The sequence below is a fragment of the Diospyros lotus genome, chromosome 6, assembly GCF_014633365.1.
Source record: "Diospyros lotus cultivar Yz01 chromosome 6, ASM1463336v1, whole genome shotgun sequence".
Taxonomy (NCBI): Eukaryota; Viridiplantae; Streptophyta; class Magnoliopsida; order Ericales; family Ebenaceae; genus Diospyros; species Diospyros lotus.
In genome coordinates, this window is record NC_068343.1 from 41,193,054 (window position 1) to 41,265,142 (window position 72,089).

The following is a 72,089-nucleotide window of genomic DNA, read 5'->3' on the forward strand; positions in this document are numbered from 1 at the left end:
CTTAACACTTAAGAATGGTATCCACTTCTTATTATACTAATGGATATATGTTTTATAATTTAAACCATATTGCAATTTAAATAAAAACATAAACTTGCCATTTAAATAATATTTAAAGAATTACAAGATCGAGTCCCTTTGTGTCACTAGAACTGGTCTTTAGGGCTCATATCTAACAACTATTTCCCCAAAATTGCACCAACGCCCAGAACTTCTGAAATTCAACACATGGTGCCACACGTCATTTCTCCTTATTTCACTCACACCCCAAAGTTTCCAGAAATCCCCAAATTTAATTTATTTTATTCTTTTATTATTTTCATAAATATTCTCAAATAAAATAATTACTTGTCCTAATTGCCCATGCTCTCAAAACTTCACATAACTCAATAAATCACCATAAAACCCATAAATTAATTATTTTCGAAGTCAGGGATGTTATAGTTTAAAGGAGGACCGAGTCTGGCTCAAGGTCCCATGAGCTTGTTTGATACAAGGCATGGCTCGATAGGGCCAAGGTAGGCTTGTGGCTGCACTCTCACCCTGTAATTAAAACATAATAAAAAAACATAATAAAACTTTTATATATTTTACTTTATTTTGGTGAGAGGTTTATACTCATCATCGTACGAGTGCAGTTGTAGTCCAAATTTAAATTTGTATTTTCTAAATGAGTCTAGGTTGTCTACTGAGAGATTTATTTATGGCAAAAGAAAAAAAATGTCACACACACGCACACGCATTTGGACGAACTGGCAACAAGATTTTTTTATGGATTTTTAGATAGCAGATACTAGGAAATAAAGCAAGACAGAAGTTGAAATAAACGCTAGAGGTGAGAATATGAAATTGGATAGCACTTGAGTTAAGAAAATTTCAACACCAACCCATTGATTCTCAAATTTTAGCAGAAAAGATTAGCAACATTAATTTAATTTCAAATATCGGGGTTTGTTATTAAATGCAATTAGAGATGATGATAGTTCTAGTTTAAGCAATCCCCATACATGATATGCGGGATTCTAATTTAAGCAACTACCATAAATTCAATTGCAATTAATACATAAAATAACTAAATTAATCATCCGGGTTTGGGTATGATAGCATTTCCAGTTCTAGTAACTCCCATGCGTGGTATGAAAGCTCTAAGTTAGGTTTACGCTCAAATCCAAATTTAGTGATTTCTCAATAATTAATACACACTCATACTAAAATTTAAATTAATGTCACTCATTTAAAACGTAGCTTTCTTTGGGAATCATTGGCATTGGACACTGCCCTTGCCTTAACTCAATATTGGATTTAGCTACTCATCTCTATTTAAAAGTTAATTGACAAGAATTTAAATAGCGTAATTTAAATAATAGAATTTAAATGACAGGAATTAAAATTGCAAAAATTAACTGGCCATTTAGGAGGTGGATAATAAAATGACAGGAATTAAAATTGCAGAAATTTAAAGGTAGAAATTAACCGGCCATTTAGGTGATGGATAATAAAGTAACAATAAATGACATAAGAATTCAAAAGAAGAAAGAAATGAAGTAAGATCACAATAGAAAACAATAGAGAAAATAAGAGAGAACAAGAGCAATTCTCAAAGAGAGAATTTTAAGAAAATAACTAACCTTTGATTCAAGAATAATAATCCCCTTACAAGTGCAACCAAGTGAGCTATTTATAGCCCACAAGATGCAATACAAACCACACAATTTCAATTATTTAACTAGACATAATTATATTTAATGGGCACTCAAACACTTAAATGAATTTTAACTATAATACACACATAAAGTTAAATGGATTTTAGCTAAAATACACACCTAAAGTTAAATAGATTTTAGCTAAAAAAACACACCCAATAAAGCACTCATAAAATAAATATTTAAAAATAAAAAAAATAAATTTTTACAATCGGGTTTTTGTTCATTAGGATTAAAAATGCTTGGGCCTTCTCCAAATGATGTCTTCCATGGGTTGCTCAAGTTGGGCCTTAAACATGCACTGGCCCTTGGGCCTTCAATTTAATGGGCATGTGCTGGGCTTTAATTCTTCATGGGCTGGGTTTGAATTCTTCATTCTTCAATCCAATTTGAGTCTCCAAGCCCACCTTCTTCATGCTTGCAAGAAAGCAATTGAGTGTTATTAATAGATTATATATTATATATATATATGTATTATGCATGACACATATATATAGTAGATTATATTATATATATATTACATGCACGCATGTATTGATGTATATGTATTATTATTATTATTATTAAATTTTACTTTAGAACTTCATTTCATTCATTTTTCAATTTAAACTTGCATATAACCATAAAATATGTATTAATATCTAATTTAAGCCATTTTTAAGATCAAAAGAAGGGTGTAATTATTACATAATTTTTACAAAATTAACCACTAATCAGCTTGAGGCCCTAGAACAATGACGGGGTTGTGCCCGAGGTCCTCCTGGGGCGGACTGACCATGTTGGTCTGGGTCCTGAGCATGGTTTAAAGGTGGACCGAGTCTGGCTCTAGGTCCTATGCACCTGTCTAATACAAGGCATGGCTTGATAGGGCCGAGGTAGGCTCAAGGCCCTAGATCAATGATGGGTTGTGCCTGAGGTCCGCATGGGGATGTCTGACCATGTCGGTCTGGGTCCCGAGCATGGCTTAAAGGAGGAATGAGTGTGGCTCAAGGTCCTGTGCACTTGTTTGATATAAGGCATCACTCGATAAGTCTAAGGCAAGCTTGAGGCCTTAGGTCTTCGTGGGGCGAACTAACCATGTCGGTCTGGGTTTTGAGCATGGCTTAAAGGAGGATCGAGTCTGGCTCGAGGTCTTGTGTGTCTGTTTGATATAAGGTATGGCTTGATAGTGCCGTGGTAGGCTCGAGGCCCTAGAGCAATGACGGGGTTGTCCCCAAGGTTCGTGCGGGGCAAATTGACCATGCTGGTCTAGGTCTCGAGCACGGCTTAAAGAAGGATCGAGTCTGGCTTGAGGTCCTATGCGCTTGTCTGATACAAGGCATGGCTTGATAGCACCGAGGCAAGCTCGAAGCCCTTGAGAAATGACAGGATTATGCCCGAGGTCCATGTAGGGCAAACTAACCATGTTGGTCTAAGTCCCGAGCACGGCCTAAAGGAGGATCGAGTCTGGCTCAAGATCCTGTGCGCCTATCTGATATAAGGCATGGCTCGATATAGCTAAGGCAGGCTCGAGGACCTAGAGCAATGACAGGGTTGTGCTCGAGGTCCTCGCGGGGCCAACTGACCATGTCGGTCTAGGTCCTAAGCATGGTTTAAATGAGGACCGAGTGTAAGTCGAGGTCCTGTACTGCTAATACTAGCATTGAATGAATTATGGGTAGTAAAAATGAGTGGTTTCCAGGTACCTTGTGGCTTTCATTGATTTTTCTAGTGTCGCGTTTGGATATTTATCCTCACCGGTGTAAGCACTAAGTGAGATGAGGTTGTTGGGTTTATCCGGCTTGGGGCGTGGGTTTGGCGAGGCTAAGGTAGCTTCTGATCCATGAACACTGGGATAAAGTATTGAGTGATATAATGAGGGATTCTTGGGTACCTTGTATTGAGTTAGTCGAGCGAGACTAAGGTGATCCAAAGTATGCTTCTATTTTGTGCCTGTTTGATTCAAGGCAGGGTGAGATCAAGGTGTCGTGTAGCCAGGGCTATACCAAGAGAGTCCAAGGTCTGCCATGTGAGGATATAATAAGTGGAAACAAGCGTCTTGATTAAATGAAGCGTATTTTTAATCGAATGATACAAGAAAGCAGTTGCTTAGCTATAGTATTTTCACAGATTGTTCGTGTTCTATGATCTAGGCCAGGGGTTTCTTTAAAGGATAAGCCGAGTGCTGCCGAGGTTGCAAGTGGCTTGGTAAGGTGGAGTCAGCATGGGTAACTTATTCTAGGGGATGTCTGTCTATCTGTTTACTTTATGGATCTATCTTCGCTATGTGTATGTTGGGGAGTGGAGCTTGGTTATTGGTACTAGCTGCTCGGTCGCTATTTCTGGAAGCCTTATTTCCCTTGTTGTTTTTGCCGAGTTCAGGGCTCCAGGCCTTGAGGCTATTGTGGTAATATTGTCGAGCCTCCTTTTGGTCAGTGTGAACAACCCCGACCTTGGTGTCTGACACTAGAAATTTCATGGGCAGGTGGGGGGTGGATACTATTATGCCCAAGATGTTGAGAGAGGGTCGGTCGAGGAGCACATTGTATGGTGTCTGGCAATTCACGACCAGATACCGTTTGGTGATTGTTTTGATAAGAGGGGGAACCCTAAATGAAGTTAGCATGACGATGTAACCCCTAACTCCTAACTGTTCTCCTGAAAAGCCAATCAGGTTCCCATGGAATGACTTCAATTGCTTTTCGAGAATACCCATCTTTCTTAGAGTTGATAGGTATAATAGGTAAGCCGAGCTGTCTTAATCCACGAGAACTTTCTTTACAAAAAAGTTCACGGCGATGACCGAGATTACCATAGGGTCATCGGGGTTTTTATCAATGCCCTCGAAGTCCTCATCAGTGAAGGAGATCACGGGATGTCGGGCTATCCTCTTTGGCTTTTTCTCGATATTTTCTATCGACATTACTATTTGGAGGTGTCGTTTCCTAGTCGAGCTTAACTCACCTCCACCTGTGAAGCCTCCAGAGATGGTCTTAATGACTCTAGCTATTTGATTGGCTGATGGGGGAGTAGCCTTTTGCCTATCATCGACTCTTGGTCATCTTTGAGGGCTAAGCTTATTCACCTGTGTGAATATCCCTATGGGGACTGTCTTCTGTCTATTTTGAAAACATATTAGTGAAGATAGCCTTATCTAACCAATTGCTCTATCTAGTTCTTCAAGGCGACACATTCTTCAATCGTGTGTCTGAACATGTGATGGGAATTCCACCACCTGTTAGTGTCGGTGTTGCGCGCAGGGGGCCCAATGGTCGTTGATGTCTAGGAGGGGGATAACCCTTGCGTTGTAGACTTCTCGAAAGATCTGATCTCGCCTGGCAGTAAGGGGGGTGTATGCATTGTAGCATAACTGAGGCGATTCAAGGGCTCAGGCCGGCTCTGTTCGTCCTTTGTTGTGGTTGCAATTTTCCTATTTTTGGCCAAAGTCCCTCTCGGGGTTGTGTTACCGTCTGGAGGGAGGTCCCGGCTGGGGGACCGGTTGTGGCCATGGTTGTAGTTCAACTTCATTGTGTCAAGCAACTGATGCCTCCTTCATGTTTAGGTATCTCGTCGCGGGTGTCCCGAGATCATCTAAGACAGCGGGAGGCTTTCGGGCCAACGAGTCGGCGAAAAGACTTGCTCTCAGGCCGACTATAATACCTTGTAAGGAGATTTCCAGGTTGAGGTCCTTGATTTGAAGGGCCTCCTGAAAAAACCTGTTCATGAATGCCCAAAGCGGTTCGTGTTCTCCTTGCTTCAAGTTTATGAGACTGGCCAACATCTTATGGTGAGTTTTGCTGGTGGAGAAATGAGTGAGAAAATGAGTGGCTAGCTCAGGGAAGTCATGGATGGAGTTCGGCTCTAGGGACAAGAACCACAACATGGTTGATTTCATCAATGTGCTAGGAAAGGACCGACACATGATTGGGTCCGAGCTTTAGCTTAGTAGCATTGCGGCGCTGAATATGGTGAGATGCTCCTGAGGGTCGGTGATGCCGTCGTAAGGCCCCAAAGTGTTAGGGAGGTGGAAACCGTCAGGTAAAGGGACAGCCATGATAAACTTTGAGAAAGGATGACTGTAGGAATACAAGGACACGTAAGGCAGCGGAATAGGGGTGTGGGTGGCTTGATGGTGTTAGTGACAACTACCTTCTACGTCGCAGTCTACCTACTCGTTAGGTTGGTCGCGCTGCTGATCTTAAGTCAACTCAACAACTTGGTTCTAGAGTTGTTGGACAGTCTTGAGGAGGATTTCTATGACAACTGGATTTTGTGGGAGTCGGTCGGCGTCATTTGGCTCCTAGGTGGGGGCGCTTCTGGTTCACACCATGGTAAGGTGATGGGGTTGGCTTGAAAGGCTCTAGTGAGATTATGGGGTAGGTAAGTTTTACCAAGCCCCACGGTGGACGCCAGACGTTCCTTCCTGACCAAAGGGAGAGGTTGGAAACAAAATCGCAATGGTAGGGAGTGGGTGGTGCATTCCGAATGCACCAAAAAATAAAATTAGTAATGGCAAGTAAAGGTCAATCCACAGAGACTAGTAAATCAAATTTAATATCACAATTAATTAATAAAAGGAAACGAAAAATGGGGGGGGGGGATTTTAATGTTGTAAAATAATTCAAAAGAAATAGAATTGAGTAACAAACTTTAATTGAAGACAATATTGATTCAAGAAAAATTACTCACGGTTGTAAATTGATCATTAATTTCTAATAGATATATTTTTCTATAATTAAATATTTAACCAAAGATTGTTAACAAGCGAGACAAGCTTTACCTTCTCTAATTTAATTAATCTCAACCCAACACCTTAATTAATCCTTATCAATAAACCAATTGATATTAAGCAATCCTCATGAATTTATTGATAGGATTACGAACTAAGAAATAGTTAAAGATGAATAATAATCGATAAGCATCAAATTATTTAATTCATTCTATGTTTCTCTGAAACAAGCAACAAAAACTGGGATCATAATTATTTTGCTTAATTGCTACTTCAACTGAACATCATAACAATTATGGATTATGAATTCAGTTTAGCTATAGACACATAATTCAATCAATTAATAGGCCTTTTTAATTAACTAAATCATGAACATTAAATATAAAGAAGCACATATATTTGAATAGAAAAATAAATAAGATTAAGTACAAGATCTCACAAACTTGCAAATCGTTTTGAAATTTTCTTTAACCGACTTACACATCTTAGTCAAACATGATGAAAGAAGTGTAAAAATCTATATCTATCTTCCTTTCTCTCTACATATCTTTTCTTCTCAATCCATCTCCCTTTTATAGTGCATGGCTACAATTTTCAATCCAATTAGGTTACCAAACTTAATTAGGCTACCAAATTCAAAATCTTCCCTAGAATTCCAGTTGAGCACATGTTTTTAGCTGCTTGGCGCATAATATTTAACTCCTTCTAGAAGTTGGAACAAGACTTTACAAGCCATGCATAAATAATTTGATTTTATAGCTCCTGAATTTCTGCATATATTCTAGACCATTTTTGGATAGGAAAACGATTTTCTTAACTTTGGTCCCTCATAATAATAGTAGATTGAGATTTTTAAATGAATTTGAGCTTTTCAATCACCTCAATTGGACATCAGAAGCCTTAGGTACACCCTTTTTAAGTTTTTGGTTCAAACAGAAATTCTGCCTTGTAGTTTCAGTTTTCTGCACTATTTTTGAAAGTAACGTTTGAAAACTCAAACAAAATTGGATTTTGACCCGTAATACCATTCTAGAAAGATAAGAAAGTATACTTCAAGTTAACAGAAGAACACTTTTTCATTCTAGAATTTCTTTCAAGTCAAAAACCCGCAAGAAACTTAGAATGTCATTATTAAAAATGCTGAAATTTTTTGCTTTTAAACATAACTTACTAAAACTTTATCACTAATGTCTTATATATAAAAGATTATCACAAATAAGCATTATAAGACATAAAACATATGAAATAGACTAAATGTAAGATTATGAGTTTATGAAATTCCCTCACACTTAGCTTTTGCATGTCCTCGGGCAAAACTACAAAACATGACACACACTAATTCCCCCAATGACACCAAAAACATCACATACCATAATCAAAGACAACTCAAAGAATCAAACATTATAACACATCGTGAACTAAACACAATTATCAAACTAAAATAAATAAGACATTTTCATTCAAAAAGCAATCAACAAGTATGGTAGACCCTCATATGTCACTCACAATTCACTAAGTGTTTAAAGGTTGGAAAGATTTCACTCAAAATTCAATTCATGCTCAAGCGCTACTATAAACTTGCTTGTTTATCCAATCTTTATTACTGAAATCACATGTCATGCACAAATCAAATGGTCTTTAATATGGTTGTAATGGGGCTAAGATAAAGGTAGGACATAAAAGGAAAAAGGTTAAGACCTAAGAAATTAATAGAGCATTTAGAAATAGCTTGGGTTAATTAAGTATTAAAGACCCAAAATCACAACCAATAGCCAAATAGTCCACTTCATCTTTCTGCCTTATTCCTTTCTTTATTCAATTCAAAAGTCATAAGTTATGTCCTTGCACTTTATATATATATGTGTGTATTCTTTTTTAATGTCTCTCTTTTTTTTTTTTTTAGACATAATATCATAATCATTCCCCAAATACATTCCACTTCATCAATAACACAACCATAACAAATCAACAATAGCATATCCACACTCATTCAATTCATTGTCCTTTTTAATCCAAAGGTAGGTAAAACATAAGGATAACAAATGAAAACGGTTTACGGCTCATAAATAAGGGTTGTAGAGTAAAGAAAATGACAATAAGCTCAAAATAGGTATACTAAAGTGAATTATGTAAGGTTCACTTTTTAAGTCAAGTGGCTATCTATCCTACATGCCATTTTCATCTTTATGTATACACATGAATTAGTAACTTTGACTAGTATTAGAAGCAAGTTTTATAGCAATCTTACATGAATGAACATCACTCTAAAAGAAAACATGAGATTAACATGTATGTTTCAAACTCAAAAAGCTCAAAAGCTCACTTGAAAGTGTTTTTCAGTCTACCAACACAAGTTAATACTCTTCAAAATCAAACTCAAGACAATTCTAGCCTAAGTATGCAAGTTATTTGTTCAATCATGTTATGACATTCTCACCTCAAGTCAATTTAAGTTTATAACATATGAATCCTTGAACATCATTTGGCAAACATCCTAGATATCCTAAAAATTTAAACACATACGAATGTGAACAAAACATAACCTAAATGCTATTAATTATAATTCCCCCACACTTAAAACTTACATTATCCCCAATGTAATTCTAAATGCAAGAAAATGGCACACAAAAGTAATGCATTAAAAAATGAAAAGAAAAGGAATAGAGAATGTAAATTTGATCATCTTGGGTTGCCTCCCAAGCAGCGCATTTTTTAATGTTGTTAGCCTGACGTTGCAGTTCTTCTCAATCTTTGTAAACTGGATCTCTCAATTGCACTTCATCCATAGTTTGTTCTTGAAAACTTTCATGAAATGTTTTAAGCCTATGCCCATTAACCTTGAACACCTTATTAATTAGTTGCCAGGCTTCGCACCTCAATTGCACCATAAGGAAATACATTAGTAACTTCAAAAGGTCCAATCCAACGAGAACGCAATTTACTTGATATTAATTTGAGTCTCGAATTGTAAAGTAAAACTTTCTGTCCAAGCACAAATTGCTTTCTAGCAATCATTCTATCTTGAAATGCCTTTGTCTTATCTTTTATCTTTACCTTTGTCTTGCCCTCATGTCTCAACTCAAAAATCTCATGTGCAAAAATATTAATCACATCAATAGAAAATGCAGATTGAATATCATTAGGGTACCTCGTGTCCTCAAATATCTTAAATGTCACAATCTCCACATCAATGGATTTAGCGACGGAAAAATTCCATCACTAAAATAAAAATGCTTTAGTGACGAAAAAATTACGTCGCTAAATGAAAATAAAATAAAATTAAAATTAAAATGCTTTAGCGACGGAAATGCTCCATCATTAAATGGAAAAACATTAAACTAAAATTAAAATGATTTATCCATAGAATTTTTCTATCACTAAACGAAAATAAAATATAATTAAAATTAAAATGTTTTAGCGAAGGAAAAATTTTGTCCCTAAAAAAATAAATTAAAATTAAAACTTAAACTAAAATTACAATCCTTTGGCGACGGAACTTTTTTTTCCTTAAATGAAAATAAATTAAAATGCTTTAGCGATGGTAGGGTTTCGTCGCTAAATTAAAAAAATAAAATAAATTAAAATTTTTTAGCGACGGAATCCTTCTGTCACTAATTAAAGAAATTAAAATTAAAATGATTTAGCAATATATTTAAACTAAAATTTCTTAGAGATGAAATGGTTCCATCGCTAAAATGAAAAAAACTAAATTAAAATTGAAATGTGTTAGCGATGGAAAATTTTCATTGCTAAAATAGGAAAAAAATTAAAATAAAATAAAAATGTCTAGTTTAATTAAATTAAATTAAAATTAAAATTTTTTGTGTAACTATAACATTAAGTTTAATTATCGAGTAATAAATAAATATAAATTAAAATGATACATTTATACTTGTATCATTAAATTTCAAAAAATTACTACTTTGTATTAGTACTATTTTAGTAATTGCAAATCTCAGTATCTCACATTCGCACTCGAGTAATGCTTAGTTTACTCTTCAACATTATATTGAATTTGAAAAAAATTAATCATTATAGATAGTATTAAATGCACATTTTATGTATTTTATTTACAAACCAAAATATGTAAATTGACATGACAATGTAACATTTATAATAACAAATATTGTACTAGATTAATTTTTAGTTTTTAATCAAATAAAACCTAAACATTTAAGGGATTAGTCGATTATATACTTATTCCTTCCTGACCAAAAAGGGGGGCGATCAGAGGTGGGTTGCAATGATAGGGCCCGGGCTCCGGGGACGGGTCCGTCCGGGGGGCGGCTAGCACTTGCAAGCACTCTGATGCTCGAGTGAGTAAGAGTAAGAGAAGGGGTAATGTATCAATAGGTTAGAGGGTGGGAAAGACCTTGGCTCTGGAAAGAGCTGGATGATATAGAATGAGGAGACGTCCTCCTGCATGCATGTGTCATGCATCTTCAAAGTGATGGGACTGACTATCCGGAGCCAGTGAAGGTTCCCAGGTAGTAGCATGGTGGCGATGAGACATATATTAATGTGGATAGAATCTACCATTAATAAGGATGGAATCTGAGGTAGCCACGCGGATACCTAGTGGGGGTTGCAATGATGTTACAGCAGGCTGGCACAGGATCAAGATAGTGGGCCAAGATTGGGTCGAGGGAGAAGGAAAAGATTGGGTCGGTACTGGGGCAAGGGAAAGTGTAAAACCCCTTTCTCCTAGAACTGCCCGAGAAGAGGTGTTACGGGGAAATAAAATAAAACTAACTGATAAACTAAAATTTGATACCATAAATGAATATCTCAAACAACTGAAATAAAAGTCTGAGTCAACATAACTGAAAACCATAAACTGTGTCTAAGGAACAATCCCTCAAATGAAATATAAAATAATTTAACTGACAAGACACTATAAACTAACAAACTTCTAGACATCTTTGATCTTGAGCAGCTCCATGTACACACACTACTGACCACTGTTTCTAGGCCCCACATCCGATACTCCCTCGCTAGGACCTGGAATGGTGAAGAGTACAAGGTGAGTTACAAAGCTCAACAAGTAATAAGTTGGAAAAAATAACTGAAGTTGAATCGAGAAATATCAATACTCATAAAGATAATAACTATCATTGTATTGAAAAATATAAGAATCACTATAAGGTTGCATTTACAAGATGTAATGCACATAAGCTGTGAAATAAATGCAGATATGCAACTTTGGCTCATAGGCCCACATAGCTGTAATACATATTTGACTGATCTGAATCCTGCAAACATAAAAGCTGTAAGCACATATTGTGGGCAATATACCCCTAGCCCCCTGGTGGCCACCAGGCGGGTAACTCATATACTGAGTTAAAATTGAAACTGGTGGGATCCTAGCGGACTAGCCGCCTGACGTGCATAATGTAATGCTCATATACATGCTAGAACACGATATGTAGTATTCCATATAAAGTCATGCTCAATGCTCATAACAAGATGTTTGCACATAGTCTCACGAAATAATGTTCAACATGTCATAACAAAAGTATAAAATGCACAAACTATTATTACTATTACTGGAGTCCAGATATTACTCGTATTTTTTTTAAATACCAAATTTATTGATATTTATTTATTTATTTTGAGGGTGCAACATGAAAACATCCCAGGGGGGTCACCCATTCTATCACTATTCCCACCTGAGCATTCTTAACTTTGGAGTTCTTACATTATTGGTTACCAAAAAGAATGTAGTGCATGGAAAATTTGGTGTGAGTGACTTGCACCCTACTGCCATTCAAATGTCTCCAAAATTCATTCGAATGAATTTGAAGGAACAAAAGCATTTGAACGGGTAGAATGTAACACATTCAAATGCAACAGTACCCCATTTGAATGAGTGAATGGAATACACACATCTCATTTGAATGAGAGAGAAACTCATTTGAATGCTAGATGATGCAAAACAAAGGCTTACTCGGATCTTTCAAGGACTCGCTCGAATGATAAAAAAACTCATTTGAATGACATACTGAAAACCTTAGGAACACATTCGAATGACAAAAAAACTCATTCGAATAACACACTGAAAACCTTAAGAACACATTTGAATGATATGATAACAATGAGAACTCATTCGAATACCACAAAAACTCATTTGAATGACATAAGGCTCATTCGAATGTCTGAAAACTCATATGAAATAAAGCTTATGATAACAAAGACCACATCTTGAATATAAAACTTAACATTACTACACCATTCCGAAAGAAATCTTGGGAGAACAATCACAATTGATATAGAATAACATCAAGATGAATCAACAATCATATTGGGAAGGAAACGCTTAAGAGAAAATTATGCATAGCTTATCAAAACTCACTGTACACTAATATACTGCATTTATATATATATAAACATACTGTCTAATCAAATCTGAAAACTCAAATAAAGAGTTACTGAAACTGAACTAATACTGAAACGTGATCTCGTAAGAATGGTTTACCAGGATAGATACTTGCTCATGACTTCACTATTATATGCATACATATATATATATATATATAGACATATCTGTTTACTAATGCAAAACTGAAACTTAACAAAGCTATTGAATAATCTGAAAATGTACTCATAAGAACCTGTAATGGAAGGGATTATAGGGAAGATACTTGTCTTTCAATCTCTCTGATTGACTTCTACGACTTCGATGGAAATCTCTTATACCAATATCACTGTTGAAGCTTCTCCAACTCTCTGTTCTTCATGGTGTGAAGAAAAACTAAACACCACGAATATATATATATAATGGTGAACAACCCTAAAAGCCCATCTCAATCTCCTATAATATCACTAATTAGAAATTAAATTCTAATAATAACTTCTTAAATGACCATCATGTCCTTGCACTTAATTCTTAAATAACTAAATGTCATTAAGTGCTATTTCTAAATTAAAAATCTCTAAATTGCCACGTTAAATAATTAATTGGAAAATTCTCAAAACTTAAATAAATACTTTAATAACTCTAAATAAATTCTAGGCCCTCTAACGGGTTGTTACAGAGAGGGTCAAGATTGGGCTAAGGGAAAGGGCCAAGATTAGGCCGAGATTGGGCAGAGAGAGAGGACCAAGATTGGGCTCGGACGGCCACAGCCCCCCAAGTCGGATGCTCGAGAAGCAAGCGTTCGAGCTAGAGAAGGGAGGCCTGGGGACTTTTGCTGCATATGCTAGTTTTGGAGAGTTGAATTGTCATTTAAATTTGACCGAGGCAGATGGTTGAGCTAAATTTGGTTTTGTTTGAATAGATACTGGCCCTGGAGTCATTTGAGGTCAGACTGACCTCCAAGGTAAAGTAGTTTTCTACTTGTGCTGACTCGTAACACACGTGGTTTTGGGATTCGAGGCTCTATGCTTTGGGGCTTAGGTAATGCTCGAGCGTGGTGGCCGGCTGGCTACCTTGAGCATGCCTCGATGTGGTCTCATGTTACTGTTGGGACGTGTTCAAGGTATGGCATAGCTCTTGTTCGCATACACTATCTAAACTTGGAAGGAAAAGGAAAAGACTGCGCTACCCTTGATGAGGTTTTGAGTATGCTTCTGGAGGGTGGGTGTTCTAGCTATGGTTGGCCTTCCAATCCTTACAAGATAGGGATCGGTTTTGGCGATGGAGAAAGCCTTCCAATGTATACGTCGCGCGGGACATCGGGGTATGGAGCGTTACGCTAAGAAGGCGCACTATTGTAGGTATGCACGACAACTCATGATTTTCCTCGAAAAATTTGAATGTGTGATAGGTGCGTGACTGCTGCATCGCTCACCCTGCATTTATCACTTTTTGTATTTTTCTTTTACTAACTCAGCCGATTTAGTAGCTATTTATGTTCACAGAAAGGATGAGGCGTTTAGACTCGCTAGTGCACGAGTGTGATTGTAGCAGAAAATTTATATGTAATTTTTCTGGGCAAGACCGGGTCGACTCACAGGGAGATTACTCATGGAAGGAGATAACCACACCGGTTCTTTTGATTAATGAAATAATAAGATGAGAACAAAGTAAATGTAATATGACTGTAATCTAGATATGGAGACGTCTTGGATCAAGACAGATCTGGTGCTAAACCCAACTGATTTACCATATAGCTTTCTGTGATGTAACTAGTAGCTCAAATAGCTTGGATTTTTAACCATTAAATATACTACTAAGATGATGATAACTCTTTGTTCAAGCAACCTCCATACGTGGCATGGAGACTCTATGTTAAGCAACTATCATAAATCAGTGTATAAATAACGTTTTGACAAAATAATTGCTCGGGGCCTGGGTATGAGAACATTTCCAGGTCAAGCAATTCCCATACGCGGTATGGAAACTCTAAGTTAGGTGTACGAACCAATCCAAGCTTGGGGTTTTCGTTAATAACATTTCCCAAACTACTTTTGCTTTGGTTACTTTAACATCTGGGGTTCTGCTATATTGATTCATCAGTGGCTTTGGGCACCATCTTTGCCTTAGCCCAAGAATTGAATTAGCCACACATCTTCATGGGAAGTGCACGACTAAAGCTATTCTCAATGGATGAATACGAGATTTTTGAAGAAAATAACTAGAACAAACAATGAGAACTAGATAACTGCTGTTGTATTGATTACTTAAAGCAAACTTACGTCTTGGAGAAAAAGTAAATGGACTTAATATATATCTCGAGCAAAAGCTTAGAACTAGCAAAAAGAACAAGAAATATGACTGAAGTGCTATTCGTTTAAAAATACAGACAAAAACTAAAATAAAAGAAACAGACAGAATGAAAAAAAAGGCTTCCAACTTTCCAATGATCTTCGTCTTGTTGTGTTTTTTTGTGAGTATCTTCTGCTCTCACCACCCTCTAATTCCAAAGAATGTTGGTTCCTTTTTAAGCTTAACGCACATGGAAGTGGGGGCCACTTGATGAAAAGTTGTTCAAAAGTTGGTTGAATTTACCTTAGAGCCACTGTGTTTATTTGCGCATGTCAGAGTTTTTTCGGATCCTCATTCGAATGTGCTAGCAGGGAGATTCGAATGCATGCTCACCTTCCCTTGGTCACTCGGGTCATTCGAATGAGTCTTAATCCTATTCGAATGAATTTCACACTTTACTGTTCCTTACACGGCGATTTTTTCTGTCATTCAAATGCAACAGTACTTTCATTTCAAATGAATTTCTAATTTTTCTCTTGACTTCTTCATAACATTTGAATGACTTGGGGAGTATTCGAATCTTGAGTTCTTTGTGTTGTTTCTTATTCGAATTACTCAGCCTTCATTCGAATAGTTTTTCTTTCTTCTTCAATTACATTCGAATGACTTGGGCTTCATTCGGATATATCTTCATTGCTTTCATACGATATGTTCATCCGAATATCTTCTGATTCTCAGCTTATTCGAATGACTTGGCCTTCATTCGAATACATTCCCGATAGTTTTCATATTCGAATGTTTGAATGATTCATTCGAATGATTGACTAGCTTCCATCTAAATTGCTCCATGTTTGAATATCTTCTGAAGACTCATTCGAATTACTCAGCCTTCATTCGAATGGTTTTGACTCTTATCAGAACACCTTCATTTCTTGCCTTTTTCTTCCTCTTTTAATCATGCCTTTGGAGAGTTAAATCATTCCCTTCATCTCTTTTCCTTCTTTTGGGCTGCAACAAGCAAATTTTAAGATTTTAAGCAGATCAAATGGATTAGGAGGTAATAAAAATATAACAAATTTTAGCATTTTTGAGCATCAATCACACCCCCCAACTTAAACATTGCTAGTCCCTTAGCAATCAAATTAAATGCACGAATACTTCATCATTCACAAACTCGTCGATAGATTAAATCTCGTATGTGAAGCAAAAGTGTATGGTCAGTAGCATAGGGACTTCGGACAATCAAAGGAATGTTTATTATTTGAACTTTTGTTCAGGGCATATTAAGTTAAATCAATCAGCATATTTCATTCAATTCTTGAAGCTTTGATTGCAAACCTCACTAGATATGTTTCTCTTTAATAAAATGATCACTCAAAGTTGCTCTCCGAGGATGTACCTCAGTTTGGAGTATATGTAATTCAAGTTAAAAAAGGTATCATCAATCATCAAGAATGCAATTAAGGAAGGAAAGGACCTAACATAGCTTCATGATTAGAATAGCATCTCAATGAATAACATCTAAAATTAACCAAATCTCCTTACGCTTGAAATTATATCCTGAAATTGCATGATTGATAGAACCAAGAGGGGTCTTTCTGGGAAGTAATGGGGCCAAAGGGGATAATGGAAATCAAAAGAGTTTTTAGGTCTCGGGAATTTTCCACTGTGGCTAAGAACGGATAAATAACTTTGACATTTTTTTTTTTTAGACACTGGAAATAAATATGTACCTGCGATGCATTCAGGCATCAATAGCTAAAATCATATCAAGACATCTAAATTTAGTTGGTCATATCCGAACCTAAATCTAACTGCTATTCCAACTGATAATGACCAAGCTTCCATTGCTTCACCCTCAATGGCTACGGGGGTGTTTTTACTATCCCAAACCTAGAGACAACCATTTATCTTAAATGGAAAAGTGGTCTTTTAATGTCAGATTTCCAGACTATTTTTTTTTTACTAAGCCTACAGAATAATTTCTGGGACCTAATCAATGGATAAGAAAAATCTCATGGCTATGGTTTGGATGGAGGGAATGATGCAACTGGTCATGAAGAGCTTCAATGGGCTATAAATGGAAATTGGTAAAAAAGCAATAGGTTGATTGGCTCAAGTGATAGGAAAATGATCCCTCTATGATATTCCATAAAATAACGCTATTCATTCAACTGGTTCCAAGCTTAGAGTCAGTCAAAATTAGCCGCGATCATTAAAGACACTCAAAGCAAAATGTTGTTTTGAAGCTATTGAAAGATGAGAGAATCAACAAAGTATTTTATTGCATGAATAGGTGTTATTTCACTCAGAATAAACTGTTATGAAGCTCCAACACTCACTTGGGTAACAAATCTCCACTTAATTTGAGAATTTGGGCAATTTGCTGATCATTTCACCATGTTTTGTATGCCATCCAAACAAATGAACAAAAATAAAGCAGCCTAAGTAGCCCTGGTCCTGGTTCTAAATCTCATATAGTTCTATTTTCAAACAAAAGATTACCATGCAAATAACCAGTTGTGAATCTAAAGCATCAAGCATAATAATCTGAAGCATAGAGTAAGCAAAGTCATTTTTATTGAAAAATGAAGACGTGATTAATCTTTGTAGTTCATAGGTACAAAAGTTAAACACGGAGAATCTAATCCTATGACTACTCAGTGCCATTAGTGGCATCATCAGAAGTGGAGTTCTCCTCAGTGGAGTCTCTAGAAGGAGTATTTGATAAGGGATCAATAGGAGGAACAGAGGAAGAAGATGGAATGGTAGGGTGAGAAGGTGCTGCATGCTCAGGCTGCGGATGTGCCCCTGATGCAGAAGGTGCACCCTCTTCATCTCGCCACATGTCAATGGTCCTCTGTATACAAGTCTCAGCATCGGCCAACTTGGCCTTTAAAGATTTCTATGGAAGCTCCTCTATAGATGTGCTCAGAAGTTGACCTACCCTCTTTTCCATTGTAGTGTAACGGTCATTCATGGTCATCACTCTTGAATAGATGACTCTCTGCCTCCATTGTAGATCCTCATAAATGGCCTCCTGTCTCTCTTGGATCTTCTTCAATGATTGCTCCACTAAGGCTTCATGTCTCACTTGCCTTTCTTGCATCTTCTTGACTAACTCGCACAAGCCTCTAAGTGTATGATCTTCCTCTTGTCTCTCTGCCTGGTCCTCATGCAGTCGCGGTTCCTGAGATGGTCCTTCTTGTACTTCAACCTGCTTACCTAATGCCTCTCCTTTCTCGGGTGTTGTTGCTTCAAGCCTCTTCAACTGCCCACTGCTTCTTCGTGTAGATGCTGGGCTGATCCTATCCATTAGCTTGATGACTTCAAAAGTTGCCTTCTCTTTTACTCCGTTTCTCAATACAAAGTAGGTAATCAGTCCTCCACCCCCATTTGCATGCTTGGCCACTAGGTCTATGGTATCAAAAATGTGCTTGGCCAAGTCTATGTGTACTCCCAGGATCATCTTTCCCATGAACATGGCTTGCTTAATCGAAACACTGCCAGTGAATGCGTAGGGCATGAAGTGAGAGCAAAGAAGTCTATGCAAGATGATGCATTTAGGGGACAAATTCTTCTTTGGGAGGGTAGGACTTAACCAAACAGCATCATCTGTCTCTGTCAACATCCTAGCCAAGTTTTCTTTTCCCAAGTCCACACTTGCCTCCTCAAGGTCCCTTGGTGATGCCTCTCTTGGGATTTGGAAGGTTTCAGCAATATCAGAGGGCTTCAACTCTATTTCACCTTTGTTACTTCAGTAACTAAGCACCTATTTCCCGAGTCATCTCTGTGACTGGTTACATTTGAGTAAAACTCTTTGACTAAGGGAACTATGGCCTTGTGTTGAAACTTAACCCAAGACTGCCATCCTTAGGCAGTAATCAATGACAATAAATCACACGGGGGTTCTTTAAAACGTTCCAACACGATTCCTCTCTCACAAAGCACTGGCCTCTTAGCACATCCCTCACTATAATTTTTTTCAGTCGCGGGGCTAATGAACTTGATATTGGAATATGGAGGGTTTAAATCAACGGTTGGGGTGGCAGCGGGTTCTTTTCCTTTCTGCCTCTTTGAGGCCCTAGAGCTTTCTCCTACAACCTTGGGGCATTTTTGCTTTGGAGACATGTCAAATTGAGGGTTGTTTGGTCTAGGGAGTTGGCTTGGGGATTTTGTCAAACAGTTGGTAGGCACAATGTGGTTTCTCTCTTTTCTTCTTCTTTCAATTGCCCAACCAATCTTCCTTTTCTCACACTGATCTCCTTCACTCCCTCCTCACAATAACTCCTTTATCCAATCAATAGAATTCAAATTTAATCAATGGGAACAACCCTTACCTCTCGGTTGTTCTCTTCTTAGAATATTCGAATGCAGCAACCCCATATTCGAATACTAGCGGACTGTTCTTCCTTGTGCGTAACCGGCTTGATCTTCGGATGGATGAAATGGATGATGAATGAGGGTGATTAGAAATGGGCAACAAGATATATAGGGAGAGTTCGGGTGGATGAATGAATGATCGCACCGATTGAGGAGGGGTTTCGATCTTTAAAGGGGGGGCGTCGATTCGAATTTTCGAAACGGTTATGAGATTAACAGGAGCATCATTCGAATGATTTTGGGGTTATACGAATGAACAAGGCAGATTCAAATGGACACTAGGCGATTCGAATGATAGCTCGGGTCTTAGAACAATGGGTAATAGGGGATTCTAATGAGAGAGAGAGAATACGAATGTTCACTGAATGCTTTTAAAGGACCAGGCACCTCATTCGAATGTGGAAAAATTCATTCGAATGAATTTTAAACAGTAACTTGACTTATCGAAGGATTTGAGCTACTCATTCGAATGCAACAGTACTTTCATTCGAATGGATTTCTCGGTCATTCGAATGACTATGAGGGTCATTCGAATGAATCTGGCAGTACGCTCACAAAGGGGTATTGAATAGAACGATCATTCGAATGCAAAAATCTTTATTCGAATAACTTATGAGATAACAAGAAAAATTTATATTATTAATTTTTTTTCTTTTTTTTTTACAAAGTAAATTAACTAATTGAAGCCATATTCAGATGTTAGAAATGGATTCGGATGAAGGATAGGTTATTCGAATGAACTTGAGAGTATTCGAATGCTGGCTTCAATTTTTAAAGAAATAGCAGATTCATTCGAATGAAATTGAGTATGGAGAAATTCATTCGAATGAATTTTAAACAGTAATTTCATTTGTGAAGGAATTTGGCCAGCTATTCGAATGCAACAGTACTTTCATTCGAATGAATTTTGGACACATTCGAATACAACAGAGACTATTCGAATGCTTTCTCGATTTATTCTTTAACAGATCACAGGTCATTCGAATGACTAAGCTCATTCGAATAGGGTATTCAAATAACAGCGAAAGAAAATATATATATATCATCTCTTTTTTATGCACACACATTTCCAAAGACCCAAATACCTATTAGGAAGTTTAAATTCTCACAGCAGATTATCAAGATATATATATATATACAAATAGGCAGAAATCGTCACAACAGTTCAGGCATACCTTTACCCCCCAACTTGTTTTGCATAATTCTAAAGAAAAAGGGTGTAAGGGATACCTGGATGTCTTCAAAAAAATTCCAAACACACGGATCCAGTTGCTTACTCAGATATTACTGCTAGTCTTCATTGCATGTGTGGATTCCGTGAGCTTGCTTCAATACTTAAATCAAAATGAAAAGTGAAAATAATTCATGAAATCAAAATACTAAATCCCCTCTTTTTTTTATATATATATTTATATATATATATATATTTTTGACTAACCACTACCCAATGGGTGGATCTGTAAGATCCATGTTCTCTTCCTGTCCATTCAAAGATTCATAGTAGGGTTGTAGACGTTGCCATTCACTTTGAGAACCTGACCAGATTGAAGATTTTCAATATCAAATACGCCATGAGCTAAGATGGAACGAATTTTGTAGGGTCCAATCCACCTTGACTTGAGTTTTCCAGGAAACAGTTGGAGCCTTGAATCGTAAAGAAGCACATGTTGACCTATATAAAAATTCTTCCTGTTAATGTGCTGGTCATGCAATTTCTTCATGTGCATCTTGGAGAACTTGGCATTCTCAAATGCCTCGTTTCTAAGTTCCTCAAGCTCATTCAGTTTCAACTTTCTGTTAAGTCCCACATCTTCTAAACTTTCATTCATCTTCCTAATGGCCCAGTAAGCTTTGTGCTCAACCTCTACTGGTAGATGACATGGTTTTCCATAAACCAGTCGATAGGGAGACATGCTTAATATGGTTTTATGTGCAGTCCTATAGGCCCAAAGAGCATCAATTAACCTCAAAGACCAATCCTTTCGATCGGAATTGACAGTTTTTTCTAAAATGCGCTTGATCTCTGATCGGGGCTGTCGAACACCAATAGATTAGATGAATAAGAATTTTGATTTGCAGCAAGGGTGCAACCCCAAAGTCGTCTCCCAACGAACCTCAAGCGGATCTGTCAAAACAAGGCTAAACGGGGGGGGGGAGTTTTTGATGAAAAACAGAAAACTAAATAAGCAAGAACACAAGAAATCAAGATGCAATCAATTGCAAACCAACCTTCTATCCCAGTTTTCATCGCCTTCTCAATAAACAATTTGTTTAGTTTTAATCCTCAAATCGAAAATCAGAAAAATTCTTTAACAATTGCCAAAGATTGAAAAGAAAACCAATAAACAGATTTCAGAAACCTCTTAGTTCGATTTATCAGTTTTGATTCCCCTTATTGCACAGATTCGAGACTGATTGAAATACCATCCAAACAGGTTGTTCTTGCTTCCAGTTAAAGCCTCAACCGAGCACAAAAACCTTGGATTCTCAAACAAAGACAATGCATGCATTCATCCAACCGGTATCAACACATACACAGATTTAAGAGAGAACAGAAACAAGAGAACAACAAAGTTAAAACTAAAAAATAGATTTCCATTAAAACCAAAGACTCAAACCGGGAACAAGGATGGTATTGCAACTGATTACAGAACCTTAGCCTTCCATCTTGACAAGAAAAGTGGAGAGCCGGAAAGTTGGCTACTGTTCACGTCCTTCCAAAATATCATCTCCAAATCGGCCACTTAAGGTGCTTAAGTAGAGCTTAAGAAGGAAACCGTAGGTTACTGCCACTTCACAGCCGATTTCGGATAGGTTAGCGTGCGTTATGGGCTTCGGCCTCTTCATAATAATTGTAGATCAGGAAGATTAGATGAATTTGGGATTTTGAATCACTTGATTTGGATATCGGACGCCCAAGATATGGCCCTTTTAAGGAATCAGCATCTGTGCAGCTTTCCTAATTTGACCCAACTTCCTAGCCCCGAATTTGAAGTGCTGTTTGAAGGCCCAAACGAACTCGGATTTGGACAAACCATACCATTCCAGAAATCCCTAGAAGTACTCTACAATATCTCTGAAGACATCATCTTCATTCTGGAACTTTATCTTGGCCAAAATACTGAAGGAAGTGCAGGAGGTTAAATCTGCTAAAATTGCCCTTACTTCTCTATCTCCAATTTCCAAGATATCACATTGCCATCAAGACGTTTCATGCCCCATCTCATGCTCCCATAGCCCTAAACCTGGAAAAATAAAGTAAAATAGTGTGAAGCCCAATTCCTATAAAATAAAACCAAGATGAATAAAAAGGACACAACTAATGTGCAAAAAGACTAAATTTGAGGGCTAAATAATATGAGAATATGTGCTCTATCAATTCCCCCACACTTGGACTTTTGCACTCCTGGGCAAAACACTAAACACTAACATTCACTCTTTCGAACAAAAAGGATGCAAAGAATGCAAAATGAGAGGCATGGCAAGTTTTATAGGAATTCAACACTTCAAAGATCATCTTTCTTACACTTCCCAAACAAACAAGTAGCATGGCAATTTTACTTGGCAAGGTGTGTCAAAATAAGCAGACCCTCATAGAATAAGAACATCCTTTCAAGTTCCTCAAATGCTATGCCCAACTCCACTCAATCATAATTCCACTACCATATATGCTCATCTTCTAAATCTCCACTCTCAGTGCTTTATGCATGCAAATCAAAAGGACTTTTATTCAAGGCTCAAACATGGTAAGGTGAAAGGGATAGGAAGATAACAATGACAAGTAAAGTAAACCTTAGGAAGAAAACATTCAAGACAACCCAAGATCAATGAAGAACTATTAAGCAAGCAGAAAATAGACACAATTTTTTTTTTTTTTGAAAGGTGGGTGTAACACCCGGTGTAACCGGTGTTAAGAAAATAGGAAAGGAAGTAAATATACTTCCAAAAATGCCCTTGAGGAAGTGATGATCCTTGAGATTGAGAATGCCCATGAGAAGGGTATTTTGATAATTTGGATAGGAAAATCCAATAAAAAGGGTATTTTGGCAAATTGGAAATAATTCCTATGTGGAATTAGATGAGTAAGTGAAATAAATCCCAAATTTGTGTTTATGTGGAGATATGGGATTAAAAATTCATGAAATGAGAATTTTGGTGATTTAGAGTGATTCCATAAAGGAAATTAATTATGGAAAATAGGGAAAATGGTGGATATTAAATTATTTGAGGAGAATAATTATTTTTCCCTAAATTGGTAAATAAATGTGGTATTGCCACATGGATGACCAAGAACAAGAATTGAAAGCCAAGTTGTGTCTTGGAGTGACACTTAGCATAATCTTGGAATTTGAGAGAAATTAATATATATAAGAAATGTGGGAGCATGTATATATATATGTGGAATTATGAGTTGAGGAATGATTTAATTAAATGCAAAAGATATGATAATTGGTCTTGTAAGCATTTAATGAGAGGCATAATTATATGGATTAAAGTAAATCCAAAAGAAAATGGTAAATGGTCACCATTAATGCCTTGGAAAATTGTGGGATTTATTTAAATGAGAAAGAAAGTATTATGTCTTTCAAGTGGTCTCTCATGTGATGGTGGAAAATTGTCCCATTAAATTAAATGGGAAAGAAATTTATTTATGTCATTCAAGTGTGATGGTTATGAAAATAGTCCCATTAATTTAAATGGGAAAGAAAGGATATTTCAAGGGATGAGATTAATTCTTGAAATGGGAAAGTGATCCAAGGGTTGCCATTAAATCTTGGAAGTTGGCATGGATTGCCAAATGGTGGAGAGATTTTAAAGAGAAATGATTGGAAGGTGGAGATTTAATCTCCAAATTAAATCAAAGGCTAGGATTAAAACCTAGCAAAGCACATGGATTGTGCTTCCTTTGGATGGCTAAGATGTTGTCTTGTAAAGTGAGAAAAGATCCAATGGTGGATCTTAAACAAGACTTAATGCCATGGATTGTGTTAGTTTGGATGGTGAGGATTTATTCTCACCAAATAAATCTAATGGCTAGGATGCATTCTTGAAATATGAGGGAACTAGTATAAAATGGCAAAAAGGGAAGTCTTGGTTTCCTTTCGCCATTTGGAGAAAGAAATGAAGAAGAGAGAAAGAAGAAGAAAAAGGAGAAGAAGAAATCCAAGAAGCCTAGAGGTAAAGGTTTCATAATTTTCTTGTATTTCTCATTTTTAAAGGATTTCTTTATAATCCTAGACTTGTTTTTCATGTAAGGAGTTTGAGGAAATGAAAGGAAGTGATCTTGGAGGCTTGAAGTTATTGGAAACTTGAAGAGCCATGGAGTATGAGGTAAGGGGAAAGCCCCAAGTGGATGGAGGCTAGCATGACTCTTGTATGCATTTTAACATTTTTGTGCTTGCTTTGCATATGCTTGTGTGCATGAGACTCATGGCCATGAATTTGTGTGTTGGGTGGGTATGTTGAAGCCTTTAACCTTGAGGGTTGAGGTATTGGAACCCTAGGCACTTGCATATGGCATTAGCATCTATGTTGTTAATTTCCATACTTTATGTCATTGCACCCTTATTGAGCTCTTGGAGCTCATGAGGTTTATTTGACCTCTTGTAGGTATTGAAGCATGTTATGGAAGGGTTTGGCAAGAGAAAGAAGCTTGAGCATGAAGACATTGAATATTTTTCTCAAATGGTGTAATTTATGCTTAAATTGTATATGCTTTAAGTAAGGGTTTCTCAAGCCCAAAGTGTATATTTGGAGTGTATATTCCTTGAAGGGTTGATTTTTTTTTAGTGAATGAGATTGAGGCTTATGGCATGTTGAAGCCTAGGCAAAAACTTCACTTTGGTATGATATGTTGTGTATTCATCAAGAGGTGGATTAAGCCTTAATTATGGAGAATTAGAGGCAAACCAAGATAAATGTGAAGTTTATTTGTTTAAGTTAAATTTTGGAAAATTTGGGGTTTTATAGCCCAAGGAAAAAAAAAAAAAGGAGTAAAGGAGTGAAAGGGGGCAGCTGCAGGCTGCTGGAAGCAGCAGCCTGCAGCCCGCGCGCAGGCAGGCGCCCAGCCGCGCGCGGGCGGCCGTGCCAGCGCGCGGGCAGCCGTGCCAGCGCGCGGGCAGGCGTGGCCAGCGCCTAGCGGGGCCCCGCGCGGGCCCCGGGCGAGCCAGCGGGCCCCGCCGGCCAATTTTTTTAAAAAATTGGAATTTTTGGGAGAAATTTGGGCATTTCTAAATCGATTTTGGGCCCCGGAGGAATTTTCAAAATAAATGGATTTTCGAGCATTTTGGAGAAAATGCCGAAAATTTAAAAAATTGAAAATGATGAGTTTATCCTCCAAAATTGGTGATCCATCAATGGATTGGTTTAAATGGTGATTTTTGGAGCCCGGTAAAATTCTTCAATGAAAAAGAATTAAATAAAATGAGAAAATGGCGATTGGACGCCTGAAGGAGATTTTCTTTATAGCCAATGCGGTGTGGCTAAAGCCCAATTTTGCTAGTGAATCCTGGGATTCAGCAAAGGGAAGGACGAGCCTAGTTCCCACCTAGGGCGTTTCGTCTTGAAACACGATCCACCCTTCGCTAAGGCCGGGCAAGTGGACAATTCGGGTGATTGTTCACGAGTAACACCCGTAAGTGGGAGCGGGGCGTTACAGTGGGTGCGTTTTACGCTCCATCCCAACCTTTGTGAGTGCGTTTTACGCTCCATCTCACCTTGGCGAGTGCGTTTTACGCTCCATCTCACCTTGGCCTTTGGCCTTTCTATCTATTTTTCTTTTTGATTCCAAAGGACTTGCTTAATATGTTGCCATAATCAAGGGATGCAATGAATGTTCTTCAACCTAAAGAAGGGAAAAGATCACTTTTTTTTTTTTTTTTTCTTCTTCTTTTTTGTTTTTTTTTTGTTTAGAATGACAAGTAAAATGAAAGAATGCCTTAATCATCTTTTCACATGCATGAGCATTGATAGCTTCAATAAAGATTCAAAACAAGCTCTGGAGTGATACCCATAATTAGTGGATGTAGGCATAGCATAAGAAAGGACAAGAACATGCACAAATATCCCCACAAAGGCTACCTCAATCAACTCACCAAGCCAAACTCATTTCCAATTTACTTGAAAGCCCAAAAAGATAAGATCAACTTTCTAATCATGCTAAATTCTTTCAAACTCAATTTGCCTCATTTTGCAATTTTTTTTTTTTTTTTGTAAATTCAATTTTCTAAAACTTTTGTAAATTCAATTTTCTAAAACTCCTCCCCCCACACTTAAACATTACATTGTCCTCAATGTAAGCATGCAGCAAGAATCAGGTATAGGACAAGTAAATAATAATAAAAAAAAATATAAGGAGAGAGGAACAGCTTGATTTTGTCAATTGTAGGTGGCGTTGAGGAGATGCAGCTCCTCCATAGTATGCTCCTGAAAGCTCTCGTAGAATGGCTTAAGCCGCTGCCCGTTGACTGTGAATTGCCTTGCGGTTGACTCATCCATAAGCTCAACTGCACCATAAGGAAAAACATGAGTAACCACAAAAGGACCAATCCAACGAGAACGCAACTTACCTGGCATTAGTTTTAGACGGGAGTTGTATAGGAGGACTTTCTGGCCAACTTCGAACTCTTTCTTGTTGATGAATTTGTCATGAGCAGCCTTAGTTTTTTCCTTGTAAATTATGGAGTTCTCGTATGCTTCCAATCTCAATTCCTCAAGCTCTTGCAATTGAAGCTTTCGTTGGGAACCAGCCTCTGTCATATCCATGTTGCATTGCTTTACTGCCCAATAGGCCTTATGCTCGATCTCTACTGGCAGGTGACATGCTTTTCCAAAGACCAGTCGATATGGGGACATGCCAATAGGAGTCTTGTAGGCCGTGCGGTAGGCCCAAAGTGCATCTTCCAACCTTTTTCTCCTGTCTTTCCTGTTGGGCTGGACTGTCTTCTCTAGAATATGCTTGATCTCTCTGTTTGAAACCTCAGCCTGTCCATTGGTCTGTGGATGGTAGGGCGTCGCCACTTTATGTAAAACTCCATACTTTCGGAGCATGGATTGCATCGTTCTGTTACAAAAGTGGGATCCTTGATCACTGATGATGGCCTTGGGAATGCCAAACCTGCAGAAAATATGAGATCTAACAAAATCTGTAACCACAGAAGAATCATCAGTCCTGGTGGCTCTAGCTTCCACCCATTTCGAAACATAATCCACAGCCAAAAGAATGTACACAAAACCAAAGGAGACAGGAAAAGGACCCATGAAATCAATGCCCCAAACATCAAAGATCTCACAGAATAGTAAGGGTTGCTGAGGCATTTCATTCCTACGTGATATTGATCCTGTGTGCTGGCAACGTGTGCAATTCTTACAAAATGTATGAGCATCTCGAAAAAGGGATGGCCAATATAAACCTGAGTCTAGGACCTTTCTAGCTGTGCGTTGAGGACCAAAGTGACCACCACATGCAAGTGAATGACAGAAATGCAAGACTGAAGCAAACTCAATATCGGGCACACATCTCCTAAGGACTTGGTCACTACACATGTGCCATAGATATGGATCATCCCATACATAGTACTTGGCCTGACTTTTAAATTTACTTAGCTGATCTCTCTTAAGATGGGCAGGGATATCAGATGCAGCTAGAAAATTAACAATGTCAGCATACCAGGGCTCAGTACCATGCAAGTGATAGAGTAACTCATCTGGAAAGTCATCTTTGATAGGCTGACAGTCCATGGTAGTGGCATCTGAAGAGGAAGGAAGCCTGCTCAAATGATCAGCCACAAGATTCTCAGCTCTACTCTTATCTTTGATGTCAACATTGAACTCTTGAAGCAGGAGCATCCACCGTATCAACCTGGGTTTGGCATCGTGCTTCTTCAAGAGATATTTCAAAGCTGCATGATCAGAAAACACGACAACATTAGAACCCAAGAGATAAGAGCGAAATTTATCTAAAGCAAACACAATGGCAAGAAGCTCCTTTTCAGTAGTGGTGTAGTTTGCTTGGGCGTTGTCCAGAGTGCGCGAGGCATAAGCAATGACGTGTGACTTCTTCTCCACTCGTTGTGAAAGGACGGCACCAACTGCATAATTGGAAGCATCACACATGAGCTCGAATGGCAAGTCCCAGTTGGGTGGCTGGATGATGGGTGGAGAAGTCAAGCGCCTCTTGAGCTCCTCAAAGGCCATCTTGCAGGGCTCATCAAATTTGAATTCCACATCCTTCTGAAGCAGGTTGGACATTGGAAGGGCAATCTTGCTGAAGTCTTGGATGAATCTCCTGTAGAATCCTGCATGTCCAAGGAAAGAACGTACCTCCCGCACAGACGCGGGGTAAGGGAAAAAAGAAATGATATCGACCTTGGACTTATCAACCTCTATACCCCTCTTGGACACAACATGACCCAAAACAATCCCCTGCTCAACCATGAAATGACATTTTTCAAAATTTAGGACAAGATTCTTCTCAACACATCTCTCTAGGACTCTACCCAAACTGATTAAACACTCATCAAAGGAGGTCCCATAAACAGAAAAATCATCCATGAAAACTTCCATGCAATGCTCAAGTAAATCTGAAAATATACTCACCATGCATCGCTGGAACGTACCTGGGGCATTACATAGACCAAATGGCATCCTCCGGTATGCAAAAGTGCCAAAGGGGCAGGTGAAGGTGGTCTTCTCCTGATCCTCCGGTGCTATGCAAATCTGAAAATAACCAGAAAAACCATCAAGGAAGCAGTAATGGAACTTTCCAGCTAACCTCTCTAGCATCTGATCAATGAATGGGAGTGGGAAATGATCCTTCCTGGTAGCTTGGTTGAGCCTCCTATAGTCAATGCAGACTCTCCAGCTGTTCTGCACTCGCATGGGCACTAGCTCATTCCTCTCATTGGCTACCACTGTGAATCCTGTCTTCTTCGGAACTACCTGCACTGGACTCACCCACTTGCTGTCAGAGATAGGATAAATAATGCCAGCCGAAAGTAGTTTACTTACCTCTTTCTTAACCACATCTAGAATGGTGGGATTGAGTCTCCTCTGGGGCTGTCTCACTGGTCGAGCTCCTTCCTCTAAATGAATCATGTGCATGCATAAAGAAGGGGATATACTGGGAATGTCTGCAAGTGACCAACTTATGGCTCTCTTATGTTGCTTCAACAGATTCAGCAACTTCTCCTCTTGGTCAGGCTGAAGGTTGTCGGCGACGATCACGGGTAGCTTGTCTCCATCCGCCAAGTAGGCGTACTTTAGATTCTCGGGCAGGGGCTTACACTCCAAGGTGGGTGGCTGTTGAATTGAAGGCACCAGTCTGTTTATGTTGCCACCTACCTGCACTACATTCTCAACAACAGAAACTTCCTCTATGGGAGGCACATGAGAATCGGATATAGTATGAGAAGGCGCACTATCAACAATAGTCAAAAACTCATCTATTTCAGAACAAACACTACACTTACTGAGTCCGTCATGACACTGAGGGCAATGCATATCATCAGGAAAATTATGGATGGTGGGGAATTCAGACTCAAGATTATACAACTCAGCACATACTTTCTCCACCATTAAGTCAATAAAGTTAACATGCAAGGCAGAATGATCTTCTAAGGGATACTTCATGGCATCAATGATATTGAATTGAATGGTGTTACCAGCGAACTCCATAGATAAAGTACCCTCATGCACATTAATTATTGTCCTTGCAGTTTTCAAGAAGGGTCTACCTAGAATAAGTGGTGCGTGTCCGGGTGTGTGATCATCCTCCATATTCAAAACATAGAAGTCAGCAGGGAATATGAAATCCTTTACCTTTACTAATACATCCTCTAATACTCCCTCAGGGTATGCTGTGCTCCTATTTTCCAACTGGACGACCACTCCTGTAGATGTCAATGTGCCTGCACCTGCCTGGATCTTTGCATTTCTGAGGCATGGCAGGTTGAATCAATGCTGACACATTTCTCCCCAAGTTGATTTTTTCATTTCCTTTCAGTTTCCTTTTGTGGGTGCACAAGTCTTTGAGAAACTTGGCATACTTGGGAATCTGTCTGATGGCCTCCAAGAGTGGTATGTTCACCTCAACTTTTTTGAAGGTTTCCATGATCTCCTTGTCCAACTCAGCTTCTGCCCTCTTTTTATTTTGAGTGGCTCGGTGAGGAAATGGCAGTGGATGGTTGTAAGAAGTCTCTCCTCTATCTTGATCAATGGTGGTGGGCTGCTTGTCCTTTTGAATGGGAGGAGGCTGATCTTCCTTTTTGCTTTCCTGTTGCTGCCCAAATTCTGGTTGTGGAGAGGGTGGGCTGCTTAACTCCTTGCCACTGCGGAGAACGATAATACTTACATTGCCCCTTGGATTTGAAACTAGCTGTGAAGGCAACTGACCCGAACCTTGACTCCGTAGCTCACTGATGTTGGTTGCCAGTTGTCCAATCTGTGTCTCCAAATTTTGTATGGCAGTGTCGGTCCTTTGCTGAAACTGGAGATTGTTGGCAACGAGCTGCTTCATGATATCTTCTAAGCTTGATTCGGATTTAGGTACTGGTTGCGGTTGCTGCATTGATTGACTTGGTCTTTGTGCATTGAATCTGTGCTGCTGAGGTTGCTGCTGCTGTGGCTGGAATGGCTGGTTGGAAGGACCTCCATACCTCAAGTTCGAATGATCTCTCCACCCTGGATTATAGGTGGCAGCATATGGATCATATCTGTGTTGCTGTGGCTGCTGATGCTGTGGCTGGAAGGGTCTTCCTGGAAAAATGCCAGCACAGGCTTCTGTATTCTCTTGCAGTTGAGGACATTGGTCAGTACCATGGGAGGATAATGAACAAATACCACATACCTGCTGAGATTTGTTATCAAGGGCTAGCTGTCTGACCATGGAGGCTAATTCCTCCAGTTTGTTCTCTATCCTCTGTTGGTCATTGATGGCAGCAACACCAATCTCATTGGCCTGTCTCATGGGAGTGGCTGACCTGGTACCAAACTGTTGGGCATTCTGTGCCATCTTGGAGATTAGCTCTTGAGTAGCTGCTGGTGTCTTTTCAGAGAGGGCTCCTCCACTAGCTGCATCCACCAAATACCTATCCATTGGAATAAGACCTTCATAGAAGTATTGGACTAGCAGCTGGTCACTGATTTGATGGTGTGGACAACTAGAACAGAGTTTCTTGAATCGCTCCCAATACTCATGTAATGTCTCCCCATGATTCTGCCTTATGCCACAAATTTCTTTCCGAATGGCGGCTGTTCGGGATGCTGGAAAGAACTTCTCCAAAAAGATTCTTTTTAGCCCATCCCAACTTGTGATGGCAGCAGGTGGTAGGTAGTATAACCAATCCTTTGCAGCTCCATCCAATGAAAATGGGAAGGCCCTGAGTTTTATCTGCTCCTCATCAACTCCTTGTGGCCTCATTGTGGAGCAGACAACATGGAATTCTTTAAGGTGCTTGTGCGGATCTTCACCTGCAAGGCCATGAAACTTGGGAAGCAAATGGATTAGCCCAGATTTCAATTCAAAGGTTGCATCCAATTGGGGATATTGAATGCATAAAGACTGGTAGTGCACATCAGGGGCAGCCAATTCTCTAATGGTTCTACCATCCAAATGACCATGATTTGCATTATTTCCATTATTTCCATTCCGATTGTGTTCATTCCCATTACCCGCCATTGTGTTTAAGTCAGGGGTAGGTATAGAAACAGAAGGAATATCAGATGCAGTGGCAGAAGTGGCAGGAGGATTATCAGCTATCCGAAGCTCTAACTCTCTAGCCTTCCTTTGCTTCCTAAGGGTCCTTTCTATTTCAAGGTCTAGGTCAATTGGTATGTCCTTAGAGGACCTGGTCATGCACTAAAGATCAGCACAAAAACACACTCAAAATGACTCACAAAAAACAACACACACACTGGCCTATGCACACCAAAAACTCAAAAACACAAAAAAACACACAAACACAAAAAACACACAAACACAAAAACAGGTCAAACAAGAAGCCCTTAGATGATTTTTTTATGCAATTTTTCACAAAATTTCAACACTAAAACACTGAGGGACCTAAAAACACTAGAAACCACACAGAATTAGCCACTGAGAAACACAAAATGGACCAAAAAGTGGTCTAAACGTTGGAATTTGGCCAAAAAATGATCTCCTCACCGCGTGGACAGTAACTGTCAAAATCATTTTTTTTATCAAATTAGCTCCTATTTTGCCTCAAAGACCACTCTAAATGCAAGAAAACATCAAGGGAGGCATAAAGACATGAAAGAACATCAAGTAAGGATGAGAAAGGAAGAGGATAGAACCGGTATCTTGTTCTCAATCCTTAAATTTTGCTATCTGTCATGAAGGCTTTCAAAACTGCTGAATTTTGCACTTGCTGAGTTTTCTGTCTTAGCTGCTGAATTTTGCTATCTCTTGCACTTGGATGCAGCTTGCTGGTCTCACTACAAAACAGAGAATAAGAGTTTTCTATCAGCAGCTATTCTTGAAAGCATGTTCACTTCTTGATTTATGGCATAAACTTGGTACGTGGCGTTGTATCTAGCAGTGCCGAGTATGGTTAACTCGCTTTGGACCGGTAGCTCGCAACCAGCTAGTTTCCAACCTATACACTAAGTAGCAACCACAATCTCTGCTATTAGATTATCAAAGAATATATATATATATATATTTTGAATCAGTCTTCTTTTGACAGAAACGAGATTGGTTCCCCTGCAACGGCGCCAAAATCTGATCGAGGCTGTGGAACACCAATAGATTAGATGAATAAGAATTTTGATTTGCAGCAAGGGTGCAACCCCAAAGTTGTCTCCCAACGAACCTCAAGCGGATCTATCAAAACAAGGCTAAACGGGGGGGGGGGGGGGAAGTTTTTGATGAAAAACAGAAAACTAAATAAGCAAGAACACAAGAAATCAAGATGCAATCAATTGCAAACCAACCTTCTATCCCAGTTTCATCGCCTTCTCAATAAACAATTTGTTTAGTTTTAATCCTCAAATCGAAAATCAGAAAAATCCTTTAAGAAACGCCGAAGATTGGAAAGAAAACCAATAAACAGATTTCAGAAACCTCTTAGTTCGATTTATCAGTTTTGATTCCCCTTATTGCACAGATTCGAGACTGATTGAAATACCATCCAAACAGGTTGTTCTTGCTTCTAGTTAAAGCCTCAACCAAGCACAAAAACCTTGGATTCTCAAACAAAGACAATGCATGCATTCATCCAACCGGTATCAACACATACATAGATTTAAGAGAGAACAGAAACAAGAGAACAACAAAGTTAAAACTAAAAAATAGATTTCCATTAAAACCAAAGACTCAAACCGGGAACAAGGATGGTATTGCAACTGATTACAGAACCTTAGCCTTCCATCTTGACAAGAAAAGTGGAGAGCCAGAAAGTTGGCTACTGTTCACGTCCTTCCAAAATATCATCTCCAAATCGGCCACTTAAGGTGCTTAAGTAGAGCTTAAGGAGGAAACCCTAGGTTACTTCCACTTCACAGCCGATTTCGGATAGGTTAACGTGCGTTATGGGCTTCGGCCTCTTCATAATAATTGTAGATCAGGAAGATTAGATGAATTTGGGCTTTTGAATCACTTGATTTGGATATTGGACGCCCAAGATATGGCCCTTTTAAGGAATCAGCATCTGTGCAGCTTTCCTAATTTGACCCAACTTCCTAGCCCCGACTTTGAAGTGTTGTTTGAAGGCCCAAACGAACTCGGATTTTGACAAACCATACCATTACAAAAATCCCTAGAAGTCCTCTACAATATCTCTGAAGACATCATCTTCATTCTGGAACTTTATCTTGGCCAAAATACTGAAGGAAGTGCAGGAGGTTAAATCTGCTAAAATTGCCCTTACTTCTCTATCTCCAATTTCCAAGATATCTCATTGCCATCGAGACGTTTCATGCCCCATCTCATGCTCCCATAGCCCTAAACCTGGAAAAATAAAGTAAAATAGTGTGAAGCCCAATTCCTATAAAATAAAACCAAGATGAATAAAAAGGACACAACTAATGTGCAAAAAGACTAAATTTGAGGGCTAAATAATATGAGAATATGTGCTCTATCAATCTCCCTATTTGCCAATTCTGCCTGGCCATTGGTGTAACACCCGGTGTAACCGGTGTTAAGAGAACAGGAAAGGAAGTAAGTAAACTTCCAAAAATGCCCTTGAGAAAGTGATGATCCTTGAGATTGAGAATGCCCATGAGAAGGGTATTTTGGTAATTTGGATAGGAAAATCCAATAAAAAGGGTATTTCGACAAATTGGAAATAATTCCTATGTGGAATTAGGTGTATAAGTGAATAAAAATCCCAATTTGATATTTATGAGGAGATATGTGGGATTAATAAATTCACAAATAGTATTTGGGAATTTTAGAGAGATTCCATGAAGGAAATTAATTTTGGAAATAGGGAAAATGGTGAATATTAAATTATTTGAGGAGAATAATTAAATTTTCCCTAAGTTAATGAATTAATGTGGTGATGCCACTTGGAGAGATGAGATTAAACTTGGAAGCCAAGGTTGGTGTCATGTTGTGACACTTGGCATTTTGTGGTTCAAGTATAAATGGGAGATTTAATTAAATGCAAAAAGAAAGGATAATTGGTCTTTCAAGCATTTAATGAGAGACATTATGGTGTTGGATTAAAGAAAATCCAAATGAAATGGGAAAATAGTCACCATTAATGTTTGAAATTATGGTGAATTAAATAAATGGAATGGAAAATGGGAAAATGGTCACCCATTAATGCTTGGAAAATGGTGGGATTTATTTAACTGGAAAATGAGGGATTTATGTCTTTCAAGTGGTCTCTCATGTGATGGTGGAAATTAGTCCCATTAAATTTAAATGGGAAAGAAAGGATATTTCAAAGGATGAGATTAATTCTTGAAATGGGAAAGTGATCCAAGGGTTGCCATTAAATCTTGGAAGTTGGCATGGATTGCCAAATGGGTGGAAAGATTTTTAAAGAGAAATGATTGGAAGGTGGAGATTTAATCTCCAAATTAAATCAAAGGCTAAGATTAAAACCTAGCAAAGCACATGGATTGTGCTTCCTTTGGATGGCTAAGATGTTGTCTTGTAAAGTGAGAAAAGATCCAATGGTGGATTTTAAGCAAGACTTAATGCCATGGATTGTGTTAGTTTGGAGGGTGAGGATTTATTCTCACCAAATAAATCTAATGGCTATGATGCATTCTTGAAATATGGGAAATCTAGTATAAAAAGGCAAGTGTGGGAGACTTGTCTCCCTTTTGGCCATTTGTAGAAATGAAGAAGGAAAAGGAAGGAAGAAGGAAGAAGTCTGTAATACCCGAGAAATTATTAAGGGTATAAATGGTATTTGATGAAGGGTATAACTGGAATTATCAAAAGAATGAGGCTTTAGGGTACACTATCGCAGTCTTAAGCGACTGAATCAATTAGAGGGAGTACCCCAGACCTTAGATAGCCAAGAAAAATGGTATAATATCGACAAGTGATTCGAATTATGATTTTTAGTGATTAAATAAATTGGATCAGGAACAGTTTTCGGTACAGCTATTGACCGGGCTGAGGAAAACCGAATCGACGTAGGAGACATCCGAAAAGTCAACGAAGCATGTTGGGGACTAGTATTTAATGTGTAGAACAACCCTTAAGCGATTTCGGGTTGAATCAAATGGATTTAAGGTCAATTTGACCAATCGGGCCTAAGTGCAATTTTCTAATTTTACCCGAGGGAGGTCAAAATGATAATCTTTCAGGAATCTTGAGGGTCAAATGAGATGTACTAAACTTGTGAAACTTAGTGGTATATTTGGATTTATCAGGGGTGTTGTAAAAAGGGCAGAATTATCATTTGAAGAAAATAGGGGTCAAAGTGCAAAAATTGGAAAAATGCATAGTGTGAACGCGCAAGAAGGATTTCGGCCGCCGCCTTCCGCCGCACGTGGAGGTCGTTTCAGGCGATGGGACGGCCGAGGGATGACTGGGGGAGGTGGTAGCCGGCGCGAGGATGCTTGGTGACCAAGCTATGGCCGGTGATTGGCCAGATTTCGACCGGTTTTTGGGTATAAAAGGGGGCCGAAACTTCAAGGATTTGGCGCGTCAAATTGATCGATTTTGGGAGAGAATCGAAGGCAATGGATAGAGGGCTTTTGCTCCTTGGTGTGTGGGCTTCGTTTCTGGAGCATTTGGGAGGCAAATGAGTGCGTTTGATGGCCGTATGAAGCTCGGCCGAAAAACCCTAGGCGGTCCGCCACCGCGACCTGCAACTGCCGATTTGGACCTCTTTCCGGTGGCCTTCCGGCCTGAGATTGGTGCCTCTAGGATCGACATAACGAGGGCTTGAAGAGGGTGCCCTCAGATCTTCCATCGGACTCGTCGTCGTCGGCCGGAAAATTGGAGAAGAAGGTGGCGCGTGCAGCCACGCGCCACACACCAACCACACCCACGCGCTAGGCGCGTGAGGGCGCGTTACAAGGGGTAATTTTGGTATTTTCTTCCAGTATTTTTGTTAATTTATTTTAGGAATTATTGTGTTGAAATATTTTGAAAAATATCTGAGGAGATAATTATTTTGGAATTATCGAGGTGAAAAATGGGAGAAAAATAGAGAAAATTATGGAAAAATTGAGGAAAATAGATTTTAATGCTTCCTTAATTAAATATGACGTTTAGGAAGTATCTTGGCTTGAGGTTAAGCACAAAGTTCAAGTATTTGGGGTTTGGCACGCAAATCAAGGCCGTGCACAAGGATCGAGGCGATCTGAATACATTCGAGGTGAGTGGTTTGATTCCAACTTTTCCTTGTCTTGGAAGTGTTTTTAGGTGCCTGTGGTGAGTTCTAGTGAGCGGTTATACCCTCCTAGACATAGATTGTTTTACAAGGCTTTTGCTTATGATCATTGTGTCGATATTTGCTACATTGCATTAACTGTTTTATTTTAAAATGTTGGTGCATGGCGTGTAATTTTCATATCATTTAAATTGCATCGTTGGGTCCGTATGGGGCGGGATGAGGTCTACTTGAGATTGGGACAATGTTAATCCAGGTGAACGGGTGTCACACTGGGGCACTCGAGGGAATAATGTTAAACCAGGTGAACGGGTGTCACGACGGTGCACTCGAGGGATTAACGTTGGACCAGGTGAACGTGTGTCACAGTGGGACATTCGAGGGATTAAGTATGTCAAGGTGATATCTCGAGTTAGACGTGTCTTGCATGTTGTCGTACAGTATGTCATGTTCGTATGTCTTTCATGCATTGTATAACTGTTTCATACCTTCACTTAGATGTTTATCATCTAATCTGGGTTATGCCCCTGGAACGTTTAATGTTCCAGCCAGGGACTGCTGCGAAGGCAAGGATGTGGCCGGTTGAGGGCCAATGGTGCTTAGTTTGTTAGTCGTTGTAACGTTTGGAGGCTTTAGTATGTATTTCAGGTTGTAAATGAACAGTTGTATAATAGCGATTTTATCATTTGATCTGTATTAAGTATTTTGCTATGGAAATACAATGGTGTTTTGGTATTAGTGTATCCGCTGCGTTGTATTAAGACTCGTTTAGTTTAAGATTATTGATCTTGATAGTTAAACGGGCAAGACTGGGGTTCGCGGGGTTTTGTTTCTGCATGTGAAGATTGTTCTTGAAATACCGCGCGTGTGTAACTTAAAGAGAAAAAAAAAAAGAAATCCCGGGAATACCCTTATAGTGACACGCCTGGCGAGACGGGGTGTTACAATTGGTATCAGAGCCCTAGGTTAAAACCCTAGGACGATTTGACTAGGTTGTTGAATTTAGCATGATTTGAACTATTGAATGAGAACTTAGAACGGGATTATGGATTCTAGGAGACATTCGGAACATAGTCGAAATGGTATGGAGACTCTAGAAAGGTGAAATTTGGGGTTTTTAATTTGAATATACTTTCAGCGTCAAGGGGAGACGAACAAGTTCTATTCACATCTTTTGGAAATTAGGAAGCTAGTAAAGAGGGTCGTCGAAATGAAAGAGATATATGATCCAAAACCTTTGAGGAATAAATACTTTGGTAATTCCGGTACAACTTGAAGCATAATATAAAATCTTTTTGGAAGAATTATAGTAAATCGTTTTAATATCTCTCAATGGGCACGTGTTAAATGGTGATGTCGTACCTTGTTAGGATAGGCGAAATGACTGGGTTGCTAAGAGAACTCATCAAGGGATGTGAGAGAGTAAGAATGACTTGCAGTTAATTTTAAGATAGAATTAGATATCCAAAGTGGAGTCTTAATAGGAACATATTTAGTTAGAGCCGATTAGTGGAAACCCCAAATGGAAACTTAGGGGAAAAGAAATTAATGGATCGTAAAGACAAAATCCCTACTTGGAGATCTGGGGGTTTATTGGTTGAAGTCTTGAGATTATTAATTGGAAAATACTAGACCTTGTTACATGATAGAACTTGGATTGGAAGTTAGCATCCAAGGATACGATTCGAATGTAAGGATGATAAACCATAACTGAGGATTCATAAGATCTGGAAACCGTAGATTGGAGATCGTTAGTCAAAATCACATTGGCTGAATGTTGGGACATCTAATGGTTATTAAAAATAAGCGAGTTGTGGACGGTTAGTAGGATATGACATAACCTAATTGTAAATCAGGTTTGTGAACAGAAGATATAAAGTCATCAAGGTTTGAGGATAAGAATGACTCGGTATAGATTGAGGATCCTAAGGAACGATCTAAGTAAGAGACCTAGGATGATTCGATAAATGCTTTAGAGAACATAATTTGAGGGTTTTAGGAATCCGAAATTGTTGATGGGGATATTGAGATAAAAGACCTAGAGTTGATAAGGAAAGGTTACCTCAAGTAAATGGCTCATAAGATCGAGTCATAAGTGTTTAGTTTCCTATGTTATCCAAGGGAAAAAGAAGCCAAGGTATGGATCTGAGTCTTGTGGAAGTTTAGATAGAAGAAGGAGTTGTATCAAGGATATTAATCTAGGATCAGACGAGGAAGTCAAATCAGGATTAATTAAGGGTCGAATTCTTGTTTGAGATGTTCTAGAAGTTTTTCTCGGTAGCAATTGGCCTGGATAAAATGATCTAGGTAATAGTAAGAATTTTTCTTTTGAGTGAAATCTTGGAAATTAGAAGGGTTCTGGAATTCGAATAGTGACTACGAGACAAAGAAGGAACGACCATAGTTAGGATCGAGTTACGATCGAAAATTATTAGGATATGAGACGTGAAGTTCGCATGTTTTAGGTATTAGAATTTTCCCTTGGAAATTTGAAAGAATCTTTTGGTTTATAGAGAATTTGCAAAATGAAACCTTACTTGATGACCTTGAGATTGTACGGATCAACGATAGATTAGAGATTCGTGATGAATCTTGGAGATTAAAAAAAAATTTGGGATAAGAGAATTATGAGTTTAACTATAAGGAAGATTTACGCGTATTGTATACACTTGGAGATAAAAAGATATTTCAACTTATGGAGACGATGTTATTTTAAGCTTGAAATGACCCTAACCGATTTAAGAAGATTCAAAACTCAAAAGAAAATAGTTAGCATAATGATAATTATTAAAGACTGAGGGGTAGTCACAAAAGTCTTGGTTTGAGTTTTAAGGCACCAAGCAATGAGATAGGCTTGCTAAAGCTTGATTAAGCTCGTAAAGATATCTTGGGATTTGATTAGGTCTTAGCAAAATTGAAGTTGGTCCTAATAGATTCAAAGAAATAGGAATGATTGACATAATGACCTGCATAATAAGTGTCTATCGTGGAATAAACGTATAAGGAGAATGAAATTTCTAAACCAATCTTGTGATAGATTAAGCATATGGCAGTGACGAGAATATGGTTGAACGATCTAGTATAAGTTTAAAAGAAAAAAATGATAAACTGGAAATACAATTGATGTTGGAGTGTTTGATAAACTATGAACGTCTGCAAGAGCAGCAGCAGGAGCGCGAGGTTCCGTCACATGCGTAACAAATTTGGAAAGTAAAAGAGATTAAATTGTGAGAAAGAAATCCGAAGTCTTAGGAATGGTTAGGATAAGGGTGCTCGATACGATTGAGTGTTACTCTGGAGAAGAACATTAGGAATCCAAAAGATCAGGGAGTTGGATTAGTACCAATAAGAACCACTGTAGCTCTCAGAGATGGAATGAGGAATTCTAGCATAACGATAACACCATTAGTGTTGATCTGTAACAATGGATCTGAGCCTAGGGACAAAGGCAGAGGACTGGTGGTTGGCTCACGGTTTGAGATACCTACGAATCGGAGCAACACAGTGAACTGTGAAGACGGTCAGGTGCCAAAGTTTGGGCGACACTGAGGATGTTATGTATGGTTTAGAGTCCAAGTTCCAAGGGACCAGAGCATCGTGGCAGGATCCCTAAATCATTATGGAAAGGTTGAAGGATTGGAAGATAACCTAAGTAGGTTAATTGCTATATGGAATATGGTAGTCGATAATCAAAAGAGAATCGAAAGAAGGAAAAGTAATCTCGAGTGACGAAACAATGTTGGGCAAGCTGTTATCAGAAATTTGTAAAGGATTCTTCCATGATAATTACATCCATGATAGAAATTCGTGAAGTTAAGGTTACCAAGAAGAGATGAGAGCACTCGGGAAGTTCAGGAGTTGTGGTGAAACAGTAATAATGCTCCTAGGTCGAAGTAGCTCCTAACTGGGAATGAAGTAATCCTTGGTATAAATAAGTACCGTAAAGTTACCTAGGAAAATGTGGGACCATAGTTTTCTAAATATCGCTTTGAGAGGAATTTAATTACTGTTATCGATTTGGCTCTTAGTTTAGTGTATTTAATATTACACACCCTAGGAATTGTTAGCAAATGGCTGCGATTTAGTTGTTTCAAACCTTGCCTTTGGTAATATAAAAAGATTGGAGCAATGGTAAGTATACCTAGGTACCCTTGAGAACATGAGTTGGTGGATTGAAAGAGACAAAATCAACGTAGGGATATGGCAAGTTATAAGTTGATAGGTAATTAAAAGTATTTTTCTTCTCAAGAGACATGCCGTGAATTGAGAAGACATATGATTAAGTTATTATAAAAGAAGACGTGAGTTTCCAATTCCACTAAGGAAATTTTATTTGGGTTAAAAGACAGTAGGCCAAGCTATTAAAGTTATGTTAGGTATTGCTAAAGACTCGGTAAGAATCAAAGGTTATTCAATAAGGTTTTCATTTAAGGAAGTAGTATGAAAAGTAGATCGCCTAAAAAGGAACGAGATTAAATCTATTCCAAAAATCAAGGATAAGAGGAATCTTGTTTAACTCAATAGAAAAATTGTTTCTCATGTGGAAGAGTATGGAAAGCACCGTTTAGTTGAAGAAAAGCATTTGGCGGTACTAGGTTGAGGAGCCACAAGTGATGGACGTATATAAAAATGGAATGTTGTCAACAAATTGAAACGACACGAGAATTCTGTGTTGAGATAAATGGATTTGATTGATGGATGGTGTTTGAAAGAGAAATAGTAACATGTCAGGATGTTAGGTTCCAGTAAAAGAAATTGTGTTTGAGAGACCTAAATGGATAATTTGCATGACCAGCTGTAAGAGGCTAAGAAGTTATTTTTAAAGTTAATATGCAACCAAGGTAATGATAATTGAGAAAGATACGTTGAGTTCGTTCAATGTTATCAATTTCTGTGCAATCATGACAGCTGGGTAAGTTCAATGTTATCAATTTCTGTGCAATGATGGCAGATGGGTAAGTTCAATGTTATCAATTTCTGTGCAATGATGGCAGCTGGGTAAGTTCAATGTTATCAAATTCTGTGCAAAAATGGCATCCAAGTTAGTTCAATCTTTGCATGATCATGACATATGCATTAACATAAGAGTGGTTGGGAGAATTATTAGTCAAATAAAATAGGTTTTGAGGACCCAGTTAGAAGTGATATTGGATTTTATAAATTATTTTGGGATTCGTGTAGCCGCAGGTATAGAGCTACAACGGGATATTCTGGAAAGTAACTAAGATGCTTGGTAAGCATGGATCGTGTTAGGACATAAGTTATGAATGATTGCTAAGGATTAGAAATGATATTTAGGACATTTCAATTGAGAGTCATTAGCAATAGTAGTGATTCAATTATCACGGACCAAATTTCGAGGACGAAATTTATTAAAGGGGGGGAGAATGTAATACCCGAGAAATTATTAAGGGTATAAATGGTATTTGATGAAGGGTATAACTGGAATTATCAAAAGAATGAGGCTTTAGGGTACACTATCGCAGTCTTAAGCGACTGAATCAATTAGAGGGAGTACCCCAGACCTTAGATAGCCAAGAAAAATGGTATAATATCGACAAGTGATTCGAATTATGATTTTTAGTGATTAAATAAATTGGATCAGGAACAGTTTTCGGTACAGCTATTGACCGGGCTGAGGAAAACCGAATCGACGTAGGAGACATCCGAAAAGTCAACGAAGCATGTTGGGGACTAGTATTTAATGTGTAGAACAACCCTTAAGCGATTTCGGGTTGAATCAAATGGATTTAAGGTCAATTTGACCAATCGGGCCTAAGTGCAATTTTCTAATTTTACCCGAGGGAGGTCAAAATGATAATCTTTCAGGAATCTTGAGGGTCAAATGAGATGTACTAAACTTGTGAAACTTAGTGGTATATTTGGATTTATCAGGGGTGTTGTAAAAAGGGCAGAATTATCATTTGAAGAAAATAGGGGTCAAAGTGCAAAAATTGGAAAAATGCATAGTGTGAACGCGCAAGAAGGATTTCGGCCGCCGCCTTCCGCCGCACGTGGAGGTCGTTTCAGGCGATGGGACGGCCGAGGGATGACTGGGGGAGGTGGTAGCCGGCGCGAGGATGCTTGGTGACCAAGCTATGGCCGGTGATTGGCCAGATTTCGACCGGTTTTTGGGTATAAAAGGGGGCCGAAACTTCAAGGATTTGGCGCGTCAAATTGATCGATTTTGGGAGAGAATCGAAGGCAATGGATAGAGGGCTTTTGCTCCTTGGTGTGTGGGCTTCGTTTCTGGAGCATTTGGGAGGCAAATGAGTGCGTTTGATGGCCGTATGAAGCTCGGCCGAAAAACCCTAGGCGGTCCGCCACCGCGACCTGCAACTGCCGATTTGGACCTCTTTCCGGTGGCCTTCCGGCCTGAGATTGGTGCCTCTAGGATCGACATAACGAGGGCTTGAAGAGGGTGCCCTCAGATCTTCCATCGGACTCGTCGTCGTCGGCCGGAAAATTGGAGAAGAAGGTGGCGCGTGCAGCCACGCGCCACACACCAACCACACCCACGCGCTAGGCGCGTGAGGGCGCGTTACAAGGGGTAATTTTGGTATTTTCTTCCAGTATTTTTGTTAATTTATTTTAGGAATTATTGTGTTGAAATATTTTGAAAAATATCTGAGGAGATAATTATTTTGGAATTATCGAGGTGAAAAATGGGAGAAAAATAGAGAAAATTATGGAAAAATTGAGGAAAATAGATTTTAATGCTTCCTTAATTAAATATGACGTTTAGGAAGTATCTTGGCTTGAGGTTAAGCACAAAGTTCAAGTATTTGGGGTTTGGCACGCAAATCAAGGCCGTGCACAAGGATCGAGGCGATCTGAATACATTCGAGGTGAGTGGTTTGATTCCAACTTTTCCTTGTCTTGGAAGTGTTTTTAGGTGCCTGTGGTGAGTTCTAGTGAGCGGTTATACCCTCCTAGACATAGATTGTTTTACAAGGCTTTTGCTTATGATCATTGTGTCGATATTTGCTACATTGCATTAACTGTTTTATTTTAAAATGTTGGTGCATGGCGTGTAATTTTCATATCATTTAAATTGCATCGTTGGGTCCGTATGGGGCGGGATGAGGTCTACTTGAGATTGGGACAATGTTAATCCAGGTGAACGGGTGTCACACTGGGGCACTCGAGGGAATAATGTTAAACCAGGTGAACGGGTGTCACGACGGTGCACTCGAGGGATTAACGTTGGACCAGGTGAACGTGTGTCACAGTGGGACATTCGAGGGATTAAGTATGTCAAGGTGATATCTCGAGTTAGACGTGTCTTGCATGTTGTCGTACAGTATGTCATGTTCGTATGTCTTTCATGCATTGTATAACTGTTTCATACCTTCACTTAGATGTTTATCATCTAATCTGGGTTATGCCCCTGGAACGTTTAATGTTCCAGCCAGGGACTGCTGCGAAGGCAAGGATGTGGCCGGTTGAGGGCCAATGGTGCTTAGTTTGTTAGTCGTTGTAACGTTTGGAGGCTTTAGTATGTATTTCAGGTTGTAAATGAACAGTTGTATAATAGCGATTTTATCATTTGATCTGTATTAAGTATTTTGCTATGGAAATACAATGGTGTTTTGGTATTAGTGTATCCGCTGCGTTGTATTAAGACTCGTTTAGTTTAAGATTATTGATCTTGATAGTTAAACGGGCAAGACTGGGGTTCGCGGGGTTTTGTTTCTGCATGTGAAGATTGTTCTTGAAATACCGCGCGTGTGTAACTTAAAGAGAAAAAAAAAAAGAAATCCCGGGAATACCCTTATAGTGACACGCCTGGCGAGACGGGGTGTTACAAAGTCTTTCATTGTTTAGAGAAAAAGAAAGAGAAGGAAAGAGAGAAGAAGAGAAAGAAATCAAGTAAGTGCATTCTTCTTTCTTTATTTAGTGATCTTTTATGCAAAGAGAGTGAATTTCCTTGTTTGAATGCCATCTTAGATGGGAAGAAATGAAGATAAGAGCTCTCTTGAGAAGAGGAATTAAAGCTTCAAAGAGAAGAATGTTAAGGTAAGGGATGGCCCCATGTGGAGGAGGCCTTGTATTGCATTGTAAGTAGGTTGCATAAATTTTTATGTATCTCTTTGCATGCTTTATTTGTTCATGAGACCTATGGCCATGGGGGTGGGAAAGAAATGGTAGGTTGACGCCTGAAACCATGTTGGGTTGTGAGGATGGAATGACCTAACCATACTTGCATGCATTTGCCATTACATAGACTTGTTATGCTTGTATTTACTTTGCATATGCACCCTTATTGAGCCTTTGAGCTCATGAGGTTTGTTGAACCTCTTTGTAGGTGTTGAAAGCCTCATGGGAAAGGTGAAAGTGGGAGAGAAATGGCTATAAATGGGGAAGGCTAAAGTTGTGTAGCCTATGTATTTTGGTTGAAATGTAAAATAAATTATGTTTCATTTTGGTTTCATGTGTATGAACCTCCATGAATGAGGTTAGATGTCGTATTTTCCACTTCATTGTGTAAGCTTTGTGGAAGAAAGAAATCGATATTTTCTTGTAAGTTTTTGTTGCAAATTAGTGGATGGTTGATGTATGTTATGGAAACATCAAGAGCATGGTTCAAGCCTTGAATTTGGAGAAATAGAGGCTAAAAATTGAAGGAAAATGAAGTTTATTTATTCATTTTAATTTCTGGAAATTTTGGGTTAGGAGGCCCAAGAAGAAGAGAAAAAAAAAAAAAAAAGAATAGAAGTGAAGGAGCAGCCAGCAGCTAGCTGCTGCAGCAGGCCGCAAGGCGGCCGCGCGCGCGAGCGGTCGCGCCCGCAGCCAGCCGCGCGCGCAAGCGGCCGCGCGCGGGCAGGCGCGTGGGCTGCCCCGCGTGGCATGCGCGGCCAGCCCGCGCGGCCAGCGGCCAGCGGGGCCCCGTGCGGGCCAGCGAGCCCCGCCGGCTAATTTTTTTAAAAAAATTGGAAAAATTGAGGAATTTTGGGGCATTTCTTAATTGAATTTCAGCCCCGGAGGAATTTTCAAAATAAAGGGATTTTTCGGGCATTTTGGAGATTAATGCCGAAAATTTTGAAAATTTGAAAATTTGAAAATGATGAGTTTTCCTCCAAAATTGGTGATCCATCAATGGTTTGGTTTAAATGGTGATTTTTGGAGCCCGGTAAAATTCTTGGTCGGAAAAGAATTGAATTCAAATGAGAAAATGATGATTGGGCGTCTTCGCGAGGTTTCTTTTTAACCAAACGCGGTGTGGTTTGAAGCCCAATTTTGCTAGTAAATCCTGGGGTTTAAGGGAAGGGAAGGACGAGCCTAGTTCCCACCTAGGGTGTTTCTTCTTGAAACATGGTCCGCCCTTCATCAAAGACTGGGCAGGTGGACAATTCGGGTAATTGTTCAAGAGTAACACCCGTAAGTGGGAGCGGGGCGTTACAATTGGTCTAAGGGTGGTATGGCGTTGAGACTTTATGAATTACCCCATACTTTTTCATTAATTCAGCCACTGGCTTGTTACAGAAATGAGAACCTCCATCACTGATGATGGCACGAGGCATACCAAACCTACTGAAAATGTTTTCCTTCAAAAATTTCACTACAATCCTGTGATCATTTGTCCTAGTTGGGATTGCCTCAACCCACTTGGAGACATAGTCTACAGCCAGTAGGATGTATTCATATCCAAGTGAGTTAACAAAAGGGCCCATAAAATCTATTCCCCGACAATCAAAAACTTCAAGTACCAGAATGGGTTGCAAAGGCATCATGCTCTTTTTGATCGGACTTCCTAACCTCTGACACTTATCACATGATAAGCAAAACTGTTGTACATCCCTAAACATAGCAGGCTAGTAAAATCCACTTTGTAGGATTTTTGCTATGGTTTTCCGGGTAGAGAAATGACCTCCACAAGCAAAGGTGTGACAGAAGTTCATCACACTATGTTGCTCATGTTCTAGAATGCACCTTCGCAAGATCTGATCAGCATAATATTTAAATAGATATGGTTCATCCCAGAAAAATGTTCTAACCTTCCTGAAAAACTTTTGTCTATCTAGCTTAGTCTAATGACTGGGAACTGACCCTACAACTAAATAATTGGTTATATCAGCATACCAAGGGGCAGAAGTCAATGTACTCACATGAAGAAGATGTTCATCAGGAAAATTATCGGGAATGGAACCCTCAGTAAGATCCTGAGCTGGGATTCTAGACAGATGGTCAGCTACAACATTCTCTACTCCCTTTTTATCCTTAATTTCTATGTGAAACTCTTGGAGGAGCAGAATCCACCTAATGAGACGTGGCTTGGTGTTTTGCTTGGTGAGCAGGTATTTCAAAGCAGCGTGATCTGTGTACACAATCACCTTTGATCCTACCAGGTATGACCTAAACTTATCCAATGCAAATACCACAGCCAACAATTCTTTTTTTGTGGTAGTGTAATTTCTCTGGGCTTCATTTAAGGTTCTACTAGCATAGTAAATGACATGGGGATTCTTCTCTTTGCTCTGTCCTAACACAGCCCCTATGGCATAATCACTTGCATCACACATTAGTTCAAAAGGTAAAGTCCAGTCGGGAGGTTGTATGATGGGTGCAGTGATAAGTGCATGTTTCAGCTTCTCAAAGGCACTTTGACAATTTGAAGTCCACTCGAATGGAACGTCCTAAGATAACAGACAACACAAAGGTCTTTCTATTGTGCTAAATGAGGTAATAAATCTCCTGTAAAAGCCAGCATGACTAAGAAAAGATCTATTGTCCTTGAAATTTCTAGGGGCTAGAAGCTTCTGAATGGCTTCAACTTTGGCTTTGTCTACTTTTAGACCCCTAGATGAGACTATGTGTCCTAAGACAATGTCTTGGTTAACCATGAAGTGGCATTTTTCCCAATTGAGCACAAGATGAGTCTTCTCACAACGAACCAAAACTTTCTCCAGATTCTTTAAACACAAGTCAAAACTAATTCCATAGACAGAGAAGTCATCCATAAACACCTCCACAATATGTTCAGCCATTTCACTAAAGATACTCATCATGCACCTCTGAAAGGTGGTAGGAGCATTGCACAACCCACATGGCATACGTTTATATGCAAATGTCCCAAAAGGGCACGTGAAGGTTGTTTTCTCTTGATCTTTTAGTGTTACATCAATCTGATTATAGCCTGAATATCCATCCAAAAAGCAGTAGAATGCTTGACTTGCTATCCTTTCAAGTGTTTGATCTAGAAATGAGAGAGGAAAATGGTCCTTCCTAGTCATGGAGTTGAGTTTTCTATAGTCTATGCACACACGCCAACCTGTTTGGAGGCGGATTGGGACTAACTCATTCTTCTCATTTTTCTCTACAGTAACTCCAGACCGTTTAGGAACGACCTGAGTTGGAGTAACCCATTTTGAATCAGATATTGGATAAATAATACCTGCATCTAGTAATTTGAGCACTTCTTTCCTAGCCACTTCTTTCATATTGGGATTTAGTCTCCTCTTCATTTGCCTCACTGGTTTTACATTTTCTTCTGAGAAGATCCTATGGGTGCAAATTAGAGGGCTGATTCCATGCAAATCTGATATGGTCCATCCTAAAGCCTTCTTGTGTGCTTTCAGTACTTCTATCAACTGCACTTCTTGTTGGGTGCTCAGGCTGGAAGAAATGACTACTGGGTATGTCTCTCCTTCTCCTAGAAAAGCATACTTTAACTTATTCGGTAGTGGCTTCTTTTCAGGAATGGGTGGATGACTCTCAGAGGTTAATGGTTTATGCAAAGGCTCTACATGCTTTAGCTTAGGAATCCATTGAGTCATGGGCATCTCACTTTCCTTTCTGCTATCCTCCAAGTGATTATCTCCCTTCAGAGTTCCACTCACAAATTCTTTCTCAAAATACTCTTCACACAGAGTTTGAATCAAATCTACCTCTTCTATCTCACTTTTAGTGTTCTGTTGTTTGGAAATTATGAAAATATTCGTCTCCACAGTCATATTTCCAAACGACAGTTTAAAAACTCCATTCCTACAATTAATGATTGCATTGGAAGTTGCTAGGAATGGTCTCCCCAAGATGATAGGAATAGGTGGTTGTGGACCATGGTGGGGTTGAGTGTCTAGAACTATGAAGTCTACTGGTGTAACGCCCCGCTCCCACCTACGGGTGTTACTCACGAATAGCCAACTTACTATTTACATGCTAGGGCAAAGATGAAGAGACGGCTACGTTTCAACGGAAACGACCTAGGTGGGAACTAGGCTTTGCCCTCTCTTCGCTCCGCTCGAGGGTTCGGGAATTATCAGACGACCTATTAAAACCCAAAACCTCGCAATCGTCATCCCTTCTCAAGCTCTTTAATGATGAGCTTAGGGTGACCTCCCAGGATCGAAAGAAAATAAGCTATAGCTCTCTAGCTTCAAATAAATTATGGCATAACGCCTTAATTATAAGAAAATAATTTTTCTTTTCTTTGCCCCAACCATTAACCCATTTACCTCACATTCAATTCCTTTGGAAAATATTTGGATTAATATTTCTTTGAAAAAATTTAAATAAATTTTCCTCATAAATCTCCATCGATTTTCCCCTTTAATTATTTCAAAAATTCCTTAATTTTCCAACCATTAGGAAATTTATTTTTGAAATACAAATCTCAAGGAATCCTCATCCAATTTCTAAAATTTAAGGGAATACTCCATTATTTAATTTTCCAAAATATAGAAAATTTTCCCTCAATTGCCTCAAATTTATATTAATTTAATAATTAATTTAGAGGCTAAATACTCATTTATTTATTTATTTAAATATAGATTATTTCAGAATTTCCAAGATAATATCCTATATTTAAATAAACAGGAATTAAATAAAAAAAAGGAAAACAGAAAAAAAACTAACAGCAGCAAAGGGGGGGGTGTGCGGCAGCTGGCCGCGCCCCCCCTCCAGTCCGGGGCCGCGGGCGCTGGCCGCGCTGCCATGCGCGCAGGCCGCGCGCACCGACCGCGGGCGCTGGCCGCGCGGCAATGCGCGCAGGCCGCGCGCGCGGCCTGGCGTCCGCGCGCACCAGCTGCGCGCGGCCGCGCCAGGCGCGCCCCTGGCCAGCACACTGCCCCCGCCCCTTTTTTTTTTTGAATTGAAACCCCACATTTCCAGAATACTTTCTCATACCAAGGGGTTTCCAAAACATTCAAGTTTTCCCCCTTTTTCCCACACTTAGCCTTCATTACATATTAACAAAATAAATACAACACTTAAAGCATAAAAATACATAAACATTGCTACTCTTGCTTTCTTCCTTGCTTTCAACTCTTAACCTTGGAAAACTCCCTTCCTTCTTGCACATGAGATACCTACATGGTGAGGATAAAACCTCATGAGCTATTAAGCTCAATAAGGGTGCAATGACAATAGTATGAACATGAAAATAAATGTGATGCCAATGCATGTATGCAACATGGTTAGGGCTTCCACATCCTCACAACCACCTTGGTTTGAGGCTTTAATTTACCCTACCCCACTCAACCTCATTGTAACGACCCGCTCCCACTTACGGGCGCCACCAGTAAATAATCGACCGGATTACTCACCCGACGATCCACAACTGAAGGGTTGGACTATGTTTCAACAGGAAACGCCCTAAGTGGGAACTAGGCTTCGTCCTTCCCTTCGCTCCACTCAGGAATCGATCCCAACTCAATAAGAAAAACTCAGCGGACCAAGACCCGAGACTCGAGTGAGCTTCACCTCTCTTCAGCTCACCCCATAGCAAGCTAGAGGTGACCTAGGCACAAAGCTAGCATACAAACACTTCGCTGAGTATTGGGGATTTATGAGAACATACCTTGCTGGTCTTGACTCGGTCCGAAACTTGGCTTCACCGACTATGCCACATTCAACAAGCAATCTCACATTTATCTATCACACTATGATGACTACACAATTTAAATACATTTAAGCTCAATAACATGGACATTTACTCACAAGGGTATACATACACCACGCCCCCTGGCTACATGCAAGCAATATTAAAAATACATAACTCGACAACACAGCTAGTTGCCACAACAGCCTCCCGGCGCCATCCCTACTTGCATCCGGACTTGCATCATCTACACATGAGGTAAAACCTCATGAGTCATAAAGACTCAGTAAGGGTGCAATGCATGTAAATACGAGTATAATTATGTTTATGTATGCCAAATGCATGCAAATGAGGCTAGGCCCATCTATCCTCACAACCCACCAAGGTTTGATGCATCAACCTATCAGCCCCCACCACTAGTCCTCCTTATGGCCACAGGTCCACTAGAGCTTGCATCACACAAGATATAACCACTACATGCCAATGCAACATAAAAACATTATCAAACGTATTTACCGACTTGCAAAGCCACCTCCACATGGGGCTATCCCTTACCTGGCTCGAAGCCTCATCTCTGCCTCGACCCGAATTCCAGCCCGAACCTCTAGTACCTCTAGGATCACCGCCTCCCCGGTCAAACCTAGATGCAAAACACACAAAACCCCAACTCCATTAACATCCGGCATTCAATTAATGCCCTCAACTACTCCGAACATCCCCAAAATCATCCATTAACAAAATTTCAAATACCCCAACACAGGGTTTAATCCAACCAATACTACACAATTCATTAACTCATTTAATGAAAATAACTAGGGAAGAATTAACTCAATATACCTCAATTAATTCTGGAGAAGGCATCGGGAAAACGCTCACCCGACGTTGCTTCTTTGGCTACAAATCTTGCGCCCAAATCTCATTCTCGGCCTCCAACACGCTTCTCAGGCCCCAAATTAATTTCCAGAACTTTCCCCAATCTTTCTGGAATTTTTCGGGATTTTTCCCTAATTTCCAAAATTTCCTTTATTTTCTATTTTCTTTTCATTTTTTTTTCTTTTTCCTTATTTTTCCTCCCCTGCTTTATCTTCCCACGCGCGCTACTATTCATTGCCTTCAACCTCCAGCGCTCGCCCACCGCAACCAGCCACCGCCCTTGCTCACTGCCATTGCCTCCGGCCATTGGCCGACTACCTCCAGCTGCCTCCGACTGCATCGCGGCCATCCTTGCTAGCTGCCTCCGTCGCAGCAACACACGGCCGGAAGCTCCCCTGCTCGCTGCAACCTGCGTCTGCCATGGCCGACCCTGGGAGCTTGCAGTTCGGCCACCCCAGGTCTCCTTCGACCTAGCCAGCAGCCATGTCGGCCCCTACCGAGCTCGTCGGCTACCTCCGTGGCCGCTACCAGCCTTCTCGCGGCCGCTCCATCTTGGCCTAGCTTGCTGCTCGTGCTGCCAGGGCTTCCTTTGCCGAGCCGCCACAACCAGCCAGCAGCACCGCCACTTTCGACCGGCCAGCTTCCATCTCCCATAATCTCTCTCTCTCTCCCTCGCAATCTCGGGCCTGCACTCTCTTCCTTGTGATCTCACTTCTCCATAGTCGACCAAGCTTAATGCTCCAATTCACTCCCTCAAATCGCAGCAACAGCCTCTTCCATGGCCGACGCTTCCAGCCATTGCCGCTGGTTGCAGCTCGTTGGTCGGCCATCGACTGGCCACCATCTCCCTCTCTCGATCTCCTGAGCTTCGGCTCTCGCGAGTTCTCTCTCTCTCTCTGCTTTTTCACTGCAATTTGAATTTCAAATTTTTGGAAATGGGAGGCAGCACTCACGCACCAACATATATAAATATATGTATATTTAAAATTTCTTATTAATCCCTCCAATTTTCCCTAATCACAATTAAGGAAATTTAATTACACTTGGGATTTTTCATAATACCATTTGGGCCCTCCAACCGTAGCTTAATTATCCTTAAACCACACCAAGACTTGATTTCTTTAAAAATTAATAATCGACTTTATTCAATAAAGTCGATTTTGTCCCTGCTCCTGCATGGGACCTCTATTCGACCCGAAAATGCTTAAGGGTTGCCTTAATCAGAAAACCGAACCACCACTAGGGTCTCCTCAACTTCCAGGTGGTCCCCTCTGACTATTCGGTATTGGCACCCACTCGGGCTTATACAAAATTTATTCCGTAAATTATTCCCAATCGGACTGCTTCCAGCGTCATTAATCTCATCTCGAGACGCTCATCAATCTCTTGCCCTCTTCCCTGGACATCCAAGTCCCGAGGCACTCCCAGCCGCCAAATCAGAAATTTTATTAATTAATTTCTCGATATTGACCCTTGGGCTTCCCGGACCACCCGAGGTCCCGACCAAATAATCCAAATTTATTTATTTTTAATACCATGTAATACCGGGTATTACACTCATGGCCATAGGTCCTAAAACACACAACATGCCAATGCACACATAGAAATCATGCATCATACTTACAACTTGCAAGCCACCATCCCATGGGGCTATCCCTTACCTCTATTCTTTTAGATTTTTCCACAATCTCTAACTTCAAGAGAGCTTCAACAACTTGACTTGGCAAGACTTCACTTGCTTCCATCCCCTAAAGAAGTAAAAGAAATAACTTTGATCTTTAAAAAAATCTAATCCTTGAAGATAAGAAGACTAAGAAGTTAGAAGACTTAGATTTCTTTACAAAAACTAAAGAGTTTACCTCTAGGCTCTTTCTTCTTCTTCTTCTTCTTCTTCTTCTTCAAATGGCCAAAGGGAAGACTTGTCTTCCTACCTTGCCAATATATAAATTTTCTCCCTCTTTCAAGAGTGGATCCTAACCTTTGGATCTTTGTGGGTTTAAGAGAAATAATCCTAGCCTTCCATTACAAGCACAATCCATGTGCTTTGGAGATTTTTAATCTCAACCATCCATTCTAATCATTTAAAATTCACTTCCATTTATGTTGGCAATCCATGCCAACTTTCAAGACTAATTTATGACCCTTGGATCAATTTCCCAATCCAAGGCCAAGTCTCCACCCTTGGATCATCTTGGTCTTCCATTCCAAAATTAGTCATTTTCCTCATTTATTTAATTTGACTAATTTCACCCCATCACATGAGTGACCACTTGAGAGACATATATATTTTCTTTCCCACTTGATTTAATGTGACCATTTTCCATAATCAATGCTTGACCATTTTCATTTCTTTTGCATTTTCTTTAAATGCAACTAAATCATGCCTCCCATTAATTGCAAGAATGACCATATTCCAATTTCTTTTGAAATTAATTTAAATTTCTATTTACATAATTGGGACAATTTCACCCATCAATAATATATATCAATTGTAAGGCAACTTTCCAATTAATTGCCATTTTAATGAGATAATTTTCACCCTTCAACCATGAAATTTTTCAAAATTCAAATTTGAATTTCTTTTCCCAACATCATCATCACCATCATTAATGGCTTGAGTGACTATTAATCTTTTCCTTTTGATTTAAAATAATCACTCTTATCTCTTCCATTTTACTTGGACAAGAAAATGCCAAGTGTCACTCCATGCCACAACCTTGGCTTTCAAGACTTAATCTAAGCCATCCATGTGGCATTTCCACATTAACCCACTATTTTAGGGAAAATCCATTATTTTACTCACATAAGTAATTTATGAGTATTTTTCCCCATTTCCATAATTTAATTCCATTATAGAATTTACTCCAAAATTTCCAAAAATACCCTTTGCAAATTTTCAATCCCATTTATCTCCACATAATCCAAAATGGGAACTAATTCACTTCCATACTTAATTCCACCTAGGAATTATTTCCAGTTTACCAAATTACCCTTTATTGGACTTCACTATCCCAATTACCAAAATACCCCTCTCATAGGGCACCCTCAATCTCAAGGATTCAACACCTTCTCAAGGGCATTTTTGGAATTTTCTCACTTTCTTTCTCATTCTTTTAACACCTGTAACACCGGGTGTTACAACTGGGAAGTAGAATTTATCCACCTGAATTAAGTCATCTTCCACAATACCCCTAGGAACTTTGACTGATCTATCTGCTAGTTGCAGAGTGACTCTGGTAGGTTTAAGTTCTCTTAGACCCACCTGTTGATAGACACTATAAGGCAATAAGTTGACACTTGCTCCTAAGTCTAAGAGTGCTTGATCAACTTTATGGCTTCCTATTATGCATGAGATGGTCGGACAGCCTGGATCCTTGTATTTGGGAGGAGTCTTAAATTGAAAAATGGAACTCACTTGCTTAGTCAAAAATGCTTTTCTATGCACATTCACTTTTCTCTTTACAGTGCAAAGATCTTTTAGGAATTTCGCATATGAGGGTGTTTGTTTGATCGCATCCAAGAGTGGAATATTGATCCTTACTTGTTTAAACACCTTATATATATCAGTATTTTGTTGTTCTTTTTTTGTAACACTCAGTCTTTGAGGAAAAGGAGGTTCAGGATGATATTGACTTTCTCTTTCAATGTTCTTACCTTTTCCATCTTCTTTTTGTTTTTACTTTTTTTCTTTTTCATTATTTTCATTTTTTTCTAAGGTTGGCTCTTGCCCTTCTGCTTTCTCTTTCTCATCAATAGTTTGGCTTATCCTAAGATCATCTGGTTTTTCAATTACCTTCCCACTTCTTATGATAGTCACGGATTGAACTTGTTCATGTGTATTACTTTCACCACTAGAAGATTCCACCTGATTTGTTTTCCTAAGTGGGTTAGGGTTGGTTTGAGAAGGGAATCTTCCAGGTTCTCTCACACTTAGTGTTTGGGTTAACTTTGTTATCTGGCTTCTCATATCTTCCATGGCTCTATTTGTTTGCTTTTGATTTTTTGTAAGCTGGGCAACCTGATTGTTGATACCTGTTTGATGTTGAATGAACTGATGCAAGGTATCTTCCAAAGATCTCCTGTGAGGAGGTTGGTAAGTATTGGATGAAGAACCTTGATTTTGTTGGAAGGATTATTGATGTGCAGGAAAGGGATTTTGAGAATGATTTCCAGAATCATGTCTGCATGAAAAATTGGGGTGATTCCTATTATTGGGATGGTATGAATTGTAGTTCTGATTGTTCCCGTAATAGGTTCCACTTTGATTTTGATTTTGTTTTCCCTCAAAATTGTGTGAATTACTGTTATTAGTTTGCCCATACAATACCTCCTTGAAAGCAGGTAGAGTAGGGCATTCTTCAGTCACATGATGATCTATTGCTTCACACACAGCACATTTCACTTCCACTTATTTAACAGATTGTACCTTTTTGGGCTCCATGTTTTCAACTTTTTTTGTTAAGGCAGTTAGTCTTGCATTTAGATCATCATTCTCACTCAACTGATATCTCCCTCTTGGTTGTGGATTTTCCCTCAAATCAAGAGAAGATGTTGGGCCAACTTCCCAATTTCTTGTATTTTCAGCCAATGTGTCAAAGAAGTGAAAAGCTTCTTCTGGAGTTTTCTCATAGAATTCTCCATTGCACATTATAGAAACTAACATTTTTAATTGGGGCGTGAGTGAGTTATAAAAGAAACTGACCACTCGCCATTGCTCAAAGGCATGATGCGGACAAGTGTGGAGATGGTCTTTGAATCTTTCCCATGCTTGGGTAAAATTTTCACTTGATTTACAGGCAAAGTTCATGATTTGTCTTTGAAGAGTAACGGTTCTGTTGGCAGGAAAATATTTTTTTAAGAAAGTTGCTTGCATCTCTCTCCAAGTTCCTATAGATCTAGGTGGGAGAGTGCCTAACCACATTTTTACCTTATCTTTCAGTGAGAATGGAAAAAGTTTTAACCTTATAACATCCTTATTTACTGTATGGTCCATGCAAGTGCTACACACTTCTTCGAATTCTTTCATATGAGTATATGGATTTTTAGAATCCATACCATGGAATGTGGGCAACAATTGGATTGTGCCAGGTTTGAAGTTGAACCTATGGTGATTTATGGGGAGGATGATACATGAGGGTGCTGTCTGCCTTGGAGGGTGAAGGTACTCTCTAAGAGGTCTAATCAATTCCTGATCAACAGGATCAGGATCACCATGGTCACTCCCATGTTCAGACATAAATGAGTGCGATAATGAAAACTCAAAATCAAATGGAGTATTTTTTGAATGCAACACTTGTTCCACCACTTTATCGGATCTAAGTCTCATACACCAGACCAAACTGACAAAGAAGGGAAACTAAAGAATAGAGATAAAATAAAAATAAAAAAACTAGGGAAGATTATTTGGCTAATCTCCCCAGCAACGGCGACAAAATTTGTTGCATTGCTCACCCTACATTTATCACTTTTTGTATTTTTCTTTTACTAACTCAGCTAATTTAGCAGTTATTTATGTTCACAAAAAGGATGAGGCGTTTAGACTCGCCAGTGCACGAGTGTGATTGTAGCAAAAAATTTATATGTAATTTTTTCGAGCAATACCAGGTTGACTCACAGGGAGATTACTCATGGAAGGAGATAACCACACCAGTTCTTTTGATTAATGAAATAATAAGATGAGAACAAAGTAAATGTAATATGACTGTAATCTGGATATGGAGACGTCTTGGGTCAAGACAGATCTGGTGCCAAACCCAACTGATTTACCATACAGCTTTCTGTGATGTAACTAACAGCTCAAATAGCTTGGATTTTTAACCATTAAATATACTACTGAGATGATGATAACTCTTTGTTCAAGCAACCTCCATACATGGCATGGAGACTCTATGTTAAGTAGCTATCATAAATCAATGTATAAATAACGTTTTGACAAAATAATTGCTCGGGGCTTGGGTATGAGAACGTTTCCAGGTCAAGCAATTCCCATACGCGGTATGGAAACTCTAAGTTAGGAGTACGAACCAATCTAAGCCTGAGGTTTTCGTTAACAACATTTCCCAAACTACTTTTGCTTTGGTTACTTTAACATCTGGGGTTCTGCTATATTGATTCATCAATGGCTTTGGGCACCGTCTTTGCCTTAACCCAAGAATTGAATTATCCACACATCTTCATGGGAAGTGCACGACTAAAGCTATTCTCAACGGATGAATACTAGATTTTCGAAGAAAATAACTGGAACAAACAATAAGAACTAGATAACTGCTGCTGTATTGATTACTTGAAGCAAACTTACAGCTTGGAGAAAAAGTAAATGGACTTAATATATATCTCGAGCAAAAGCTTAGAACTAGCAAAAAGAACAAGAAAGATAACTGAAGTGCTATTCTTTTAAAAATACAGACAAGAACTAAAGCAAAAGAAATAGACAGAATGAAAAAAAAAGGCTTCCAACTTTCCAATGATCTTCGTCTTGTTTTGTTTTTTTTTTTAGTATCCTTTGCTCTCACCACCCTCTGATTCCAAAGAATGTTGGTTACTTTTTAAGCTTAACGCGCATGGAAGTGGGGGCCACTTGATGAAAATTGTTCAAAAGTTGGTTGAATTTACCTTAGAGCCACCCTGTTTATTTGTGCATGTCAGAGTTTTTTCGGATCCTCATTCGAATGTGCTAGCAGGGAGATTTGAATGCATGTTCAGCTTCCCTTGGTCGCTCGAGTCATTCGAAAGAATCTTAATCCTATTTGAATGAATTTCACACTTTACTGTTCCTTACACGACGATTTTTTCTGTCATTTGAATGCAACAGTACTTTCATTCGAATGAATTTCTAATTTTTCTCTTGACTTCTCATAACATTCAAATGACTTGGGGAGTATTCGAATCTTGAGTTCTTTGTGTTGTTTCTTATTCGAATTACTCAGCCTTCATTCGAATAGATTTTCTTTCTTCTTCAATTACATTCGAATGACTTGGGCTTCATTCGGATATATCTTCATTGCTTTCATATGATATGTTCATCCGAATATCTTCTCATTCTCAGCTTATTTGAATAACTTGGCCTTCATTCGAATACATTCCCGATAGTTTTCATATTCGAATGTTTGAATGATTCATTCGAATGATTGACTAGCTTCCATCTGAATTGCTCCATGTTTGAATATCTTCTGAAGACTCATTCGAATTACTCAGCCTTCATTCAAATGGTTTTGACTCTTATCAGAACACCTTCATTTCTTGGCTTTTTCTTCCTCTTTTAATCATGCCTTTGGAGAGTTAAATCATTCCCTTCATCTATTTTCTTTCTTTTGGGCTGCAACAAGCAAATTTTAAGATTTTAAGTCGATCAAATGGATTAGGAGGTAATAAAAATATAACAAATTTTAGCATTTTTGAGCATCAATCAGTGACAAGTGGCATGCCTCTAGGTCTTGCTAAGAACCTGATGGCATTTTGTTTTCTTCTAGACGCAATGTATGGGAACAGTATAAAGGGTGCATCATCTCTCTTCCGAGTTTTCCATTGTTTCTTCTTCCCTGCATCAAAGGTGCGTTGTTTTCTAAGTCTTTCTTCTTAATCATTCCTTACAGGTAAAAATGGCTCCCCCTCTTAGTAGGGAAATGTTGAAGGCTATCTTTGAGGGAAAGAGAAAGGCCTTTAGCGGCAACGACGAAAGAGGCACCATTATTTCGACTGTCGATCCAGTTTCTTCTACTGCTGAGCTAGTTCTTTCGACTATTTTTTATACCATTTTTGTGTTGCATTCCAAGGGACTTGCTATCGGTGAAGGGCGATCGTCAATTAGGAAACGCCTGATGGATGTCGGAGGGGTTAAGTAGTCTGCTAATGCACTCTCTATGGGCATGTCTGATCCTTCTGCCTCAAAGGATCATTGGGCGGCATACCACTGGGTGGAGGATTGGGCTCTAGGGGTTTTAGAGGAGTGTCATGCACTGGAGCTTGAATTTCAATCGGAGGTGGTTACTCTCAAGCTGTTGCATCTAGTGGAAATAAGACGCGTCCAAGAGGCAGCAGAGAGCAAAGTGGGGGAAGAAGTAGCCAGGTGACAGCCTACTTGAGTCAGCGGTTGGAAGGGTCAGAGGCGTCGTTGATTCATTGTCGTGAGGTCATAGGTAATCTTAGCCGTCAGCGCGAGGATGCCAAGGTGAAACTTCACGATTCGAATTTGGAGATTACCCATCTAAAAGCGGAGCTCGAGCTCGCCCGATTGATGGCGAATGTTGGTAGGGCTCAGATGTTGGGCAAATTGTACACTGACAATTGTAATCATGTTTATTATTTGAATAAGGAGTTGTTCAAATTCACAAGAAGTCATTATATTAGTTTCTTGTTATTATTGTAATAACCAAATGAAACTAGATAGAAGTTCATATGATGTATATTGTGATTAATCTATAAAGATGTGAGATGATGCATCATAGTTTCTAGACATCATTAAACGTCCCAAGTCGTAGCAATGTTAAGAATGAACATTGACAATTGCGGTAAGACTTGTATGTGCTATGTTTTTGCTATGTGATAGCAATGGGGGTCTCTCACCCATAGGCATGGGGATGCCTAGACAAGTACATAGGTGACCAATGTTGGAGAACGTGTCACTGGACATGACTCGCCATGAGAATCTATTTTGGTTATATGTTGATGGTATTCTCATACGAGATGGGTGTAACTAATCCTTGGACCTGAGGTTGTCATTGTCATCTCATAAGAAGACCGGTATGCTTTGACATCGTTTCGATGGGCCTAGACAAAGGCTACACGTGGGCGATTGTTGGGTATATCGTGAGGCTTATGGAGATGGGTGTATAACCAATATGGGACTCATCTATCCCTTGATAGAGGATGATGTATCTAAGGTGCCTTCGGTGGATATTCACTTTAAATCCATGGCCATGGTAAAAGAGATCAATAAGAAGTTATTGATTTACTTTCTATTAAGTGAAGATATCCAGAAGACCGAAGAAAACTCATGTGATCATTATCAAGCAACACATCGCCATACTTGAGATCACATAAGATACATTGACGAGATGATCGAATTACACGGTAACCATGCTCATGAAAGGTTATTTGCAGATTATGAATCATTCTGAATAATTGGGTAGGCATGATGCCTTGCTAGAGGCCAATCTTGTCTTATGTGTTTGTACCAACACATTGCCAACATATTCGGAAGCCTAATGAGTCATATGCAATAGGCATGGTCCCTGGCTTAAACCAGGAGAGTTGACGTATAGTTAAGTGAGACACTTCGGCAAGAAGTTGTTCCGTCGTAGGTTCTCACGGAAAAAGAACAAATAGACGTAATGACGTCAATATGGCGAGGGGTCGTCATAATGGAAAGAGTTTCCTAAAATGACAATTGATTAAATTAGGAAGGAGTTTCTAATTTAATAATTTTCTATTTGTTGGAGTGGCAAATAGGAAATAAAATATATTTGGGCTTAAGTTAATATTTGGACTAAATTGGATTTGGGCCAAATATTAAAATAAATATTATATTTGGACTAAATTAGATTTGGGCCAAATATTAAATATTATATTTGGACCAAATGAGATTTGGGCAAAATATTAAATAAAATATATTTGGGCTTGAATTAGATTTGGGCCATAATATTTTATTTAACCTATAAAAAGATTGGGCCATTTAATTATATTTCTAGTTGGACTAGAATAAGCCCACTAAAGATTCTAATTAAATTAGAATTAATGGGCTAGCCCAATCAATTAGGGTTTTAGAAACCCTAGGATATTTCCTTATAAATATCCCTTTATGGGTTGCCCAAAATTAAGAAGTTTTTGGTGTCGTTTTTCAAGAGTTGAAAAATGTATTGTCGTTCACTCTTCCCCATTTCTTTTGGCATCAATACGAAACGAGGGTGATCTTTTTCCATCCATACACAAGCCGCACAAAAGAGAAGGAGCTAGCACTCCTATTCCGCTCTCCTTGCCAATGGACGCGTGCCGCGTATCACGAGTTAGAGGCCGGACGCTTGGACGGCTCGACTCCACGAACGAATCAATAATATAAAGGTTAGATTTATTTATTTGTTTGTGAATTATTTGATTTCGACGTTGATCCAATCGCCGGGATCGGGGTAAGGTTAAAAAATTTTAAACTACGCTGCTTGCCCCGTAGCGATCATTGCTTAACTTTCAATGGTATCAGAGCCATCGTCGAAATATTTTAATTCCTGACGTGCGGATTCGGTTATGTTGTTATTTATGAAATAATTAAATAATTGTTGCGTTTGTATTTTTTTTTATTGCAAAACATTTTTGGTGAAAGGGCAAAAGATCGTGTATGACACGAAAAAGCGAAAATCAGGGTTCGGGGTGCATACGGATGCACCGGAGCTTCGAAAGACGCGGCCAAGCAGGCCCACGCACGCTGGGCATGGCCTGGGGCGGCCTGGGAGCGCGTAGGGCGCGGCCTTGTGCGCTGGGGCGCGGCCGCACGCGCGCAAGCGGTAGCCGGGCGCGACCCACGGGCGGCCTTGCGCAGCACCAGCGGCCCCTGCCGCCTGCACGGGCCGCGGCCGCGTGCGCCAGGCGCGCCGAGCACTGCCCAAGCGCGCCCAGCGCGTGCCCCATGCGGCCCAAGCTGCACGCCCTTAGCTTTTTGGCCTGCCTGGCCCCTCCCACTCCCTCGGGCTTCGGTTTGACCCTTCCCCGAGGTCCACGTGAATCACCCGGGTCGACCTTTCGGTGGCCCAATGCGTTCTGTTCCCTTAAGTGGGGCTCGACCAAATTGTTTGGCTATTTTATTATTTTTATCTGATCCATGAGTGTATGACACTTATGGGCCGTGATTAAAATTGGGCCAGGGCCGTTAATTGGATTATTTTTAATTATTGGGCTGCTAGTGTATGTTTGACATACATTGGTTGATCTAAGGCCTGTTGAGCCTTGTTAGTTAGACTAATGGATGGAGCCCAAGCCCAACACAATTAAAACAATTTTGTTTTTCCAAAATTATACAAATTTTCAATTTATTGAAAGTGTTTCATTAAGTTTGAAATAGATGCGACAATTAATTAACATAATTGTGAATGAATCAATTAGATTGATTGCATGGGTGTATGGTATGGATTGAGTCGACCATTTATTTTATGTTGGGAAGGAATGCTTGTAAATTTAGTTTTTGAAATAGGGTTTGCGTGTCCTGTCTCTCCTATACTCTGATGTACATTCTATTCTCATCTCACTCCCCCCGAATGTAACTCGGGGTTTCTGATTCTATGTAATGTATGTAGAATAGAATAAAGTAGTAATAGTTGTAGTTTGTATGAAGAGCTAAAGATGGAGCCAAATTGAAGACAAGATTCGAAGACCAACGAAAGCAAGATGTGATTCTTCACCTAGGTTTGACCCGTTAGCTTCCCTTCTATGGCTCGAGGGGGCTAGCCGTAGTTATCCATACCATACACTGGTTTGAGTCACTTATTATGCATTATTAATTTGATTAATTGCATGTGATGAGACCTAAGTAAATAAATAATAAATCCCTCATTAATATTAAGCCAACTTGCCTTCCATCATTATGAAGCATTAGGTTTCTAACTGGCACTTGATTTGTTGAGTCACTCAAGGTCATGTGTCACCTATGATTCCTATGTTTCATGGGCCATGAGATGTCCCTGAATGATGGGTCCGACTTAACTAGAAAGGTGGGGTTTGTTGAGTCACTCAAGGCCTTACTGAATATAGAGGCAAAGATTGGGAGTCACATAAGATGTGCTTGACAAGGAGTTGTCAACCCAATGAATCTAGGAGTTGCATGGAGATGAAATTGGTAGCAAGTACCTACCTAATCAATCCTAGCACAATTTGTTGAGTCACTCAAGGTTGTGCGAGGGGAGATGGGATCCTAGCCTGCTAGGAAATCTTCCAACGGGATTTCCCGAGTTATGTCTTGAGGGTGGTAAACTCGTAGAAAATAGTGGGAGCAATCATAAAATGTTACTTCTTGCAATTTATGATTTCGTAATTCAATATGATTATAATAATATCTCTATTCAGTTGTTGATCCAGAATGTTTGGAAACATGTCGATAAGATCAATACTCGAGGGCAATAATACCTTCAATGGACTAATTTCTATGATTGGGAGATCATCTTAAGGATAGTCCTCACGTATGATAAGATTCTTTATGCGATAGAGAGCTATCTTCTTACGAAGCCACCAGTTAAAGAAATAGTAGCACATTAGGCCTAAACGATGCATGAGGGTGATATGATCATCGCTTAGTGTATCATCTTGGCTGCCATGACCCTGAAACATAGGTCTCCACATAAGAGTTATGATGCCTATGAGATCATAGCTAGGCTCAAGGATCATCTATTGAGATGCATGTCATGGAGATGATACGTTTTATCAATAGATTGCTAGAGCTAAACTTGGGTATGGATGCAGAAACTTACCCTAGACTTTGATGCTACAGTCTCTCCCTAACGGCTATGGAAAAGACTCTTGGAGAGTGGTTGTCCATACTTAAGGAGACTAAGCCTAAAATTAATTATAGGCCAAGGGAAGTGTTCTCTTAGTTGAAGGGCCCAAGGCGCACATGGGCAAGTCCAAGAGTAAGAAAGCCAAAAGGAAGAAAAGTTCTTCCATAGCGCAATCTAGAAGTGTCCAGAAAACTAAAACCCAAAGGGTAAAGAGGATGCAATATATCTCCACTATGATAAACTGGGAGGTGTAGAGTAAGAAGAGTTCTACTCAGGGCACTTCGGGTATTTATGTTAATGGAATTAATCTATCTACTTCTGATAAGCCCACATGGGTATTAGATACTTGATCTAGTGCTCATATTTACACTTTCGTGTATGGCTTAGGAGTACGAGTAGATTAATAATGGGAGAAGTGTACCTGCACATGAGAAATGGATCAAGAGTTGTTCCATTAGTTATAGGGACCTATTTATTAACATTGCCCATAGGGCTTGTATTGGAGTTACATAACTGCTACTACAATCCTAGTTTGACTAGGAATATAATTTCTAATTCTTGTTTGACAAGGATGGATATTTATTTTTATTTAAGGATAATAGTTGTTCGTTTTATAAAAATGAGTTGTTTTATGGTAAAGCAATAATACGTAATGGTTTGTATGTCCTTGATGTTGATACTCCTATAAATAACATAAATATTAGGCGACTTAAATCAGGTGATTTAAATAGCACTTATTCATGACATTGTCGTATTAGCCATATAAATGAGACTTGCATATCCAACTTGCATAAAGATGGATAAATTAGCACATTTGATTATGAATCATATGGTGCTTGTGAACCTTATTTACTTGGCAAGATGACTAAGTCTCTTTTTAAAGTAAAGGGAGGCTACATAAGTGCTAGGGTTTGTGCACATTGATGTGTGTGGACCAATGTCCACCCAAGCTAGAGGTGGATATGTCTACTTCATAACCTTTATTGATGATAGATCATGTTTTGGTTATGTGTATCTCATCAGACACAAATCTGAGGCTTTTGAAAAGTTCAAAGAATTCAGATTTGAAGTAGAGAAACAAACTAGGAAAAGTATCAAAGTACTTCGATCAGATCGAGGTGGTGAATACTTGAACAGTGAGTTTCTAGATCATCTGAAGCAGAATGTGATTCTCTCACAATCGACTCCACCTGGAACACCAGAGATGAATGGTGTGTCTGAAAGGAGGGATAAGACCTTGTTAGACATGGTCTGGTCCATAATGAGTCGCACTGAACTCCCTATTTCATTTTGGGAATACGCACTCCTCACCGCGATCTTGGTTTTGATCAGGGTTCCAAGTAAATTAGTTACTCAGAATCCATATGAGATATGGAAAGGAAAGAAGCCAAATCTGTCTTTCCTTAAGATTTGGGGTTGTCAAATTTATGTCAAACGTGTTGACAGTAATAAGATACAACCTAAAACGATGAGATGTTTGTTTATGGGAAATCCAAAGGAAACAAATGGATATTACTTTTACCACCCATATGAACAAAAGGTGTTTTATTGCCAAGCATGTGGTATTCCTTGAGAAGTAATTCTTAGATACTGTGGCTAGTGGGAGGAATGTTAAGCTCGAATAAGATTCGAGACAAACCACAAACAAATACTCCCCTCTAGGAACCCGAGAAAGATCAGACACAAGATGTTGTGTCAACTCCCCACCCTTCTACACAAGAACCTAGTAGGTCGATGAGGGTTTGTCGCGAGTAAGAGAGATATGGATTTCTCATCTCGACACATGGAGATGTGCTTCAAGCTGAGAACGATGAGCCTACTACCTATGATGAGGCAATGTTTGACATTGACTCTGGGTTATGGCAAATGGATGACAAAACAGCTTTCCTTAAAGAAAACCTGGTCGAGGATGTGAATATGACACAACCTGACGGTTTTGTTACTCATAAACATGCAAATAAGATTTGCAACTTGCAAATGTCCATTTATGGACTAAAGCAAGCATCCTGTAGTTAGAATTAATGTTTTGATGAAAAGATCAAAAGTTTGATTTTTCACAAAAGGGAAGTTGATCCTTGTGTTTACAAGAAGGTTAGTGGGAGCGTGGTGGTCCTTTTAGTCCTATATGTGGACAATATATTGCTCATAGGGAATGGTGTTCCCATGATGCAATTAGTTAAAATATGGCTTTCAAAATATTTTCTCCATGAAGAATTTGGGAGAAGCAGCCTATATTCTGGGAATAAGGATCTATAGAGATAGATCCAGGAGGTTGCTAGCACTCTCCCATAGCGCGTACATTGACAGGGTGCTAAAAAAGCTTAGCATGGAAGATTCTAGGAGGAGAAGTCTTCCCATGTCACATGAAATACATCTCTCCAAGGCTATGTGTTTGAAGACACAAGATGAGAGAGATATGATGAGTTGAGCACCATATGCCTTGGCTATTGGCTCAATCATGTGTGCCATGTTATGTACGAGGCCTAATATCGCATATACTTTGAGCATATGTAGTAGATATCAAGCTGATCCAGGTGAGAAATACTAGATTGTTGTGAAAAATATTCTTAAGTACTTGTGAAGTACTAAAGAGATGTTTTTACCATATGGAGAATGAGAGCATACCATGAAGGGGTTCATGGATGCTAGTTTCCAATTCGACCATAATGATTTAAAATCATGTACATTCGAAATTCATATTCTGCCTATATGACTGGGCCATGAGTTGGAAGAGTTCTAACAAGAGATAATGGCAGATTCAACAACTGAAGTCGAATACATAACAACCTTCGAAGCAGCTAAGGAGGTTGTATGGATCCGTAAGTTCATTGATGAACTTAAAATGGTGTCCAGCATTGTTGATCCAATAACAGTTATTGGGACAACAATGGAGCCATCGCGTAAGCGAAGGAACCACGGTCTCATCAACGAACCAAACTTGTATTGCAGCATCACCATATGATAATGGAGATTATCAGCTGAGGTGACATATGTAGAGAAAGTATCAACGGATGACAACGTTGTAAATCCCTTGACTAAAGCTCTTTCCCAGGAGAAACATGAAAGTCATGTTCGATCATCAGGTATAAGATATATAAGTGATTGACTCTAGTGCAAGTGGGAGATTGTTAGTGTAGGTGCTCTAAACCCAATCAGATTGGGCATGTTGTACACTGACAATTGTAATCATGTTATTATTTGAATAAGGAGTTGTTCAAATTCACAAGAAGTCATTCTATTAGTTTCTTGTTATTATTGTAATAACGAAATGAAACTAGAAAGAAGTCCATATGATTTATACTGTGATTAATCTATAAAGATGTGAAATGATGCATCACAGTTTCTAGACATCATTAAACGTCCCAAGTCGTAGCAATGTCAAGAATGGACATTGACAATTGCGGTAAGACTTGTATGTGCTATGTTTTTGTTATGTGATAGCAATGGGGGTCTCACACCCATAGGCATGGGGATGCCTAGACAAGTACATAGGTGACCAATGTTGAAGAACATGTCACTGGACATGACTCGCCATGAGAATCTATTTTGGTTATATGTTGATGGTATTCTCATACGAGATGAGTGTAACTAATCCTTGGACCTGAGGTTGTCACGGTCATCTCATAAGAAGACCGGTATGCTTTGACATCGTTTCGATGGGCCTAGATAAAGGCTACACGTGGGCGATCGTTGGGTATATCGTGAGGCTTATGGAGATAGGTGCATAGCTAAGATGGGACTCGTCTATCCCTTGATGGAGGATGATGTATCTAAGGCGCCTTCGGTGGATATTCATTTTAAATCCATGGCCATGGTGAAAGAGATCAATAAGGAGTTATTGATTTACTTTCCAATTAAGTGAAGATATCCGGAAGACCAAAGAAAACTCATGTGATCGTTATCAAGCAACACATCGCATACTTGAGATCACATAAGATTCATTGACGAGAGGATCGAATTACACGGTAACCATGCTCGTGAAAGGTTATTTGCGGATTATGAATCCTTCTGAATAATTGGGTAGGCATGATGCCTTACTAGAGGCCAATCTTGTCTTATGTGTTTGTACTAACACATTGCCAACATATTCGGAAGCCTAATGAGTCATACGCAATAGGCACGGTCCCTGGCTTAAACCAGGAGAGTGGACGTATGGTTAAGTGGGACACTTCGGCAAGAAGTTATGCCGTCGTAGGTTCTCACGGAAAAAGAACAAATAGACGTAATGACGTCGATATGACGAGGAGTCGTCATAATGGAAAGAGTTTCCTAAAATGGCAATTGATTAAATTAGGAAGGAGTTTCTAATTTAATAATTTTCTATTTGTTGGAGTGACAAATAGGAAATAAAATATTTTTGGCCTTAAGTTAATATTTGGACTAAATTAGATTTGGACCAAATATTAAATTAAATATTATATTTGGACTAAATTGGATTTGGGCCAAATATTAAAATAAATATTATATTTAGACTAAATTAGATTTGGGCTAAATATTAAATATTATATTTGGACCAAATTAGATTTGGGCTAAATATTAAATATTATATTTGGACTTGAATTATATTTGGGCCATTTAATTATATTTCTAGTTGGACTAGAATAAGCCCACTTAATATTCTAATTAAATTAGAATTAGTGGGCTAGCCTAATCCATTAGGGTTTTAGAAACTCTAGGATATTTCACTATAAATATCCTTTTATGGGATGCCCAAAATCAAGAGGTTTTTGGTGTCGTTTTTCAAGAGTTGAAAAACGTATTGCCGCTCACTCTTCTTCGTTTCTTTTGGTATCAATACGAAAGGAGGGCGTTTTTTTTCCATCCATACACAAGCCGTGCAAAGGAGAAGGAGCTAGCACTCCTATTCCGCTCTCCTTGCCAACAGACGCGTGCTGCGTATCACGAGTTAGAGGCCGGATGCTTAGACGGCTTGAATCCGCGAACGACTCGATAATCTAAAGGTTAGATTTATTTATTTGTTCGTGAATGATTTGATTTCGACGTTAATCCAATCGCCGAGACCGGGGTAAGGTTCAAAAATTTTGAACTACGTTGCTTGCCCCTTAGCGATCATTGTTTACTTTCAGGATATTCATTTTTATTTAAGGACAATAGTTGTTCATTTTATAAAAATGAGTTGTTTTATGGTAAAGCAATAATACGTAATGGTTTGTATGTCCTTGATGTTGATACTCCTATAAATAACATAAATATTAAGCAACTTAAATCAGGTGATTTAAATAGCACTTATTCATGGCATTATTGTATTAGCCATATAAATGAGACTTGCATATCCAACTTGCATAAAGATGGATAAATTAGCACATTTGATTACGAATCATATGGTGCTTGCGAATCTTGTTTACTTGACAAGATGTCTAAGTCTCTTTTTAAAGTAAAGGGAGGCTACATAAGTGCTAGGGTTTGTGCACATTAATGTGTGGACCCATGTCCACCCAAGCTAGAGGTGGATATGTCTACTTCATAACCTTTACTGATGATAGATCATGTTTTGGTTATGGGTATCTTATGGGAGACAAATCTGAGACTTTTGAAAAGTTCAAAGAATTCAGATTTAAAGTAGAGAAACAAACTGGGAAAAGTATCAAAGTACTTCGATCAGATCAAGGTGGTGAATACTTGAACAGTGAGTTTCTAGATAATCTGAAGCATAATGTGATTCTCTCACAATGGACTCCACTTGGAACATCAGAGATGAATGATGTGTCTAAAGGAGGAATAGGACCTTGTTGGACATGGTCTGGTCCATGATGAGTGGTGTAACGCCCCGCTCCCATTTACGGGTGTTACTCGTGAACAATTACCCGAATTGTCCACATGCCCGGTCTTTGATGAAGGGCGGACCATGTTTCAAGAAGAAACGCCCTAGGTGGGAACTAGGCTCGTCCTTCCCTTCCCTTAAACCCCAGGATTTACTAGTAGAATTGGGCTTCAAACCACACCGCGTTTGGTTAAAAAGAAACCTTACGAAGACGCCCAATCATCATTTTCTCATTTGAATTCAATTCTTTTCCAACCAAGAATTTTACCGGGCTCCAAAAATCACCATTTAAACCAAACCATTGATGGATCACCAATTTTGGAGGAAAACTCATCATTTTCAAATTTTCAAAATTTTGGCATTTTCTCCAAAATGCCCGAAAAATCCATTTATTTTGAAAATTCCTCTGGGGCCCAAAATCGATTTAGAAATGCCTCTTATTTTCCCAAAATTCCAAATTTTTTAAAAAATTTGGCCGGCAGGGCCCGCTGGCACGCCCGGGGCCCGCGCGGGGCCCCGCTAGGCGCTGGCCGCGCCCGCGCGCGCTTGTCGCGCGCACCCGCGGGCTGGCATGGCCGCCCGAGCGCGGCCGCCTGCCCGCGCGGGTTGGCCACGCCCGCGCACGCGGCCGCCTGCCCGCGGGCAGGCTGCAGGCTGCTGTTTTCTAGCAGCCTTCAGCTGCTCTTTCACTCCTTTTCTCTTCTTCTTTTTTTTTTTTTTCCTTTCTTTCGGCTATAAAACCCCAAATTTTCCAGAAATTCCACTCCAAAAAAATGCATTGAAAATTTCCACATTTCCAATTTCCAAGCCTATTTTTACAACAAAAATTCTTTTCTCCAACCTCACAATTTATTCCAAATAAATTACATTCATGGTTCTAGGCCTTCACAAGCCCTTGCAAACCCTTAACATACATCACATGAAGCACTTACCAATAATAGGCTTCCCTAAGCCATTAAACCACAAATTAAACACCACAAACCTAGGCTTCTCAAGCCATAACCTTAGCTTTACAACAAAAATAAATGATACACCATGAGCTTCAACCACAAGCTTCCAACACATTCCCTTTTCTTCTTTTGGCATAAGAACAACCTACAAGGGGAGGATAAAACCTCATGAGCCACAAAGCTCAGTAAGGGTACATATGCAAGGTAAATAAAAGCATAACAAGTCTATGTAATAACAAATGCATGCAAGTATGGTTAGGTCATTCCATCCTCACAACCCAACATGGTTTGAGGCATCAACCTACCACTTCTTTCCCACCCCCATGGCCATAGGTCTCATGAACAAGTAAAGCATGCAAAAAGATACATAAAGATTTATGCAACCTACTTACAATGCAATGCAAGGCCTCCACCACTTGGGGCCATCCCTTACCTTAACAATCTTCTCTTTGAAGCTTTATTTCTTCTTCTCAAGAGAGCTTCCCTCTTCATTTGCTCCCATCTAAATGGCATTTCAACAAGCCACTAAATTTTTGCATACAATCATACCCAAAAAATGAAGAGAAGAAAGCATACTTACTTGATTTCTTCATTATCTTCTCTCTTTCTTCACTCTTCCCTCCATGGAAGACTTCTTTCTCTTTCTTTCTTTCCTTCCTTCTTCATTTCTACAAATGGCCAAAAGGGAGACAAGTCTCCCACACTTGCCTTTTTATACTACCATTTTTCAAATTTCAAGAATGGATCTTCACCATCCATTTAAAGCACAATCCATGTGCTTATGGGAGACTTGATCTCAACCATCCATTTTAATAAATAAGGCTTCTCTCTCGAAGAAAACACAAGAAGCACAATCCATGTGCTCTTTTCTTGGTTAATCTCATCCATTGGATTACCTTTTCCTTTACAAGACTTCATCTCCACCATTAAAA